Source organism: Antechinus flavipes, chromosome 3 (genome assembly GCF_016432865.1).
Source record: "Antechinus flavipes isolate AdamAnt ecotype Samford, QLD, Australia chromosome 3, AdamAnt_v2, whole genome shotgun sequence".
NCBI classification, from domain to species: Eukaryota; Metazoa; Chordata; class Mammalia; order Dasyuromorphia; family Dasyuridae; genus Antechinus; species Antechinus flavipes.
This window is the reverse complement of record NC_067400.1, coordinates 19,216,967-19,289,055: the sequence shown is the minus strand read 5'-3', so window position 1 is coordinate 19,289,055 and position 72,089 is coordinate 19,216,967. Positions and strand designations below refer to the sequence as shown.

The window sequence follows — 72,089 nt, the reverse complement described above, 5'->3', positions numbered from 1 at the left end:
AATGCAGTGATCCAAGACAATTCCAATGGACTTTGAATAAGAAATGTTATCTGCATCTAGAGAGAAAACTATGGAGACTGAACGCAGATCAGAATACACTATTTTTACCTTCTTTTATTTGTTTGCTTTTTCTTTCTTTTGGTTTTTCTCTTTTGTTCTAATTTTTCTTTCACAACATGATTCATATGGAAATATGTTTAGAATGATTGTGTGTATATAATCTAAATAGAAAAATAAGAAAATAAGAGTTCAGAAAGCAGCTGAGGAGACTTAGAAATTAAATTTTAAGCAAAAGAAAAAATTAAAGTGGATTGTAAATGTACTTCATAGCCTAGTTTTCTAAAAGAAATATTGGTTAAAATTCACAAAATGGTCAAGTTAGGAGGGAAGGAACCTTAGATTAGATTCTCTAATCTAAATTCCTCATTTTATAAATGAGCAAAGTGAGACCCAGAAAGGGAAGTGATTTGTCCCAAGGTCATTCAGGAGTCAGTGGGAAAGAAAAATGTTAAAACACAAGGCTCCTGACTTCAGAATACTGCATTGTAGTTTCTATGCTAACATTTTTAGGGGAGAGGTAGGACTGAATAAACAAGAAATCCATGTGCCATAGATAGATACATGGATGGATGGGTGGGTGGATAGATAGATAGAAAGAAAGCAGATGAAATAGATAATGAAGAAATAAAAGATAGATGAGAGATAATTGATAGATAGATTATTGATATATGAAAGAGATGCAGAGATAATAAAATAAAGAAATGATAAAAAGACAGATAGAAGGATAGATAGATGATAGATAGACGAATAGATAGATGGATAATCATTTACTAATTACATACTACATACCAGGCACTTCATTAAACCCTGAGGATACAAACCCAATTTCCTCTCCTCAAGAAGCTTACATTCTGATGGAAAATTGACAGCACACAAAGAGGAATTAGAAGAGCTTGGAAGAGAGGAAGAATATAGCTATTGAGAAAGAAAAGTCTGGAGGTTGAGTATGCAATTAAATGAAGCAAGACTGGTGTGGGTTGAAAGTCATCAGTCAAAGCATTAGGTCAGAGTTATCTCCAGAGTGGCAAGGTAGCTGGTGAGAAGTTCAGAAGGGGGAGTGGACAGGACAATCAAATATCAGCTAGGGGGAATGTTAGAGTGCAAAATGTAGCATCAGGAAGACTTGAGTTTGAAGTCTGATTCAGATAAACCCTGGTTGTGACTCTGGGCGATCATTTAAATTCTCTGAGCCTTAGTTTCTTTACCTACAAAATGAGGAAAATAAAGAACTTTTATGCCACAGTTCTCTTTAACTGTCCTGACTCAGTTTCCCTGTATGAGTTTCCCTTGTCTCAGTTTCCTTAACTGTTCTGTCTCAATCTCTTTAGCTGTAAATCCCCCTCTGACCCAGTAAGACTGAGGATTATTTGCTCTAAGGTTATAAATTAACAAGATAAACAAGAGAGTAGATCTCCTGACTCTTTTGTGTCCTCAAGAATTTACAATATCCCTCTAAAATATTCCAAGATATATCTTTACTTCTTTGTATTCAGACATCCTGTCTCTGGGTTTTCTAGGATTTATGGCCTCCCTATCCTGATAGAGGTTTTCCCTCACTTCTTACCCCTTCTTTTGTTTAGAGAAAAGGTATTTAAGAAGTGGGAGTTCCTCCATTCATTGTTGGAGGCTGGCGGCTGGCAGCTGGCAACTGGATGCTGAACTCTGGATTCTTTGAGATGACAGTCTCTTCCAGTCCTGGGACCAACATAGATTCCTTGGTCCCAGTACATCTTTATCTCTGTCTGACTGGATAATTTGAGACGAGTCCTGTCCAGTCAATCTTACTCTCCCATTAATAAAATATTAAAAACTCTCTAATCTCTCTCCTGCCTCAGTTTCTCCGGCATGACAGAACTAATCTCAGTGTCCTTATGAGGATCAAATGAACATTTTGCAAGCCTTTTTGCAACCCTTAAGACACTGCAAGCATTTTGCAACCCTTAAGACACTGTATCATTTATAAATAGTATTAGAAATATAATTGTGTTTCTTATAAATTAGTTATATGCTATAAATAGTATTATAAATAACATAAATGTAATATGAATGATGATAAAACAGAATTTTTTTTAATTCCCATTGCATAGGACATAATGGAAAAACAACTAGTAGGGACAGACAATGTGGTAAATGGATATGTTTTGAGCCTGGGAGTTAGGAGACCTCAGTTCCCAGTGAAATTAACTGAAGGACTTTAAGCAATGTCATTTCTTCTCACAATTTTCTTGGCTTAAAAAAGGATTTGGGACTATCACAGATCTCTGAAATTTAAGAGTTGGGAGAGATCTCAGAGGCCATTCAGAACACCCCATACTTGAATAAGAATCCACAAAGGCCCCAGATCCAGCCTTTGTCTGAAGACATCCAAGCAGTACTTCCTGTCAAAAGACGGTTCCAATTACCACAAAGTTTTTCCTTATATCAGTGGTATCAAATTCAAATCCAATCATCAGACTGCATAATGACTTAGAAAACTACAGATTAGCATTATTTACATTATATTTCTTAAACATTTCCTGATTCCAGTTTAATATGGCTTAGGCACACTCAAGAGTTCAAAAGGTTGACATCTCTACCTAAATCTACTTAGATTCTACTTTATTCATTCAGTCAACAAGAATGTGTTAAGTTCCTACAATAAAATTATATAAGGTTCCTACTATAACCTACTGGTTACTGGTCTTTGTTTTGGGCATTGACAATACAAAGATAAAAACAAAACAAAAAAAAAAAAAAAACCATTCTTCCCTAGAAGAGTTTATATCATATTGGGGAAAGGGACAAGTCACTTGTCAGATGGGGGAAGGTCCCACGTCGGGGAGTTTCAGAAGAGGGTGATGGAGGTGGCAAGGGAGAGCATTCTAAGCATGAAGTGTCACCTATGGACATTGTCAAGGAATAGTATGCAGAGCAGTTCCCTCTCATTGCTCAGAATCTTTCCCTCTGGACCAAGCAGATAAGCTAGGACATCCCTTTTAGTTGAGTCAGAGTCTCAACCTTTTCTGTGACTCCACAGATCCATCGCCTTATTGACATGGTGCTCAGATTATATTCAGTTATTTTTAATCAGGTTTATTATTACACATGAGCTCAGCAGAAGTTCTGCTGATAAATCAGTGTGGTAGATTTCCAGGGTTTTAGATTGCCTGTTCAAAACCTAAAGCAGTGTTGACAAAAGGTATATCAAAGAGACTGATTACAGCCATAGTTCTGATTAAATTAGGAGGGGGTAGGTTTTATTACCTCCTCTTTTTAATAATACGGACTCCTGAAGGCACAGAGCTGAGGGGCTGCATTTCATAGTGTTATCACTGACTTGCTCAAATTCCCTCCCTGAATGTCCAAGCACTACCCACTTTCCTTTGCAGGAAGAGTTGTTTTAATTAAAAAGATAAGTGTCTGGCCATTTTCTCTCTTCTATCAATAGTGCCGCAAAATTAAAAAGCTAGTGAGCCACAGGTTTGTTGCAAAGAAAAACTGTCAGACTTTTAATGATGTCTGTCTCCTTCTTTAAATGGGAGGGAGGGAAAGGGGACAATCAAATATGCTAAAATTTATGATGCAGATTAAGATCACAGCCTTAAAGAAACCTGACTGATTTTATAGGAGAAAAAATGGGGAATCAGTGACTGGTTTCAAATCTTACATCCAATGCTTACTACCTCTGTGACTGAAGTAAGACACAGCCTTTGGAGGGCCTCATTTCCTTGATCTATAAAACAAGGAGGTCGGCCAGATGGCCAGTAAGGTCCCTCTTAGGCTAGGAGCCTATGATTATCTAAATGAGAGACATGGTCCCAGTGTTTAAGGAACTCCTTTCAACATTCTAAGATATCTTACTTTCATAATTCAGACTCAGAGTTGGGCCATCTACGGGTTACAATGAAATCAAAAAACTGAGTAATTCTATCCAGATGATGGTTTATTTAGCAGTGTATATGGTAGCAGAAATAAATCCAGATTATCAAGGCTCTTGGTAAGCAAGAGCCTACAATCATGGGTTTTACAAAGTTAATATAAAATTTGGAAAGAGTAAAATAAATCAGGAAAATGGGATATAGGGATTAAGCTATCTGGTTTCTTATTGATGGAGGGGATTTGGAGATACTGACATGAGAGAGAAATGGATAGTTTTGTGGCATTTCTTAAGTCAGTCACAGTTGGGAGAAAGAACAATCTAGTGACTTCACTAAAATCAAGAGACTTACATAAAATTAAGATTTAACCTCACAAAATGGTGAATAACGGGCAAAATAGAGTTACTTTTGCTATCTTCTTATATAATATGGTCCAACCCTCCATTTTATAGATCAGGAAACTGAGACCCAAAGAGATTAAGTGACTTCTATGTTCAAGGTCATAGAGGTAATAAGTTGCAGGTTTAAGATCAAAACCTATGTCTTCTTGAGTCCAGATCCATTGACCTTTCTTTCCACTGTACCCTGTTGCTTTGGGCTGCCTTCAGAAGCACTTACTAGACAATGAAACACCCTGTTGGTAACTCAAAGAATCTTTTTTTGGCAGGTCTAACAATCAATTTTCTTTTCAGCGAAGAAGTTCTGAACAGAGATGGCCTGGTATATGAGTAGAATATGGTGGCCAAGATCATGAGGAAGAGGAAGAGAAAGAAGAAGAGAAAGAAGAAAATGATGTTCATGATGATGATAACGACAGTGACAATGATGAGGGACATATGATATAGTGCTTTGGGGTTTACTGGACATATTATATACATTACCTCCTATAATTCTCATGATGATAAGCCTAAGAGGTAGTACTTGTTACAGTCTACCACTACAATCTTGGGATTTAGGATACTTCACGGAAACACTAAATTATACAGTAAATGTTTAAAACATTGGACCTTTATTATATGGAAGGGTCATCTTGTTCAATCTTCTCATTTTCCAGATGAGGAAATTAAGGCTCAGAAAAGCTGAGTGATTTGGCCAGATGCATACCACTTATAAGTGCCAGAGGCAAGATTTGAACTCAAGATGTCTTTTGATTCCAAACCTTCCCTGGTATTTGTGTGAGTAACATAATGTCCTTTCTCCTTAAATTTAAAAGAACATAAATCAAAATGTTTCCCATTCTTTTGCACAATATAGCTCAAATAGAATAGCATAAGCAAAGAAAGAGGCCATATGGAGTGAATATTGATTCCTTCTCATCAAATATTCCAACAAATGCATCTTTTCCTATGTTTCAATTCAATAAACATTAAGCGCCTACTATGTGCTAGACACTTTGTTAAGTACTAAAGATATAAAAAGAGTATAAAAGATAGTCCCTTAAGGAGCTTACAGTCTAATAGGAGACACAACACGCAAACAAGACTATAAAAACAAGCTATGTACTACACAGAATAAATAGGAAATAATTCAAAGAAGAAAAGCACGGAAAGTAACAGGGATTAGAGAAAGCTTCCTGTTGAATGTGGGATTTCAGAAAGATTTGAGTTTTATGATATATGGAATTTCCCAAAGAGGCAACTCTAATTATCAATGCATATCAATAGCTTTTGAACTTATAGCCTTAGAGCGATGACTTGAGTATAAACAGGCTCTTAGATACAAAAGGGATCACATAATCAATATGAATCAGTGATAGAAACCGAACTGAGGACTTCGTGATTCTATTTTGAACAAAATTCCACCTCTTTCTATTGGGTCTGTGACCCTTGCCTGCCTTGTTGAGGTGCTCTTATATGGAGGTGAAGAAAGATCTGGATGTCTCACCATTAACAAGGAAAAACAATGAAAAATAGGGAAGCCAGCTATAGGGGAGCATCCCTGGGGTCCCATCATTGGCCTTGTTCCTCCTCTCCTGTGTCCTGAAAATTGTAATGCTGGGGTCCAATAGATGCTGTTGTTATATTCATTTTCTGCTTTAATTTTGTAGGTTTTTGCTGCTGCCCTGGATGCATTCTACCTTTGTCACTTGTTAAGTCTTAAGCTGTCCTATGTGCTGGTCAAAACACACCATTTGTGAACCTCAGGCGCATTATACCAGAAAGTCTTTCATGCTTTGTACAGAACATTTGAAACATGTTTGTTGAATTAACTAAGCAAGATACCATGGGAAGCTCTAGACCTAGAGGGTCAGCTGAGATTATTATTTTATTAAATGATATTAAGACAAACAGCAACAGTAGATAGAGCACAAGCCCTGGAGTCAGGAAGACTGAATTCATATCAAATTTCAGGTACTAGCTATATGAACCCAAGCAAGGCGTTTAGCCCCAATTGCCTCCCCCAAAAAGGCAACAAAAACCTGAGGCAAATTGTCAAGAGAAAAATATGAAATTAGTATATCATTGACTACAAAATGTAGTCTTACCATTAGTTTACCAGTGAAATCTATTTCAGGTAAGTACTAGAGATGATTAATGAGCAAGACCCAACATTGAAGAAAAGACTTTACAGAATCACATTTGGGAAATTGCCCAATGCTTTTAATGACCCCAAGCTCCTCAATGCCATAAAAGCACATCTCTTTAATATTAACATTCTCCTGGTGATGTAAAAAACTATAAATCATGGAACATCATTGCAAAAGAGCAATTGCAAGTAAACCAAAGGACAAGGGAAAGATGAATGATGGGTAAAAGTAGGTAGCAGGTTACCAATGAAAACCTGTCTGTGGGGAGTATCACAATATCACAGATTTAGAGGGAGCGGGGACTTAAACAAGTCTGGTCAAGAGTCTCCTTTTATTGTGGGATAAATGTGTGGAAACTGAGACCCAGAGAATTTAAGTGATTGTCCAGAAATATATTGTCAATAAGTGACAAAGGAAGGATTTGAACCTGGAATCTCTGAATGCAAATCCAGTGCTCTCCCCACTGTATCACAGTGCCGCTAATTTTAAAATGTTAGAAAGGATTTTTAAAATTTTTCCTATATAAAATGAGTGGTCAAGAAGGACTAGAGTAGATGATCCCTCAGATGACTAAATCTAAGGTGTATTGTAGGAGCGGTTGAAGGGGTCTCAGGGGACCATCTCAGGGACTGTGTCCCCAGAACTCCCCTGGAGACTTTCAGAACTTCAGGCCTTTGTGGATGATGGACTTGCTGGTTGCTCCTGGGTATGTCATGAGCATCCAGAGAGTTTGCTTGTTCTCTTAGAATGTAGAGACCCTCCCCTTATTGGATGCTGGCATGAAAATATCCAAGAGAAAGCGATGTTAAATTTAATGCTCTCTATTCTTTTAACTACAAATAGTAGCCATTGTTTTAAGCAACTTTTCCGAGGATGTAGGAAGGGAAGCTTTCCTCTCATGTACCCTGGACACCACGCAGCCATGAATACTTGGCATCTCCAGTCTGTCTAGGCAAATCCAAGCCTGGTCTTCTGACTATTCTTTTTTGTGTCTTTCTTGATTATAGATGAATAAATATCTATCCCAAATATAAACACGATCATGCTTGGAGTTCCTGACTCCTTTTGATCACTGCTGACCGGCAACAAGTAAAGGAGTCTCTGGCAACAATCAGAGAAGATGAACATCAATAAAAGCATGGATCCAAGGCTGATCTGTCTCATCAGAAAACAATTATTTGGATAGTACAAAATATCCCCATCCAGCAACCCCAAAACTGCTCTATGTTTTGGTGAGGTTCAAGTATCTCAGAGTATAAGGAGAGTTAATCATAAAAGTAGTTAAGTTTTCTGAATCTGTTTTAAGTCATTTTTTCAAAGGATATGATGTGTCCTTTCTATCTGTCTTCTTCTCTTTCCTAAATGTGTGTTTTAGCCACCATGGGTTCATGACATAAGATCAAAATATTGAACTAAAACATCCGTCGAGCCACTGAAAACATCCCCATCCAGCAACTATAAAACTGCTTTATATTTTGGTGAGGTTCAAGTATCTCAGAATAAAATGAGAGCCAATAATAAAAGTAGTTTTCTGAATCTGTTTTAAGTCATTTTTTCAAAGGATATGATGTGTCCTTTCTATCTTCTTCTCTGTGCCAGATGTGTGCTTCAGCCACCATGGACTCATGGCACAAGGCCAAAGTATTGAACCAAAACATCCATCAAGCCACTGAAAGTCACAAGGGGGAATCCAGGCTCACACTCCCCAATGACCTCAGTAGAAGTGGGGGAAAGAGTGGGTTGATTTTGTTACAATAACTAGAGCTGACAAAAATCAGCCCAGGGAACAAAATAAAGAGATAGCAAAAGCAATGAAGAAAAATCTCCAGCTTATTAGATGAAATGTCTTAAATGACTCATGGAGAAAAATAGTATAGATAACATAAACTAGAGAAAAGAGAGACCATTGGCATAGCATAGCATAAATAAGCTTTAAGGGCCTGGAATAAAAGCACTGAGGGACTTTTTATTTAATTTTATTTAATTGCAAGCAATTAAAACGGGACTTCAGAGAAGAACATTTCCAAATAAGAGATCATTGTCTGGAAGACCTTTGGTTTGGGTTTTCTAAATTTGGCCAACTAAGTCTTGATGACGAGATAGAGATTGGTGGAAATTGTCAATACCTCATTGTGTGCCAAAATATGTGTATACACACAGATGTAGTGAGTGCATGAGACAAATCTTGTTATTCCAGTTCAGAGAATGCAGGGGTGTAGGTCTCAAAAGTTCCATAAGAGGGAGATATGGGGCCATCGCATCATTCCGAAGTCTTTACTCAGGAAAAAAAAAAGAAAGAAAGAAAGAAAGAGGGGGAAAAAAACTGTTACATGATATCACCTTCATTCTTCACTATAATCTTTGAAATTATTAGGTATCGAGCTCACTGCAGAAATAATATTGCAGGAATTGATTGCAGGGAACTGTGCTAAAAATTTCAAATGTGATGGTTTCATTTCTTCTTGCTTCTTTTATAGTACAGTTCTGCACATCCCTCCCAAGGTTGATAGGGGAATCAAATCTCATGAGATGTTGTGTGTATACTTATTCACATCTGTATATAACTCTTTCTGTTGTTGTTTGCTTGCATTTTTTTTTTGTTTTTCTTCCCAGTTTGTTTTTGCCTTCTTTCTAAATCCAATTTTTCTTGTGCAGCAAGATAACTGTATAAATATGTATACATGTGTTGTATTTAACATATACTTTAACATGTTTACCATGTATGGGACTGCCTGCCATCTGGGGGAGAGGGTGGAGGGAAAGAGGGGAAAAGTTGGAACAGAAGTTTTTGCAAGGGTCAGTGCTGAAAAATTACACATGCATATGTTTTGTAAAAGAGAATACATATGTATGTAAACACATTCATGTATACTTATATATGTGCAAGTGTATATAGAGAAACATATTCACAGTGATACATGAGTCAGTATTCCTGGTTAATTGGTTTCAGGAGGCACAATGTGTGGCAAAAATGATGGGTACCAAATGAATTTTTCCCATAATGAATACATCTCCAATCCGCAGCTACCATACCTCTCCACCCAATTCCTCAAAGGGGAAAGTGGGGCTTCCAGTTGCAGAGACAGAGAGAAACAAGCCAACCCAGCCCAATCAGGCTCCTCCCTTCCTGACCTAACTCACTTTCTGAGAAGAACTATGGCTTTATGTTCTCCTCCCAGCCCACAATGTCCAAGCTTCCTTGGGTTGGGATGTGAAGAAGGAAGCTATGGTCCCTTGCCCTCCTCCACCCTGGATTCTTGCCATTGCCTTGGTCTTGGGGCTGCTGGGAGTCCTGGGTCCTCTGCCATCTCTGCCTCAGCTCCTGCCACTGCTGCTCCTGCCACTCCCACCACGGCTTTTCCTCCTGCTGAGCACAGCACTATAAGTTCCACGTGTGGCTCCTGAACACTGCCTCCTTCACTGGGGAGGAGCTCCCCAAGGCCAAAGGTAATAACAGCAACAAGGGAGGCTGAGCAGCAGCTGGCCAGTTTCACATTCCCACTGCTCAACCGAGACAACAACCACTTGCAACGAGTGCTGAAGCAATTTTTTTTTCTCCTCAGAATACATTGACTACCAGATTGGAGGAGTTTCAAAGCAGACAAGTGCCAAGTACCACTGTATGCATAAAGAAATTTGCAAACCCCAAATCATCCTCAAAAATCTCATCTCTGATGATGATTGATAACGATCTCAATCACGATCATGATGATGATGATGATGATTGAAGTCAAATCATCTTTAATTACTTTACAGAGTAAACAGAGACTCACAAAGGAAAGAAATGAAGGAAATGAAGTCCTCATTTATGATTTTTAAATGTTTCCTAATCAAAAAGTTATTCCATCATGTATTCAGGCAGCAAGCACAAGACTTGCATCAGAGCTGGTTTTATCACTTAGCAACTATATAACCTCAGGTCAAGTCTCTCATCTGTAAAATGGGGGGGGGGGGAGATAGGAGAAGGGGGGACTCGGGATTTCTATACTGTGTCATTGAGTTGTGAGAAAACCAAAAGAAATAAAATGTGTGAAGCACATTTGTATAGAATGTTGGACTTGGAGCCAGGAAGATATAAGTTCAAATCTCATCTCCAATTCTGTATTAACTCTGTGTCTCTAGGAAAGTCACAATCTCTCAGTCTCAGTTTCCTCATTTGTAAAATGGGGATAATCATAACCCTAGCCCTGGCCTGACAAGTTATCATAGGGATTGCCTGAATTTGTATATGATTTATAGGGTCTGGAGTTATGGTTTTGTTGATGTCAATCAGTCAGAAATGTCAAACACAGAAGGCAGAGTCTGAACCGGATTAAAATGTAATTGGTAAATAATAAAATAAATGAAAATACAACAGGACATAGATGATGTTAACATGTGGTCTTTTAGGTCAATGTGCAGCTATTGTTGCTGTAGTAGTTCATTTGTATCCAACTCTTCCTGTCTCCTTTTGGAATTTTCTTGGCAAAGATATTAGAGTGATCTGCTGTTTCCTTCTCCAGTTCATTTTACAGATGAGGAAACTGAGGCAGAGTTGAGTGACTTCCTTAAGATCACACAGCCAGGAAGTACCTGATACTGGATTTCAACTCTGGTCTTTCTGACTCCAGTCAGGCTCCTCAATCCACCATGCCACTTAACTATAGGGATATCCATGTAGATGTGGTGGCCCCTTTTCTATTTGAATTTGATACCATCGATGCAATGAAGACTTAGGTGAGGAAACACCTTCTGCCAATACACGGGTAACCTTAGGTCAAGTCTCTCATCTGTAAAATGGAGGAGGGGGGGCTCGGGATTTCTATACTATGTCATTGAGTTGTGAGAACACCCAAAGAAATAAAATGCTCTGCCATTTAGTCCCAAGAGTAACCTAGAGAGTGAGAAGTGACTTGCCCAACATCAAATAGCTGTAGGGAATGTGTCTGCGGTAGATCTTGAACTTGTATCTCTCTATCCACTATGACATCTCACTCCATAAATATTTCATTTATATTGATTGTGGTTTGTATTTTGCATCATTTTGGCCCAGAATTGTGATTTTTATCAAGAACTTCAGGTGAAGAACCTCCCTCTAAAGAAACAGATCAGCAACTCATCTGCAATTTTCATCTCAGAAAGTTGCCCGGGGCACTGAAAGTTTAAAAGACTTGCCCAGACTCACATAGCTAGCATATAGCATCAGCCACACTTGACCTCAAGTCTTCCTGATTCCTTCCAAAGGTAGTACTAGTACACTCCAGTACAGCCCATCTCTTTCTGCAATAGATGCAGATATACTGTTACATACAACCACCTGGATGTCCATTCCTATGCCCACATATCTACTTATATGGCACCTTCCTTTCAAGGTTCCTTAAAGAAATGTCCCAAAGCTAAATCTTAAATAACACAGGGAAACCAGAAAATGGAATAGAGAAAATGAGAGAGTAACATTCCATGGACTCCACACTTCCTACTTGCTTGAAGGCTAAGATCCCCTCCACTCCCTATCAAAGTAGGACCTGAAGCTACTTGGAATCAGTCTGGGTTGAAGGCTTCCTTGCCTGCAAAATTGTTTAATTATCTCCATAGCCTATTCACCATCATGGGGTTGTAGAAGTAGAACTGGAAGGGACTTAGCAGTTGTCCAGATGAGGAACCGAGGTCCCAACCAGTGCCCATCGTCAGAGAGCAGAACAAGAGATCAGAACTCAAGTCTTCATGTTTCAGATCCTTACATTCTCTCCACTGAACCACACTGGGGTCCCAGTGTAATAATAAACATGAGAATACTTTTAAAACTATAAATTGCTATAGGCGTCTAAGATTTCATTTCAAAATCCATTGAAATGTAAGCAGCTTTATGTAAACAACTCATTGCCTAAAGTCCTAAGTTGATTAGAATCGACTGACCAATATTTTACTAAAATCGTGTGCTCAAGAGCATGAAATAGGAGTCACCAACATAGAATCCTGGTCTGTGGGAAAGATTCAGCCATGGACGTCCAAGCCCAAGGCCTGTAGCTTTCCCATGTCCCAGACTGCTTCCTTCCTGGACCATGCAGGGCTGGATAGTGGCTCAGCGCTATTAAGTGGGATAAGGAGGTGGCAGGGCATCTCGAGCCTTTGTTCTCTCTTCCCAGGGATGCCCCCGACTGAACCAAATTCTACGTTCCCCCTTCAAGGCTCATCCCACAGGCATACACAATACCAAGCACTTATCATGATGAGTATTACGTGGCTTTCAATTGCATATTTAAAGTCTCATGTGATGTCATTAACTGTGAAAATCAACTTTATAGAGTTCATGAGCTAGCCTGGCTCACCTTTATTAAAGGCAGAAACTGTAGTCAGGTTTCTTCTTGTATGATTTCAAGGACCCTCTAATCCACAAAAAAAGGAACAGGCTTAGGGTGTTCAAACAATGGTATATACTAACTTGTTTTTATTGGACTTGCAAAGAGAACGCTCCGTAAGGAATTCTCTCCATCCATGCAGAGCAGCAAGCACCAAGCCGAGTCACCTGGGCCCTCGAAGGGGTTAGCCATGTCAGTGGTCACACAGAGAGGGGCTCAACAATCATTTAAGTGCTTTGGATGAGCCACAGCCTGTTGGGCCCTGGGGATGCAATAATGAATATAAAATAGTCCCTGCCCTCAGCAGCTTGTATTCTCCTAGGGAGAAGAAGAGTAAATAAAAGATGCATAAAGTAATAGAGACAGGACAGACCAAGTTAGGCCTTAAGCTTGAGAGATTTTCTTTCCCAGAACTAATGATATAATCTCTCCATTGATTGCTTTATTGATTGACTGGACTTAGAAAACCAGAAAGAGACAAGTTTCCTGGTTAGTCGTTGGGTAAGATGTTTCCTAGGAGCCTCAGTTTCTCCATGAACCTAAATGAACTAGTTGGTCTGTGAGGTCACCTTTAGCTCTGGATCTGGGATATCCATGATCTCCTCTGGCTATAGGGAGCAGTCAGTTTTGTTTTGGTTTAGGGATTTAAGGTGAGCTTTTGTTTTGTTTTTCCATCCATTGGATCTTATGACTTATTGGTACCTTAGAACAATTATCTGTTAGATCAGTTGGGACCCACACTCCAAAGGGCAATGAATGATACATGAGGTCTGTGATGAGTGACGCAGAGGATGGAAGGATGGCAGGTCAAACCCTCTTGGATATACTCTTTCCTAGTACTTGCCTCATCCTTTACCATTATGACTCAAAGCTCTCCCACTCTTTCCCTCCCACCACTGCTTCTTAAACAGCCAGGATATAGCTCTAGGTCTGAAGTCAGGAAGACCCAAGTTCAAATCATGTCTCAGATGCCATGTGTCTGACCCTGAGAAACCAGTTTACTTTTGTCTGTCTCACTTTCCTCCCCTCTAAAACAGGATAATAAGAATACCTATCAAAAAAAAAATGTTTTTTAAGATAAAATTAAAAAAAAAAAAAGAATACCTATCAGTCTGGGTTGTTGTGAGGGTAAAAGGAGAAAATATTTGTAAATTGCTTTTCAAACTTTGAACTGCCATGCAAATGCTATCTATGGTTGTGCCAGCTAGGAAATTTCTCCCCTTCTGAACCCTGTACCAAGATCTCAGAGCAGATGTAACCTTAGATCCAGGTACATGAACTGGTAGCTTTTGTGTTGTTGTTCTGTCGTTTTCAGTCATGTTGTAATCTTCATGATCCCATTTGGGGTTTTGTGGGCAAAAAATACTGGTATCCAACTCATTTTACAGATGAGGATACTGAGGCAAACTGGACTACCTGACTTGCCTAGGGTCATACAGCTAGTAAGTATCTGAGGCTGGATTTGAACTCATGACAATGAGTCTTCCTAACTCCAGGCCTGGTACTCTATCCATTGCATTACCCAGCTACTCTCAAATTTATTTGGATCTATGATCAAAATCTAGAATTAAACTTAGTTCATCTGTAGCTCCTTTTTTTAACTTTTATTTTTATAAGCTTTATAATACATTATAAATATAGTAGCATATATAAATTATAAAGCAGAGCAAATTAGAAAATATGTTATAAATGATGTATAATATATAACACACTAACATTATATTAATAATATTATTCAGCATAGAGTATAGACCTGCCATCCTTCCCTCCTCTGCTTCATCACAGACCTCAGTGTAATTGCCCTTTGGGGTGTGGATTCCAATTGATGTGAGAGACAATTGTTCTAGGTACCAATTAGCCATAAGGTCCAGTGGATGGAAAAACAAAACAAAAGCCCATCTTAAATCCCTAAACCAAATATAATTACATAATATTACATAGTGTCTTATAATATTATGTAGTATAATGATATATAATATTTTATACATGATAATGTAATATTATATACTATTATATATGTTATAAAATAGAATAGATATGGATGGATGTGCTCAAACGCCTTTTTATTAACTGGGATAGAGGATTCAAAAAGTCCTGAGATCCTCTTTATGAACAGGGCTTACTTCATTTATTCTGTTTGGATACTTAGCACCTGGCACGGGACCTGACAGGTAGCAGAGAATTAATAAACACTTGCTGATTGATAGTCCAATCCCTGCAGATTTTTGATGAGGAAAGGGAGACCCAGAGAATGGAAGATGATTTATTCAAGATCCCAGAGGAAAGAAGCAAATTCAAGATCTGAACCCTAATTATCTGACACCAAATAGGTTGTTATTTTCACAATGTCCAACCACAGGAGAAACCTGATGAATGTCATATTTCTGAAAGGAAATAACCTAATACCAAGAATGTTATCTTACCAAAAGATCATTTTGTAAAGTTCCTGAAACTCCAAGGTTCATAATGATCCCATCTCAGTTAAAGCTGAGAAGAGGTACCTAATTCTAATCCAGATACTCTCATTTGAAGCTAAAGCAAAGCAAGAAGCTGTATTTTAAGATCTTACTATGTGCCTGTCATGGTACAGAATGCTAGGTGACTAAATGGGAACCTCAAAAGACAAAGCAATTTTACTGGAGTTTGTTATGATAAAAGAAATGAATGGAGAAACATATCTTACCTCGAGTCGAAGTTCATCTGAAGACCATGTCAATATTTGCACATTCAAAACAGACTTGTATCAAATGTACATATTTGCCTTGAACATATCAGCAGGTCCAGGAAGACTCCCATTCTTAGGCACACATTCATTTTACTGGACTGTTTGTTGTCCTATCAGTAAAAACGCATCTAGAAGAGCCAAAGACATCCCCAAATGTGAGAAATGAATTTTTAACCCTCTGAATCTATGAGATACACTATTATACAAGGAAAATGCATCATTATTTATCATTAAAAATGTACCATATATAATTATCTATTTATATTTATATAATTTATGTATTTAATTCCTATAATTACCTATTTGTTGGTATATTTATGTTTAATGAATGTAACATATTTGTATATTTGATTTATATATCTGATAATATATTTGTGTGATTTATATATTTTTTACATCTGTCTTTAATTTATATATTTTATACTTTCATAATATATTTATAATACATATTTTACAATATTATCATATTAAATATATTTGATAAAAAACTACCTCCTCCAGTAGAATTTAAGTTCTCTGAGATCAACCACTGTTTCATTTTTTTACCTTTGTATTCCTAAGGCTTTTCACTTAGTAATAATAATAATATTATGCTAGCTATGGGACAAGCACTGTACTGAGCACTTACAGTTATTATTTCATTTGATCCTCATAATAACCATGGAAAGTAGGTACTGTTATGATCCCCATTTTGTAGTTGAGGAAACTGAAGCAGACAGAAGTGAATTGTTTTGCCCAAGGTCATACATCCAATGTCTGAGGCAGGATTTGAATTCAGGGTTTCCTTACTCTAGACTCAGCAGTCCATTCACTGAGATAGATATACTATACAGTAGTAGGAATACCAACAGTATTTAATAATTGTTTGATGGATTGAATTGAAATTCAATGACAGCATTAGTCGGTAGAATTTTTTAAATTTAAATTGGATTTTATCCTTTAACATTCCTTGTTGATTTGTTACTTTGGAGTGGGTCCACTCTATTTTTTGTTTAATTCTTGGGTGCAATTCTTCATCATCTGCTTTGGGCTACTCATTCTCCTTGCCGTTTTCCTCTCATCTGTCATTTCCTTTAATGTGACATTTTATATTGTTTGTTTTCTTTCCTCCAGTTATTGTGTAGTTCTTGGGGCCATTTAAACTTAACTGAGTCACTCTCTTCTCTCAGGACATAGTTCATGCCCATTGTACTCAACACATGTGTTTTCCCATGTACTTATTTCTGCAGCCTCACTTTCTGAATTGTTACTTTGTTCTGGAACCAGACTGCTCTTTCTTACTTTTGAATGGTGTAGGCAAACCCTGCTTGTTGTTCATTACTTCATTTTTATCATTCCTTCTGGTACTCTTTTAGAATTTAACTAGGTAGGGTGCTTATGAGCAACCTGGGCTCCTCTTGGTCCTAAAAAGTCATCATGGCCTGAATATCCCATGGTCTGAATTTTATTTTGATTCATTGCTGCACATACATTTATGAAATATAGTTTGTATAGGATATGAACCTTAAGAAAATGGGTTTTGTATTTTACCATGTAGACAATAGATAAGCTGAATGATTTTCAAGAATTAAGACAGGTAATCATATTTCCTACATATGAACAGTATTTTGACAGATATTTAGATAATAGAACAGAGTAAAAGAAACCATTTTGATACTTCTGTAATACTAAGGAAATGAAAATAATTTAAACTATTGTGTTTAAAGCAGAGTACTACTAGGTCTGTATACCAAAGAGACCAAAAAAAAAAAAAAATGAGGAAAGGACTGGTTTGTACAAAAATATTTACAGCAGATCTTTTTGCAATGGCAAAGAATTGGAACTTGAGGGGATGCCCATTTGGGGAATGACTGAACAAGTTGTGGTATATATGATTGTGATAGAATACTATTGTGTTATAAGAAAAGGTGAGGAGACAGATATCAGAAAAACCTGGAAAGATTTATGAGAACTGATGCAAAGTGAAGTGAGTAGAATCAAGAGAACATCACACACAACAAAGTAACAGCAATACTATACAATAATAAACTCTGAACTGCTTAGCTATTTTCAGCAATGTAAAGAGCCAAGATAATTCCAATGAATTTATGATAAATAATGCTATCTGCCTCCAGAGAAAGATGGATTCAGAAAGCAGATCAAAGCATATTATTCTTCACTTTCTCTATTTTATCCCATGGTGTTTTTACCCCCTTTGGGTCTGTATCTTCTTTTTTTCCCCTGAGGCAATTGGGGTTAAGTGACTTGCCCAGAGTTACACAGCTAGAAAGTATTAAGTGTCTGAAACCAGATTTGAATTCAGGTCCTCCTGATTTCAGGGCTACTGCTCTATCCACTGTGCCATCTAGCTGCCCCAAGGTCTCTATCTTAGTTTTTTGTTAGTTAGTTTGTTTGTTTTTGTTTTATTAAAGCTTTTTATTTACAAAACATATGCATGAGTAATTTTTCAACATTGACCCTTGCAAAGCCTTCTGTTCCAAATTATACCCTCCTTCCCTCCACTCCCTCCCCTAGATGGCAGGTAGTCCAATACATGTTAAATATGCTAAAATATATATTAAATCCAATATATGAATACTTATTTATACAATTATCTTGCTGCACAAGAAAAATCGTATCAAGAAGGGAAAAAAATGGGAAAGAAAAAACAGAAAGAGTGAGAAAGCTATGTTGTGGTCCACACTCAGTTCTCACAGCCCTTTCTCTGGGTGTAGATGGCTCTCTTCATTACAAGATCATTGGAACTGGTTTGAATCATCTCATTGTTGAAGAGCGTCATGTCCATCAGAATTGATAGTCATATAGTCTTGTAATTATCTGATACAATGATCTCCTGGTTTTGCTCATTTCACTTAACATCAGTTCATGTAGGTCTCTCCAGGCCTCTCTGAAATCATCCTGCTGGTCGTTTCTTACAGAACAATAATATTCCATAACATTCATATACTATAACTTATTCAGCCATTCTCCAGCTGATAAGCATCCATTCAGGTCCCAGTTTCTTGACACTACAAAAAGGGTTGCCACAAACATTTTTGCACATGTGGATCAGGGTCTATTTCATGTGAATAATATGATAATATGTTTTACATGATTGAGCAAGCATAACCTATATCAAATTGCTTATTGTCTCAGGAGGGAAGGAGGGAGGGAGGGAGGAAAGGAGGGAGGGAAGGAAAGAAGGAAGGAAGGAAGGAAGGAAGGAAGGAAGGAAGGAAGGAAGGAAGGAAGGAAGGAAGGAAGGAAGGAAGGAAGGGAGAAAGGAAGGAAGGAAGGGAGAAAGGAAGGAAGGAAGGAAGGAAGGAGGGAAGGAAAAAGAGAGGGAGGGAGGAAGGAAGGAAGAAAGAAGGAAGGATGGAAGGGAGGGAAGGAAGAAGAGAGGGAGGGAAGGAGGGAGGGAGGGAAGAAGGGAGGGAAGGAAGGAGGGAGGAAGGAAGAAGGAAGGAAGGAAGGAAGGAAGGAAGAAAGGAAGGAAGGAAGGGAGGAAGGAAGGGAGGGAGGAAGGGAGAGAGGAAGGTGAGAGAAAGAAAATTTGGAACTCAAAATTTTAATGAATGTTTTAAATTATGTTTAATATGTAATTGAGAAAAATAAAATATTATTTTCAAAATATGAATAGAGGATAAAGGATGGATATGAACAAGATTGTGGGAAGAAAAATCAAGAGAACTTAGCAAGCTATTAAATAGATAGGAGTGGGGAGAAGTAATAAATGAACAAAAGTAACAATGATTCTGAAATTTTAAGCCTGGGTGAGGGGGAGAAAGCCATGCACAGAAATCAGGAATTTGGGAAAAGGGTTAAGTTTCAAGGAAGATGGTGGGAACAGGATGAATTTTATTTTCTACTTATCAAGCATTGCATTGAGCATAGCCTCTGACACATACCACTTAACAAATGCTCTTTGGTTGATGGATTGAGTTTATTGAAGAGGGTGTGAGTAGGAGAGAAGTTGCACTGTAAGTGCAAAGAGGATGCTCTCATCATGCATAAAGATACACCTGGGAAAGCCCTAGATAATTAATAGTCCCTTCCAAGCTATTCTTTTTCCTCTGGGTGGTGACTGAAGGTTCTCTTTTGCAATGTGTGCACTACTTGTTCCTCTATATCTGGGATTGTGTCTACACCCAAACATATTAGGAAACAAAGCCTGAATTTCTTCACCCAGTTTCAGACCAGCTGGTGTTTATAGGCAATGTCTTAAACTCATGGTTTCAATCTTTCTTCCCAAAGAAACAAACTAATCCTTTCTGACCACACACCAGACTGGTCCAGTGACTGCTGTTACATCACACTGATCTATGCACTGTTTCCTCCTTTGAATATTTCACTGGATTTTCTTGTCCACCTCATCTAGACCTCGTGCTTTTTTGTGTGGCCGCATTCCATTGGTTGTCCATCAGCCCAGACAGATCCCATGACCTCAAGCATCTTTTCAGTGCCAGTCGACTGAAAACACTGGAAAATCCTGCCAGAGGATTCTGACTTCCCATGAAAACTGATCCTCAGGAAAATCATGAAATAGGCAAAAGTCATTTTCACCACTGGCTTCACCAATCTTTCCTACTTCTAGAGACTTCCCTGGTCCCTAGAGAAGCCCTAAGGTTTCATCTCTTTAATGAAGATTCTCAGACCTACAATCCCTAGTTCTCACTCCGATTTCTAGTCACCAAGACTTTATTGCTATCAATTGATTTAACTGACCATACACAAGGCACTCTTCTAGATGCCATAATGTTTATAAAGCATAGTCCTTATTTTCAAGGAGTTTATATTCTAATACAGAAGATGTACAAAATAACAATCTGTCAAGAAGCATCTATTAAGCACCTCATCTGTGCCAGGTACTGTGCCAGGTGCTGGGACTACAAAGATCTTTTTTTTAAAAAGCAGGATTTACCCTCAAGGAGCTTACATTCATTCAAGATGTAACATAAGATAGTGTGTGAAAAGTGTCAGATAGCAGAAATACAAAAGGAAGAAGACACCCCATTTTCTGGGCTGATCAAGAAAAGTGCAGGGTGGCTGGATCCTGAAAGATTGGCAGAGTTTAGATAGAGGAAGCAACCTGAGCTAAAGTCCTGAGGGAGAACTTCCATGTGTCGCCAAAAAGAGCCTTTGTGGAAAGAAAGAGAGGAAGAGGAGGAGAAAGAAAGGGAGAGAGGAAGAGAGAGGAGGAGGGAGGGAGAGAAAGGGAGAGGGAGAGAGAGAGAGAAAAGGAGAGGGAGAAAGGGGGAGGGAGGGAGGGAAGACAGAAGGAAGGAAGGAAGGAAGGAAGGAAGGAAGGAAGGAAGGAAGGAAGGAAGGAAGGAAGGAAGGAAGGAAGGAAGGAAGGAAAGACAGAGAGGCAGGAAGGGCAAGGAAGGGTAAGGAAAGAAGGGAAGGGGAAAGGAAGGAAGAAAGGAGAAAAGGAAGAAAGGTCCATGTTGACCAACTGACCAATTCTAGTTGGCTCCCCATGAGGTAGCTCTCCTCACAAATGTTCTACATACATGACATCAGAAAGGTGATGCCATGATACGCAATGGAATTGGATTTAAGTGAGGGAAGGGAAGTGATGATGCAAAGTCATCAACCTCCCTTTCTCCTCCAGAGCCATCTGCGACCAGTGACAAGACATGGATTAGGACAACTGGTGATGGCCTGGATACAGCAGAAACAGGCGGTAGGAAATTTGAGGCAGAGGGCTGGTTGACAGGTACCCAGGAGAAATACCTTGAAAGTCTCAGTAATCTTTCTAGCAAGAACAGCAAAGGAGGGGGAAGGGGACAAGGTAGATTAATACCTGGCTGATATGAAGAACATGAAGAAATGTTCAGAAATCCTGAGAGTCTTCCCCTCAGGGAGATTATTTTTTTTCCACTAGATAAAAGTTTGACTCAACTCTTATCTAGCCTTAACCACTGAATGGGTGTTGTCTCAGACAAAGTGAAACCTGGGAAAGATCTTAGTTTAAATGAGCCAAGGTTTCTACTATGTCTGGGGCCATTGCCAGACGTCCTGACCCATGTCTTGCCACTGGATTTCTATGACTCTTAAGGAGAGAGTGAAACCGATGACTTTGCACAGGTCTGCCTCACCTAAATCCAATTCACTTACAAGTCAAGACATCACCCTCCTGATGTTATTGGCTCTCTTCAAGGGTGAACAGCAATTTCCCTCATCAGATTGTGAGCTCCTTGAGAAGCAGTTGTCTTTTGCCTCTGTTTTGTATACCCAGCATTTAGCACACTATGTGATAGATACTTCAGAAATGTTTATTGACTAACAACAGTGACCCTGGGAAGTCATCCTATCTACTGTTCCTTATTTCCTTTATATTAACCTAAAATTCATATTAATTGCTTTAAGAGAAAAACAAGACATCCAAAATATCCAGACTTTGAATTATCATGTGTCAGCCTTATTCCACCCTCTGTTCCATTCTAATGGTATCTTTGGGTACTGGATCACTGCCTCTTTAGTTTATCATTGTAAATCTATAAGTATTGGACTACATTCTATAATTAGTAATTATAGAAGGAGCATGGCTGGGTAAAGAACTGACCCAAAAAGAACCAAGATGAAATTTCACCTCTGAGTCATTCTAACTCTGATCCTGTGCAAACCACTTGGCTTCTTAGGGTTATAGTCAACTTTCTTTTTTTTATGTGTGTGTGTGTGTGTGTGTGTGTATGTACATATATATATGTAAACAGTATTTTATATTTATGTGTATATATAAACAGTATTTTATATTTTATATATATATATATACACACACACACACACACACACACATATCTTTCAATATTCACCTTTGCAAAACTTTGTATTCCAAATTTTTCTCCCTCTCCTCTCCCCTCCTTCCTCCCCAAGACAGCACAATCTGATAGAGGTTAAACATGTGAAATTCTTCTAAATATTTCCATATTCATTATATCCAAAAAACATCAAATCAAAAGAAAAAAAAAAAAAAAACATGAGAATGGAGAAAAAACAAGTAAGTAAAAGAAAGGCAAAAATACTGTGCTTTGATCCACATTCAGTCTCCATACTTCTTCCCCTCTCTGCCTGCAAATGGTACTTTCTATCACAAGACTATGGGAACTGCCTGAATCATTTCATTGTTGAAAAGAGTTAAGTCTATCAAAGTTGATCATCTCACAATGTTGCTGTGACTGTATTCTCTTGGTTCTGCTCACTTCAGTCAACATCAGTTCATATAAGTTTTTCCAGGATTTTTAAAAATCAGCCTGCTCATCATTTATTATAGAAAAATAATATTCCATTATATGAATATACCATAACTTATTCAGCCATTTCCCCAACTGAGGGTACAGTCAATTTTCTAAAAACTCCAAGAAGGTCCCGTTGCCTGTACTATGCCAGGCATTATGCTAAGCATTTTTTTTAACAATTATTTTCTCATTTGATCCTCATGACAACTCTACAAAGGAGACAGCATTATTATCCCCATTTTACAGCTGAAGAAACCGAAGCAAAAAGAGGTTAAGTGGTTTGTCCAGAATCACATAGCTAATAAGTGTCCGTGGCTGTATTTGAACTCAGGTCTTCCTAACTTCAGGTCCTGCACTCTATACACTCTGTGCCATCAGTTTTTATGAGTTTAAATGTCATCTATAGCTATGCAGATGTTTCTTAAATCAGTATTTCTAGGATAAAATATCATCTACATCTACGTAGATGTTTCTGAAATCAATAGTTCTAGGATTCAGTATGATCTCCATCTATACAGATGTTTCTTAAACCAGTATTTCTAGGATTAGTCTCACTCCTGAATGTCAAGCCAAGAAGCCCAACTAGTGTTGGGACATCCTCACTTCTCTGTGTCTTCAGTTTGGAAATATCCAAAGATCATTATCTTCTTCTTTAAACCCACATTTCCTCTAAAGAGCCCAGTTTCCATTGAGAATGCTGCCATCTTCTCATCACCTAGGTTTCCATTCTCAAAGTCATCTCCAGAATTATATAAATAGAATCTAAAAGTATTTTTTATTTTTGTAAATTCCCATATCCAGCATTGTGGCTTGCACATAGTAAGAGCTTAATAAATTTTTAATTATATTTTTAAAAGGAAGAAATTTTATTTTAAAAAACCTTCCTTCATAGCCACTGTAAGTAATCATATTTTCAGACTTATATTTAACTTCATATTTCTACCACTTTCCAGAAGACCATTTCTGATGGAAGAAGCAATCTATTACAATTTGAGATTTGAAAGTATTTTCATTCTAATGATACTATTGTAAGAGAATGATATTTCTTCCCCAAAGGTCACATTCATATAGCATTTTTCAGCATCATTTCCCAGGTATATGTAAAAAACTGCTTCTCCAACTTGTGATCATATTATAATGGTGATTCATTCACCATGAAAAACTCATTCATCATATATTGTATCTAGGATATACTGCAATATATCTAACATATATAGGACTGCTTGCCATTCAGGGGAGGGGGTGGAGGGAGGGAGGGGAAAAATCGGAACAGAAATGAGTGCAAGGGATAATGTTGTAAAAAATTACCTGGCATGGATGTCAATATAAAGTTATTATTAAATAAAATAAAATAAAGAAAAAAAAAAAGAAAAACTCATTCATTAACATATCAAGAAGCATATCATAAGCACATAGCATAAAATATGATATAATAACTATAATAAGCATATAATAATGGCAGTCACAGAGGTGAGGATATAGAAAACAGGCCCTGCCTTCAAGGAACTTACATTCTATCCTCATTGTTACTCTCTGAGTTACAAGTGAAAGAAATAAAGCCTGTCCATGTCCTACTTTCAAAACAAGAGGTTAAAAGAAAATGTGTAAGTCCCAAAGAAAGGAAATTGAGTCAGCAGATGAAATGAATATGAAGCTTGGTTTTCTCCTCAAGATACCATCTTACTTGCTATTCTCTGCCATGGTGGTTTTTCCTCTGAAACTCCCTTATAAAGGGCTACCAAAAGGAGCTGGAAAGCTTCTGGAATCCTTGCATTCATTTAATGCTGTTTTCTTTCCTCAACAAGTAGTTTAGGCATCAATTCATTTAGCAAATGGTTCCTCAGCCCCACAGCTGAAAGTAATCCACATGGATGCTTCTCCTTAAATCCTATCTTGTAATATAATAGAATCATGCTTTGAGGTTAGGGAGCAGGAGGAGTATTGGATTCTTAAGTTAGCCACAATGCAGAAATCTTATAGCAAAATTACTCTTGAAGAATTCCTTGGAGCAGCTAGGTGGTGCAGTGGATAGAGCACCAGGAAGGAAGGAAGGAAGGAAGGAAGGAAGGAAGGAAGGAAGGAAGGAAGGAAGGAAGGAAGGAAGGAAGGAAGGAAGGAAGGAAGGAAGGAAGGAAGGAAGGAAGGAAGGAAGGAAGGAAGCAAAAGTGATGATGGATGTGAAAGGGGAGGGGAGTAGGTAGAAAATGGCAAATATTCTTAAAAGGGTGTAAGACAAGAAAGATATTCACTCTATGAAAAGCATTTAAGACCCACGATTCAGTTGAAGGAACCACATTCATAGCTCTTCTCCCATCTCCCATTGGTAGGCATATGTTCATTGAACAGAATGCCGTTCATTGAAATGGCAGGTAAAATTTAAAATTTAAATTATATTTGTCTTATATAGATAGACATATATGTGTATACATACATGTATAGGTGTATATATACACATATATCTTTATATAGAGATATGTGTGCATATATACACACATATATATTTGCTAGACTTATGTGGATGAAATTTTATAAATTAAATTTAAGTACATGGGATTGTGTATACTTGCCAGATTTTCAATTAGCATTTATTAAACACTTACTATATAACAGGCACTGTGCTAGTCCCTGAGATTTTTTTTTTAAGTCCTCGGGGCAGCTAGTTGATACATTGGATAGAACACTAGCCTTGAAGTCAGGAGGACCTGGGTTCAAATCTGACCTCAGACACTTAACACCTTCTAGCTGTGTGACCCTGGGCAAGTCACTTAACCCCAACTGCCTCAAAAAAAAAAAAAGTCCCTGTTCTCAAGGAGCTTACAATCTAATAATGAGGGACACAACATACAACCCACTGTACAAACAAGCTACATACAAGATAAATTCAGAATAATCAGCATAGGGAAGGCACCAACATAAAGAAAGGCTGGGAAAGGTTTTCTTTTAAAGGTGAGGTTTTAGCTGAGACTTGAAAAAAATCCAGAAGTCCAAGAGAAGTAGGCAGGGCCTTCAAGACATGAGATACAGTGAGAGTTGGAGTATCCTATATGAGGATAGCAAGACCTATGGAAGGGACCAAGCTCCTGAGGTTTTTGACATCAGGAAGTCCTTCCACTGCTACAGGTACTTTCTCAGCAGCTTAGAGTTTTAGAAAGTTTACCTGCATGACTGAAATTAACTCTTTGACCCAAGACCTGACGTCCTCTAGAGGAAATATGTGTCAGAGACAAAAGACGAGAGATTGGATCAGAAAATCTCTGTTCACTAGGACATGTTGCCTCTAACACATACACACACACACACACACACACACACACACACACACACACACACTTTTGTTCATCAATTCTGACAATAGAATTCTGGGAGACATTTTAAATCCCAGGTGTTCTTTCTCTTTTAGGTAACTTAGTGGATAGAGGACTAGAGTTGGTTTTAGAAATACTTGAGCTCACAACATGATGTCACCAGCCTTTTAAGCAAGTCATTTTAATCTTTTTCTGCCTCTGTTTCCTACCTGGAAAATCTGCAGCTACGTCACAATTGCTACAAAGATCTAACAGGATAATGTATTTATAAAGTACTTTGCTAATATTAAAGTACTATCCAAATGTTAGTTATAGTTAGTAAAGGTTCTCTATCTATAGTTTGATCCATGAGTTCCTTCTTCATTTTATCCATTCAAATTCTCCACTTGGCTTCCTCCATCTCTTTTATTCCTTTCTTATTATCTCCTAAGTGCTGCTCATTAGAAAATAGTATCCTTCATTTTAAGGACTATGCTGACTACTTTTCCTTGGACCACTCAAAAAGCCACTTCATTAGCCCAGCTGAACCAGCAAACTAAAGTTAATTTTCAACGTGAATAATAAAAAGTTCATAAATGAGATTAAAGAAAGCATTTACTAAGTGCTCACTATGTGCCAATGTGGGAACATAAATATAAACAAAAAGAAAGACAGTTTCTGGCCTCAAGAAACATATATCATCCAAGGCAATCCCAATAGACTTTGGTCAGAAAATGCCATCTGCATCCAGAAAAAGAACGATGGATACTGAATGTAAATCAACACGTGCTATGTTTACTTCTTTTTTATATTTTTATTTCCCTCTCTCATGGTTTTTCCCTTTGGTTCTAATTTTTCTTTCCCAACATGATTCATAAAGCAATGTGTATTAAAAAAATACATTAATTTTTTTTAGAAAGAGGCATATATTTTCATGGAAGAGGCAACAAATAAAAAAGGAGCTAAAGGGGGAGGGAAGGAGACCCTTGCTAGCACAAAGTGAAAAGTACAAAATATCAGAAGGAGAATGGGGTTAGAGGGAGCCTGCTGGCATGGAAACTTCCTCAAATGGATGTTCTCAGAAAGAAATGACCAATCACAGGACTGGAAGTTTTCCAAGTCTTATCTCTGACTTGAGAAGGCCATAAAGTACACAGATCATTATATTTTCTATATAAATATTTTCTAATACCATTTCCTCCTGCCTACCTCTAATTGCTCTAGTAGGGAACCTATATTTGATTCTCAGAAGGCTGTTTTAATCAACAGAAAAGAATTGTACCTTTCAATCACAGTGTCACAAGTTAAAAGGAAACTGGGAAAGGAAGCAAGTCTTTCCTTGGGGCTTAAGAGGAAAGTGGTTTGTTGCAGGTTTCTGTGATACCCATGAAAATGCCTACAGATCAACAGATGACAATCCCTGAACCATTTGCTGCTATCATAAGCTATTTAAGAAAAATCAACCTTTTGGAGGAAACAAAGGCTAAAATCTACCATCACAGAATCAAGGAGCTGGAATGAACTTTGAAAGTCACCTCATCCAGTCCTTAAGTAAACAAGAATCCTTTCTGTATCATGTCCAACCAAATTAGTTTGCATTCGTTTAGTAAATATTTGGATTTTCTAGTCTATGTACCAATTGTATTAATATAGGAAACGTAAGCTTCCCAAGTAAGGGTCTATTCCCTCTTTGTTTTTGTAGCCCCACCACTTTGCCCAATTCCTTGCACATAGTGAACACTTAATAAATGCTTTTGAGTGGCTAGATTGAATATATTCACCAGCCTAAGGATGCTACAGTAGAAAGGGCACTGGATTTCTTAGGCAAAGGACCTGAGCTCCAATCTTCATTCTTCCAGCTTAAAGGACCTGAGCTCCAATCTCCATTCTTCCAGCTAGTAGCTATAATGACTCTTAGCATAGGTTCTTTGAGTCTCAATTTCCTCTCTGGTAAAGGAAGAGGACTAACTAGATGACCTCAAAATCTATAATGTTCTTACCTTCAATAGAGACACTTACAGACTCATTCCATTCCTTATTTTTGACCACTTCCCAATCAAGCTAAGTATTTACTTCTTTTTTAGTATTCACCTCTTACCTCCTTCTAAAACATTTTCAAAAGTCATTGATAGGCCCAGAAAGTTCATTGTGACCTCTTGTCATAGGGTTTAAGAACTCTTTGAGATTTTTAGTTCAGAAAAATAAGCATTTCTGCTCAACTTTTAGAGTAAATTGGGACTATAACAATCTCTGAGCCAAAAGATAGATTTGGATCTCTCCTAGGAATTCTTAAAGGGACCCACATAGTCTGTGAGACAGAGAGAGAAGAAGGAAGACTTCAAGAGCTGAGCAGCTGCTACAGCAATGGAGGTCAACACCCCGCCCTCCAGGACTTAATGAACTGAGCCAGAAAGGATCAGCTGCATATAGTTAACAGGTGAAAAGAGAAACTGAAAAACTGATGATAAAAAGAGAATGGAAGAGTGATTTGCAGCAAAAAAAAAAAAAAAAAAAAAAGGATAAATGAAGGCAGACCACTGATTTACTATAGTCCACTTGGAACAAAAAAATCAGGCTGAAGTGATTTAGTAAACTGACCTCTTCAAGAACAGAAGGATGCTCTTAAAAAAAAAAAAAACTGGTCATCTCTTTCCCCAATTTCCTCTATCTAGGCCAGTCTATGAAACATGAATATGCTCTACTTGCTTTTTTTTTTACCTAAATACTCCCTGTAACCTCAATTTTGCTTAAATGTATAGACACCAAGAGTTACCTAAAGATAAGTTTAAATTCACACCACAGCAGGAAAGTAAACCTTGCCTAAATGTTAAAGATTTCCCCAACTGGGGGCTCTGAGCTACTGTGATTATATTTTGTATGATATATTTTTGTCTGAAATAAATTCCATAAAGGAAGAGGGGAGGAGGGAAAGAAGTAAAGTGGAGTAAAGGACCATTACATTGCCTTTGGACTAGAAAGAAAGAAAGAAAGAAAGAAAGAAAGAAAGAAAGAAAGAAAGAAAGAAAGAAAGAAAGAAAGAAAGAAAGGAGATATTTGTAATAATAGGGTAGCTAATTAAAAGCCCAAAGATAAAGAGGATAGGGAAAAGAGAGATAGGGAGAGTTGGAAGGTACCAACTGGCCAGTGGTACCTTCTACAGCAACACTTGTAACTAACTGGTGTTTTGCAATCACTATTTAATCCATATGTTCGTCTTCTCTCAGAGTTATTTTCCCCCATTATGATGTAAATTCCTTCAAGGAACTTATAGATTTTATCTTTCTTGCTTGCATTCTATCCCTAGTACATCTCCTAAGAATTTAGAATGAATAGAGTAATCCTTTCCCACCCTCCCCTCTCTACCTCCACCTTTGCTGCTAACATTTTCCCCAATAAAATTATCTTCCCTATATTTTGTTGTTTTTTGTTTTTAAATCTTGAAGAGGACCATAACATAAGGGAGGTGCCATGACTTGCAAGGGAGTTCGAACTAAGTGTGTGAGAGGGCTGTGCAAAAACACCAGCCTCACTTTCTCCTCTGGAGTCATTTGGGTCCAGTGGCAATATCAGGGTGACTGGAGATGGCTCTCCTATATTTTATGTGTATGTTTAAATATCTATTATCTCCCTCAGTAGAATGCATGGTTTTTGAGGACAGGGACTATTTGGGCCTTTCTCTGGAACTTTATCATCATGTGTGTGCCTGATAAATACTGGGAGCATGATACATCTTGGGAATCAACAAGTGGAAATTCTCATTCCTGCTTTTTCACTGGCTAAATGCATAAATGAGCATGTCACAAACATGTCTGAATCTTAGTTTCCCTACCTGTAAAAGAGGGACTATGGCAGGGTTGACCCAAAGATTTCTATGAAATCTTTCATATTCTACTTTGGTCCTCTTTCAGTTCCTTTAAATGCATTACTGGGGGGAAGGAGGGAAGGGGAAGAAGAAAAGAAGGGAAGGGAGAAGAGATAGTGATTCTTCACCTTTTTTCATTCTATTGTACCTTTGGCAGTCTGGAAAACCCATGGACTCCTTCACAGGATAATGTTTTGAAATACATAAAATAACAACACATTATAGTTATTGTGAATGACCCTGTGGACTAAAAAAAAAAAAAGAAAGAAAGAAATGAGATGTTTGTAATAATAGAGTAGCTAATTAAAAGCCCAAAGATAAAGAGGATAGCGAAGGGAGAGAATGGGGGAATACCAACTGTCACAGAATCAGCTGAAGCAACTAGAAAGAAATATTTAATGTGAAGAAAAAAAGTTTTGGGGGAGTCGTGATAACTGAATTCAGGTGTCTATAATCCATCATATTTATAGGTATCTGAAGACTGTCATATGGAATAAGGATCCTTCAGCTTCAGAAGGGAAAAATTGAAACCATAGTCATACATTGCAAACAGATGTGATTTAGGCTTTATATGGAAATTTTTTTTTAAACTTCCCAATGTTAAGAGTTGCCCCAAAAGACCTAGATGCTGAAGTGATGGATTCCTCATTATTGGGCCTTCAAGCAGTGGTTCTATGCCTGCCTTTTGAGGATGCTGCAGTGGAAATTCTTTGGGGCGATGGATTGAACTAGATGGTTTCTGGGAACTCTGAATTTTCAACTTCTGTGATTCTCTGAGGAAAAATAGCAGTGGGTGAAATAGGAAGAATTTTTTAATCCTTTCCCATTTGTAACTTCATTTGTACTACAGCTTATTGTTACATTGTTACCACAATTTATTTTGTTACATCTTTACTATGGTGGTTTGCAGTTACATTATCACTGCAATTTATATTGTTACATTGTTACTATATTTGTATTATTTTGCTGTTATGTTGTTACTAGGCTTTATATTGTTACATCTCTTCCATGGCATTTTGCAGTTACCTTATGACTGCAGTTTATGTTGTTACATAGTTACTATATTTGTGTGTTTTGCTGTTACATTGTTACTACCATTTATACTTTATTTTGTTGTTACATTGTTAACTATATTTTCTCATTTGTTACTATAGTAACCTCATTTGGCTGGGCAACCATGATTATGTAATTTTTTTAAAGGAATCACTATATCTATCAAAAGCATTTTATTAAGTCTCTATATGTGCAGACATTATGCAAGGAACTGGAATTTTAGTCAGTTTTCAGTCACAGCCTCGTCATGACCCCTTTTTGGATTTTCTTGGTAGAGATACTGGAGTGGTTGGCCATTTCCTTCTCCACCTAATTTTATAGATAAGAAAACTGAGGCAAACAGGTCTAAGTGACTTGCCCAGGATCACATAGCTAGTAAGTATCTGAGGTCAGATTTGACTCAGAAAGATGAGTCTTTCTGATTTCAGTCCTGGCATTCTGCCCCAGATAAGTACTAAAGGTGAACAAAAAGGAGAACGATATATTTTTCTACCCATAGTCCGATGCAGCACAGAGATCAGATTCTATTGAACTAAAGAGGCAATTATTTTTTAAGTTCACAGACTCCCTAAAATTTACCCACAGACTCTTTAGGAGTCAAAGGACCCCAAGTTGAGAATTTCTGCCCGGGGTTAAACTGCCTCTCTGAAGATTATATAACATGTTGAATCCTGACTGAAGTATTGTTCTTGCTCTTTCTAGAAACCCTGGCTTTGAGCCCTAACAAAAGGCTATTTTTAAAGCTTCTTGCTCTACTGAGCAGTGTGATCTTTGCAAGACTCTGGAGCTATTGCAATGTTAAAGTATTTTATCTAAAAACTGCAAAGAGCTACAGAACAGTTCCAGACAGTCAGGATATGAAAGGTCTAGAAGGGGAAGTGGAAAGGTGAGGCCAAATTCCCCCAGGTAAATTTAGGGCAATGGGAGTAGGAGATTTGTGAGACATGAAGCAAATCGTGTCCAGATAAATAGAGGAAGTATCTTCTTTGGAAAGAAAAATGCTTCATACCTAAAAAAGCAAAACCCAGAACCCATGACATGGCTGGCCTTGGGGATGTCTCAAAGGGGACAAGCAATCCCATTTCCTGCTCTTTTTTTGGCTACAGCTATTGATTCATTCACCTCTGGATTGTTCTTTCCTTTGTTATTATTGATTTTTAAGCCAAAAGGCAGATTTAGCATTTATTCCTTGTTCTTCCCTCCAATGATGGTGGTGAGACTTGAGACAGATGGAAAGGGAGGAAAGAAACACGATGGAGAATTTCATTATTCTTGCTCCTGCAGTTTTCTCACTCGGGACAATTCAGATCTCCTTGAGGGAAAGAAAAGCAAGGGTGAACTCAATGACTTTCAATTTGTTCCACTTGCAACCAAGTCAGAAGAGAAATGCAAGCTCCAAGGTGCTTATCAGCATCACAGCCCACCCTACCAAGCAGCACCCACCAGTCTGCCCTCACCATCTCCCTTTTGTTCATCTTTGACTCCCTATTCTCAGTTCATCAATCAAGGATTAAAATGGAGTAGAGAAGAAGAAGGGGCAGCTAGAGTGCCAGACCTAGAATCAGGAAGATTCCTCTTTCTGAGATGACATCTCTCCTCAGACACTTACTACCTGTATGACCCTGGATAAATCACTTCACCTTTTTGCCTCAGTTTTTTTATCTGTAAAATGAGTTAGAAAAATAAATTTGCCAAGAAAACTCCAAATGGGATCACAAAAAATAGAACATGACTGAAAAATGACTAAACAAGAAGGAGAAACAAAAGAAGAAAAAGAAGAAACATAAGCAGCAAGAGGAGGAGAAGAAGGAAGAAGAAGAAGGAGGAGGAGGAAGAGGAGGAGGAAGAGGAGGAGGAGGAGGAGGAGGAGGAGGAGGAAGAAAAAAGGAACAGAAAGAAAAGAAGAAAAAGGAGAAGAAAGAGGAGAAAAGTAGATGATATCTAAAAATCATATAAATTATATGAATCATAACTGGAAGGGACTTTACAAGATATTTACAAGATATGATGATGGAGGAGGAGGAGGAAGAAAAAAGGAACAGAAAGAAAAGAAGAAAAAGGAGAAGAAAGAGGAGAAAAATAGATGATGATGATGATGATGATGATGATGATATGAAGAGGAGGAGAAGGAGGAGGAAAAGAAGAAAGAGGAGGAGGAAAAGATAAAGAAAAAGAAGGAGAAGAAAGAGGGAGAGAGGGAGGAAGGAAGGAAGGAAGGAAGGAAGGAAGGAAGGAAGGAAGGAAGGAAGGAAGGAAGGAAGGAAGGGAGGGAGGAAAGAAGGAAGGAAGGAAGGAAGGAAGGAAGGAAGGAAGGAAGGAAGGAAGGAAGGAAGGAAGGAAGGAAGAAGGAAGGAAGGAAGGAAGGAAGGAAGGAAGGAAGGAAGGAAGGAAGAAGGAAGGAAGGAAGGAAAAAAAGAAAAGAAACAAGGTGGGACTCTCCAATATCATTGGTTCTCAATAAACACTAAAGCTGTTATTCTTTAGTTTTAAATCCCAAATTTCATTCTCAGCTCATAATACCATAGATTTAGAATTGAAAAATATCTTAGAAATAAAAATTTTACAAAAATAGGGAAGCTGAGGTTCAGAGAAGCAAAGTGACCTGCCCACAATCACCCAGATAAAACTAGCAGGACTGGGTTTTCAATTAAGTTCCTCTGCCTTCAGCACACCTGGGTTTGAATTCTCTCCCTTACTGCCTAGCTGATCATGAACAAATCACTTGCTCTCTCTCTAGAACTGTTTCCTTCTCTGTAAAAATGAGAGGGTTGCATCAAATATCTTGTAAAGTCCCTTCCAGTTATGATTCATATAATCCCCTATCTATTCTCCATCCCTACTGTTATCCCAGCCTAACATCCTCTGTTGGGCTAGGGCCAAGACCTTCCTACTGTTGAACCCCATTGATTCCAAACCCAGAGGGAGGAAGCTTGAAGCCATGCAAAGGTACTACATAAATACACCACTGCTTGTTGCTACTGTAATTCTACAATCCATTTCACCCTTTGAAGGAGGTCTCTGTGACCAGAATTTCAAATGTCAAGCTAAAAAGTACTAAAAAATTGGCTACCTTTCACACACACACACACACACACACACACACACACACACAAACACACACTCATGTCCATTTCTGAAATCTGGGCCTTGTATCCTGGCTAGACCAAAAGATTGGCTTCTGTTCCCTTGGTCTGAGAATCCACTATACCTTGAAACAAAAAGAACATGAGAGGGCTGTTCTAAAAACTCTTTGCTGAACCTAGCTGTCCATGAGAGAAAAAACATCTGAGTGAAATCCTACTTTCCCCAAAGAAAATTGAACAGCATGGCAGCACAGTTTAGTCTGAACCAATGAAAATCTGTCTGTGGATAGTATGGTCATTGGGTCCTTTTTGCTTTAATTTCTTTCCTTTCTCATTGAAAGTCATGATGGCATTTTGGCAAAGCCGCTGAGGAAGATCTATTCACTAGCCTTGATTTGCCTGGTGACCTTGAACATGCCCTTTACTGGGATTCAGTTAATCCATCAGTTCACCCTTTTGTTTTTCTGCCTTTGCAAAGCTTCTTGTGTTCCGTTCCTTTTCTCCATGTAGACAATCCCGCTCCAGGCCAAGCCCTCATCACCTCCCTTCTATACCATTCCAAGAGCCTTCTAATTGGGCTTCCTGCTTTCATTCTTCTCCCTCTCCACTCTATGCTCCATGTGACTACCAAAGTGATATTTCTCTGATCCTGGCAGTCCTATATTAAAAAAAAAAAATTAATAAAGAAAACCTTAAATGGTTCCCTATTACCAATAGGATAAAACAATTTTTCCCAGCCTGGAAAAAGAAAGACCACTACAATCAGATTCCTACTGACCTTTGCTGTCTAATTTCATATTATTTGCTCTTTGCCCAGTCACCATTCCAGCCTAACTAAATTGGAATACAATATTCTATCTCCCATCCAGTCTGGGATTTGTAGAGGCTGTTTTCCACATCTGTAACATGCTGACTCTCAGCCCCTAAGGATCACTAACCTCCTTCAAATGACAGTTCAGGTGCTACCTCCTACAGGAAGCTTTCCCTGATAGCCCCAGTATTGGTATCTTTTCTCAACCCTACCCAGGAAATTAAATTATCTCATATGTGTGTGTGTATATATATGTATGGACATATGTGATATATTAATAATGGTGAAATATATGAGCATGTGAATGAAATATATAAAACATATATGGATATCTATTGCTGTTTGTTCTCTTTTGGTATAGTGTCTTGACTTGAGTTGTACAAAGTCATTGACCTCACTCTTTCTTCCAATGTCACCGAAGCCCAGGTATAGGACAAAAAGTTAGACAATTGGAGATGGCCTGAGGAGTAGTAGGTGACTTTGGCAACTTCAATGTCTAAAGCCCTTAATGTTTGACAGCGTGTGCTTCAGCCTTCATGGACATTAGAACAAATTGTTCTCATTTGCCCATTCCATTGGGGAAGACTTTACAAGCTTGGAATAGACACCCCCTAACTCAACATAGGGTTGGGAGCCTGTCAGTAATCCTAGATGAAGCAAAAATGGGTTTAGTGCATCTGCCAAGATGATTTTACTAGGACTCTCCACTGCAAGGAGCCTGTTGAGAGAGTTGAGTGACAAGTGGACATCAAAAGTGGATCGGCAGCTCTAGAAAAGGCTCAGCAATCTCACAGCAGAGTTGCTAATCCTCCCTGAATAATTCATTCATATTTCTCTTTCTCTCTAAGTCTCTCTCTCTCTCTCTCTCTCTCTCTATCTATCTATCTCTCTCTCTCTCTTTCTCTTTATCTATCTCTCTCTCCCTCTTCTCTCTCTCTCCTTTTCTCTCTCTCTCTCTCTCTCTCTCTCTCTCTCTCTCTATATATATATATATATATCTATATATATATATATATAAAAAATGTATTGTGGTCTATGAATATATGTGTACATACACACATTATGTGTTTTAAATGTGCATATGTATGTAATGTTTTACCAAATATATTATTCCATTGGCATACAGAACTTCCAGTAAGGAAAATCCCTTTACTAATGCAGCTTGATTCCTGTTCTACCCTAGAGACTTTAGTCTTCAGAGAGTTTCCTAGTACACTGAGAGGTTAAATGATATGTCCAGAGTCACACAACCAACTCGTCTGAGATAAAACTGAAACTCAAGTCAACTCTATCCTTTATTTAATGCTATCTCTCCTTGTATATAGTTCACATTTATATAATAATAATAATAATAGAATTTGTTTACATGAATTCATTTGATAGTAACATAAATTATAGACTGCTTAATTTATGCCAGACACTGTAATAAGTATTTTACTTCACATGATCCTTACAACAACCCTGGAAAGTAATGATAATTATACTAATGGCTAACATTTATATAGAGCTTACTATGTGCCAGGTACTGTGCTAAATACTATAAATATTCTCATTTGATCCTCACAAAAGCCTGAAAAGGAGATGCTGTTATTATCCCCCTTTTACAAATTAGGAAACTGAGCTTCAATGACTTACTCATGTGTCACATGGTCACACAGCTAGTAAATATCATAGACCACATCTGAACTCAGGTTTTCTACTATCCACTGCACCACCTAGTTGCCTCCATCTTTATAACTATGTAGATGGATGGATAGATAAAAGATAGATAGATAGATAGATAGATAGATAGATAGATAGATAGATAGATAGATATGACATCTCTTTGATAATCTCTTTGGGGACAAGGGCAATTTCATTTTTGTTTTTGAATCCTTAATGCTAACGCAGTGTCCAGTCATAGTAAGCATTTAATAATTTCTTATTCTTCTACTGTAAAGGAGCAAAATTTATATCTCTTCAATTCATAAGAATGTTGTCAAGAGCAAAAATATATGCGCTCGTGCTAATTAAATACATGGTATTATTAATGTCCATAGTTTTAGAATGGCATCAAAACCAAAATGGGAAGAATGATGGGATGCCAATTTTAAAATAAATAAAACTTTCAGATTGTTTATTGTAAGCAGAATTCTGTTTTAATGCACACTGCTATGGTCTATGCAGTTTGGTTTAGCAAATCTTCCCTGCTGAGAGGTTTGTCTCAGGTGATGATTACATGACTCGGAAGTTGGTATTAGTGCTGGCTTATAAACTCAAAATATAGGTCAGAATAACAGATTACTAAAACTGAGTCACACCTCCTAATGGAGAATTCATGGCTAGCTCTCTCCATTGTTGTGCTATGTCTGCCATCTCCTCTCTTGTTCTGTGGCTTCCTCACTGCCATCCATTCTTTCTTTATCTCTGGCTTGTCATATACTTCCCTCTGCTCATTCTATTTTTTCTAATAGCTACAAAGAAAGAGAATACATTCATCAGTCCATTGGGAAATTGGTAAAATGGCAATCTTCCATGTCTTTTTTTTTTCATCTTTCAAAGAAAAAGATTTATGACATATAGTCACACACAAGCTACCTATTTCTACAATGCAGAAAAAACAACAGACTTTTTATCTTTCTTTTCTTTTTTCCTTTTCTTTTTTTTTTGAAAGGACAATTCATAGGAAGAAAAAACATGTCAAAAAGTGCTTTCTTTTTTCCTTCTATATCCCAGCTATCCAGATTAGGGATAAGAAAACAAGTCAGGGAAGTTTTTGCACTGAGTCAGAAGCAGAGAGCTCACTCAGGAGTGGTGGGAAAAAAAGTCTTTCTATGACCAGAAATCAGATTGGGAATCAACATTCCAGTAATGATGATGTAGTACTTCAGAAACATATGCATTTTTTAAAATTCCAACTTACTTTATTTTTTATTATATTATAGTTTTTTTATTTACAAGATATATGCATGGGTAGTTTTTCATCATTGACAGTTGCAAAACCTTTTGTTCTAACTTTTCCCCTCTTTCCCCCCACCCCTTCCCCCAGATGGCAGGTTGACCAATACATGTTAAAGATGCAGGCAGACAAAGGTAGAGGGATTGGGAATTCTATGTAGTGCTTCATAGTCATCTCCCAGAGTTCTTTCACTGGGTGTAGCTGGTCCAGTTCATTACTGCTCCATTGGAACTGATTTGGTTCATCTCATTGCTGGAGATGGCCATGTCCATCAGAATTGAACATCATATAGTCTTGTTGTTGAAGCTCATTTCACTCAGCATCAGTTCAGCATATGCATTTTTTTAAAAATCCAAGCATTAATACATTTTGTTTTGATACAAGAAACACTTCCCAAAAGAAATTCAAACTCTCTGACAAAAACGTTCTCAAAAAAAAAAAAAAAAACTTACTTAATTAAATGTTAACAGATTATTCCTTTAATTTTGGCAGTATGAGACTAACACTGACCATCAGAACTGACCAGAAGTTTTTGTATTGTCTACTGTTCACTTTATTTGCATTGTTACGGTCACTGTCGATATTGTTCATTTAGCTCTGCCCAGTTCACTTTGCATCGCTGCTAACAAATCTAGTCACATCCCTCTAAAATACTTTATATTCCTTATTCCTTATGGTATTGTGATCTTCTATTATGTTCATCCATCATAATTTGTTTAGGACTTTCCCAATCACAGACCATGTAGTTTGATTCTTTCTTTTCATTATAACAAAATATGTTGCTGTGGACATTCTTGTGGAAAATGGACCATTTCTTAATGAAGAATAAAAAGAGAAGAAAACTGCTCTGGAAAAAAGAGTCCTCGTAGTGAAATTTCTGGGTGAAAAGGTATGAACAATTTAATCATTTTTCGGGCAAAATTTCTAATTGTTTTCAACAACATTTGAACCAGCTCCAAAATAATGAATTAATATGTCTGTCTTCCCATAACTCCTCTAATAAGAGTTCCCCAATCTTAGCATTTTTGATAGCTTGATGGCCTTTTAAATGGAATTCTGAGGTTGTTGGTGATTGTATACATTATTTCAGATGATATTGATATTTCACAATTTTTGAAAAGCACTTATAAAATCTGTCACATTTATGTGGATTTCCTAAAAGTTTTTATTTTTAAGGTGTTGGCTTTTTTAGTTTAATTTAATTTAATTTGCAAGTATACTCTAATGTGTATTTTCTGATTATGGAATAATTGATTTTATTTGTCTAAAGCCATTTAATTTGGTGTAATCCTTTTTATGTTGTCATCCTTTTTCTTGCAAAACCTCTGACTTCTCTAAAAACATTTTTATACTTTATTTGGAAACAGTGTGACCTTATACTCTGATTTGTAGAGTCTACCAGCGATTGGGGGGGGGGGGGAGAATCTACCTGAGATTTTTCCAGGTTCAAAACTGTACTGCGAATATTGAACATAGGACTAAGAGTCAGGAAAGCTAGATTCTAGTTTCGTCTCTGCCATAACTAGGTATAGGACCTGGATTAAATCATTTCAATTCACTTTCTTCATGTGTAAAACCAGGAAGTCAGAATAGATGATCTCAATCATCCCCAATATTCTGTGATTTTAGCTTCAGACAATCATTCTTTGTGTGGTGATGAGGGGAGAAATGGGAGGTTCCTCTCAACTCAGCTGCACATCATGGCATGTGTGGCTTCAGTTCTCTGAGCCAAATAAAGACTGGGATCCAGAAGTGATAATGAGGTAAAACCATATGTCTCCTCATGTTCTTTTTCTAAGAGTGAATTTCCCCTCAATGATTATCTATTAATAAACTCTATAGTTACATTGGAAGTAGTCATGGCTTGTAATTCTGTTCTTTGAGATCCAGTTGTAGGCCAATGCAGAAAACTGCAAAATTCCAGGGGACAGGCTGGTGACCATTGCCTTTCCCTGACCCTCCCTCAGTTATGACTGTAGTCTAAAGCAGGGGTCCTCAAACTTTTTAAATCGGGGGCCAGTTCACTGTCCCTCAGACTGTTGGAGGGCCGGACTATAGTAAAAACAAAAACTTTGTTTTGTGGGCCTTTAAATAAAGAAACTTCATAACCCTGGGTGAGGGGGATAATCATCCTCAGCTGCCGCATCTGGCCCGCGGGCTGTAGTTTGAGAACCCCTGGAAAGCCTTGGAATAACATAGAAGAAACCTATGCTCCTTTATTGTTTCATATAGTTCCAGTTCACATCTACGGAGAATAAACTTATGAATAACAAAGATACATTAACCTCTTTCAAACAGGAATAGACAACTTCATAATTATATTGTCACTCTCTTCTGTGATACTTAGAAAGATTTGCTTCTCATTTAGTTTTTTCCAAATATCCCACTTCTGTTTGCCTTTATTATATCATTGACATATATTGACATAGTTCTAAACAGGCTCAATCAAGCTTTTAGAGATGTACTCATGATCTTGGTAAGAATTATGTTTTTGTATTGGTGTCTTGATTGTTGACAGATTATGCAAGTTATCAGTTTCAGTGGAACGGATTACCCCTTCAGATAGCCAGTGATTCTCATTGGAATCTCCGCCCCCCAAGGATTCTTCCTGTCAGTCCTTATACTTCCTGAGATAAAATTCTTGCAAATTAAATAAGGCAAGACATTTGCAAAAGTGATCTTCAGCTATGTAGATTGCTTTTAAAACCATTGAAACCCATTCTTGAACCTTGATCTGCTGCTACCCACCCATTTTCCCAATCCTTTTCCCCCTTTCAGTTTCTGTCTTCTGTTATTTCTGTAGCAGGTTAGCCCCGTGGCTATCATAATAGCTAGTAAGTGGAGAAAAGGGAACAATACAAGAAATTATGGTTGAATCACAAGGATTGTTAACTGGTTGGATGTTGGAAGCACAAGTAAAGAAAGAACAGGAATAGTTAAAGATGACTCCAAAATTATGAACCTCAGTAAAAGAAATAAGAGGGAGGGGGCCTTGCTAGAAAGAAATATGTTTATGGAGGAAGGAAACAGGTTCTATTTCAGACATGTTGTTGCATTTGGATTGTCTAGCATCTGGTGATGTGAGAGAAGAGAAATATTTGAGCTGGTTGGGTTTTTTTCACTAAACTCTAAGAATTCTCTTCTATTTCTTAATGTAACATAGGGAAGAATAAACTGTTGGTAACCACTTCTCCTACCTCATGTAACACTTTGTTTTGAGACTAATGCATTAGTTATTTCTGTCTGTATCTCATTCCCCCACTACATAAGCGTAAGATTACTGTGTAAACTCTTAGTTCCTTAAACGACTGACATCACTTGTGAAAAGGTGTTTTTAAAAAATGCTTATTATTATTTCACATCTAATTCTCACCTGGGGAGTATCGTTAGCAATGAATGGAGTAGATTGTTTCAGTCCCTAAATATTTTGGTCACAGGATTCCTTTACACTCTTAAAAATTCCTCCCTCCCCTGACAGCTTAAGTATGGATTATAACTATTGATATTTATCATATTAGATATTAAAACTAAGAAAGTTTTTACATATTCATTCATTTTAAGAATAACAAAAATAAGCCCAATTGTATGTTAAGAGAAATTTTCATGAAAAATAACTAGTTTCAGAAATAAAAAAAAAAAAGATTTACTGAGAACAGCATTTTTAAAAACATATTTTTGTACTTCTCTTTAATGATTGACTTAATAGAAACCAAAAAGAGTCTCCTATCTGCTTCTGCATTCCCTCTACTGTGATAAATTGTGTAGTTGAAGTATTAAAGAAAATCTGGCCTCATTAAGATATGCAGTTGGAAACAGGGGAGTAGCTTAATAAACAAACTGCATCAGTGTTATTATGAAAATAGTTTTGACCTTAAGGACTCCTTAAAAGGATCTCGAGGACCCTCAGGAATCCCTGACCACATCCTGAGAACCTCTGGTGTAAGAGACAATGGACATGGATTCAAATCCAGCCTCAGTCATTTATTACCTGTGTGGCAGTTGGCTTGACAAGTCACTGAATCTCTTTGGGCCTAGGTCTCCTTGTCTGTTAAATGAGGGATTCGAAGTTAATGGCTTCTCCAATCCATTCCAAATCTAAATCTATGTTCCCATCTTTGGAGACAGGAATAGGAGAAGGGAGAGAAGCATTTATACAATTTATACCGGGCCTACAATATGTCAGGCCCTGGGTTAAGTACTTTGTAAATATTATCTTATTTGATCTTAAAATGGAAGTAATATTATTTTATCCTTAATTTACAATTGAGGAAACTGAGGCATGGAGGTTAAATGATTTGCCCAGGAAAAGGCTGGGTTTGAACTCAGAGTTTCTGGCTCCAGGTTCATGATGTCACCTGTTAGAAGGCAGATTCCATCTGCAGGTGCTGATTATACTATCTTCTCCAAAAACAATTGGTTGGAATGTGAGATATAACTAGGATAGGACAACTGAAGCTTTGCTCTAAGGCAAAGAAACTTAGAGTGTGCCAAAAGAAGCATAAAAAAAAAAAAAATTAAAATGAATGTTCAAATATTTTTAAACTGAATTTTGTATCTAGTTGTCCTTAAACTACATATAAATAACTGACCATACACCTAATAACCCAGAATAACTCATTAAAATAGGAAGCTAAAGGATTGTATCTCTACCCCCTACCCACTCATTCCAGCAGAGCTCCTCCCTCTCTTGGCCATGTTCTGCTACATACCAGATCTTTCCATTAGAGCTTCATAGTGTTCAGGAGTCACTCTATCCTGGGGTTCTGCAAACTTTACTGAATTTGTTCTTAAAAGGCTGATTTCAAAATGCATTCAAACTGTTTCAGACACAAAAGTAGTTCTGAACTTAGGGAATTCACTTTATTTCTATATAGGGTTGCCAACTAAACAGTGTTTGATCATTCAGATTCTATATCAATGTATCCACAATATATCCAGTTATTATTATTAGACTAGATTTTGGTGATTAAATCCATTACACAAAACTGGCTGGGTAAAGTGAGGAGGACATTTACTCACCTTCCCAGTTGTAACAGGGCAGAATCAGGGAAAGAGTTGTGCACTTAGACCCCGGAACCAGAGATGCAAGGACCTCACCATCATTTACAACTCATGGGGAAGCCTGGTGTTGAGAAAGGAAGAGGGTCTCCTGATCCAGAGCATCCAGGGTCAAGCCCCACATTTCATACTTGTGATTCTGAGCAGGTCACTTAATCAACCTGAGCCTCAGTTTCCTAATCTGTAAAATGAGAGGGTTGAATTTGATGGTCTCTGAAGCTTCTTCCAAGTCTCAATTGCTCTCTATTATCAATTTCCTTCTTCATCAAATATGTCATAACCATTCCTTTGTACCTCAGCATCAATCATTCATTCAAAGAGAGTTCCAGGCACTGTATTAGCTACTGAAGATGGGAAAAAAAAAAGAGAGAGAGAGACAAGGGAATATGTCCCTGTCCTCAAAGAGCTTATATTCTATTAAGAGAGAAGCACCATAGCAAAATGGGTAATGGATAAAGGATTAATCTCAGAGTCAGGAAGTCCAGGGTTCAATATCTGCCTCTAATATATTGGCTGTGAGACCTTGGGCAAGGTAGTTACATTTCCCAATTCCCAGGCAACTCTCTAACTAAAAGTTATGAACTAGTCATTTCTCAGGATCAATAAGGATGACCCCCCCTAAACGGATAAACCCATTTGTGAAAGCACATACACATATAGGCTCTCTTTCCATTTCTATTTTTCTATTTTTCTCTGTCTCTCTGTGTCTGTGTCTGTCTCTCTCTCTCTCTCTCTCTCTCTCTCTCTCTCTCTCTCTCTCTCTCTCTCTCTCTCTCTCCTCTCTCTCTCTCTCTTTATCTCTCTCTCTCTCTCTCTCTCTCTCTCTCTCTCTCTCTCTCTCTCTCTCTCTCTCTCTCTTATCTCTCTCTCTCTCTCTCTTTATCTCTCTCTCTCCCTCCCTCCCGCCTTCACTCCCTCTGTCTCTGTTTCTTTGTCTGTGTGTCTCACACAACTGTACCACGAATGTGAAACAAATTAGGAAAATGTATAATGCCAAACTAATGCAAGGGAAGGGTTTACTAACCCCTGACCTAACTCTATATGGTTCAAATGAAAGGGAAGTCACAGGGGTGGCCCACAGGCAGCCCTCGATAATGGTTGTTGCGTCCAAGAATGGCAGCCAGTGGCGGCTTTCTCCTCTTCCTCCGTCATTCGGCTGCTGCCGGCCTCCCCAAGAGTAGATCCCAGGTGGAGAGGAAGGCCATCTGGTCCTTTCTTTCAACGTGAGGACCAGAGGGAGGGTTACAGCCAGTGACTGGTGAAGCCGGAATTCGAATCCAGCTCTCTAGACTTCCTGCGCTCCCACACCCTCCAAGCAGGCTCCGCACTCCCTGCCTGTCCCCAAACGCCAGGGCAGGCAGGCAGCCCAAAGTCCCGCTTCCGCCCCTGTGCGTCTCCTGGGTTGAGGCCGGGCGTGTGCAGTCCTGTGAGGCTGGGCCGCCTGTGCCCAGCTGCCGGGAGAAAATCGTGGCTCTCCCTCTCCGGGACCCACCCCCACCCCCACTCCCTGCCTCTGCCACTGCCGGCATGGCTGGCCCGCTGCCCCGGGATGCGGTGCGTCAGGGCGCGCAGGTGAGAAGCCTCGGGCTCTGCGCAACCGTGCCCACCGATGCCCCGCGCTGCGCCAGGCGCAGGGACGAGCCAGCGCGCCCCGCTCCCAATGCAGAGGTTGGTCCTCCCCCGCCCTTCCCACCCCCAAACCCGCACGGTCCCTTCCCCCCATGCCCCTTCTCCAAAGGAAGGAAATTTACTAGAGAGAGTCCGGGGGCACAGGACCGGGTGGCTCTCCAGGGCGCGGGCAGCTGAGCCATGCCCCCGCGGCTCGCCCTCCCAGTCGCCCTCCCGGGGCTGAGGCGCATCTTTGTTCCGGCCTCCCTCTCCTTTCCTCCCCCCACCCCACCTGTGAGCCCGCAGCGCCCGGGACCTAGCTCAGGGCTCCTCTCCCCAAGCCGAGGACTACATCTTTAAAAAAAAAAAAAAAAAAAAATGAAAGGCAGCCACATGACAAAGCTTTATTTGCGCTCTCAATGACACCCAAGCTGTCTGGCCCGGTTCGCGGGCAGGGGTTCCCTGTCCCGCCGAGGCTCCGAGCAGCCCCTGGCGTGCTCCCCGTCCTCATGCCCAGCTATCTGCCGCCTGCAATCTTGCTGTAATGTGCCCTGCGTGGGTTCCCCCCCTTCTTCCCCTCCCCTTTGCAGAAGTCTGCAGATGGATTCAGGGGAGGGAGCATAAACATCTCCCCCGCAGTTGACACTGGCCTCCGAGCCCAAGGTGGTGCTCCCGTGGTCGTCCTCCTGGTTTTCGAGCATACCCATTTAAAGGCTATGCCGTATTTCATCCTTTCCCCTCGCTGTCGGCCAGAGGGCTCGAGAGGGGGAGGGGAACGTCCATCTCTCCCTCCCCATTCTTGTTTTTACTCTGGATGTTACTGCAGCGGCACTGAGGTGACAGGAGCGCTCTGTAGCTCCTCCGAGCCCGGGCTGCTCTCCGAGGCAGGGGATGCCCCCCAGCCACGCCGCTGGGGACTAGCCGGGCTCCCGGAGGGCTGAGAGGCAGCCTTGGGAATATCCATTTTTGAAAAGTTGTTTAACTACATTCTTCCGATGACTAGCATAATGACTGCCTGAGAGCGGGAGAGCGGGAGAGCAGGGACAGTATGTGTCAGCTTCTAGGAAGTTAGGACCAGAAAGGAAGGCGGGAGGGGTCTAGCAAAGGCGCAGCAGCATCTCCCAGGACTCCTGCAATGGTTCAGAGCAGTTCAATTGGACACAAGTTTGCCCGGGAGTGTTTTCCTTTTGTCAATAATTAATCACTGGAATCAGCCTGGCAAGACTGGAGTTTTAAAAACAGTGCAGAGGGTGAGGCAGAAGAAACACCTCGGGCTGATAAATCCATCGGTAACTCCAAGCAGCAGGAAGCCAGTGTCCACACTGCTCATCAGCCCACAGGCAGTCCACTGGGAGCAAGAGGTAAGCTTTTACTTCTATTGCTTTTCCTTTTTCTTTTCTTTTTCTTTTCTTTTTTCTTCTTCTTCTTCTTTTTTTTTTTTTTTAACCATGCCTTGGTTTCCCTGAATAGAATTTTAGAAGGAAATACACAGATCAGGGCTGGGATTTAAAGTATTTTCATACAATTTGTTCTATTTGACTGAACTTTTGTCTCACCGGAAGGAAAGGATAGGCTTTTGGCTACGTTTCTTAATATTTCAAAAAAAAAAAAAAAAACTTGTCTGTTTCCCAAAGAGAAATTAAATTTAATACGCTGAAGTGATTGACACTTTGTCCAAAGAGAAGAGAATATTTCTTCCTGTCCATTTATAGTCTGTTTACAATTTCTAACCGGTTAAGGAAAAGTCACCCAGAGGCTCTAGTTTATTTCTATTTCCCAATTCTTTCCTCCTTTCATCATAAGGCAACTTGTATCAGTTAGTTACTGCCAGTAATACTTTGCCTGCAATGGGTTAAGGAAATGCAAGTGAAGAAGTTCATGAATGGGAAGAGTTTCCATATTTTCCCCAAAACTGTGAGCAGGATCATTGGTCCACGAGGGATGTTTAAGGTTTCTCTATTTGGCCAAAGTTTTCCGTGAACATAACAAGGGCCTTACTGGGTACCCACACCAGTTGGTCTCAGTTTTTCTCTTGAGGGGATGCTAAAGTAATTCCCAAGTGGACTGCCCATGAAGGAATTGAGTCCACCCAAAATAATCAATCATATCAAAGGAGGAGCAAGAATGAACTTGCAAGTGAGTTTTTGAAAAGTTGAAAGACCAGAAAGCTTAGCCTCCATTTTCAAAGGCACATCTCTTTATAGTTAAAAGAGTGATTTCAAAAAGTATTGGATCTACAAGTAGCTTTATTTTTACTGTTTGAATTACATGGAAGCAAGGAATCTAAGAGGTCCTTCTTTTCTAAGGAGCATTCTAGACACACAGCAGGATGAAAAGGTTTATTTAATTTCAACTCAGCAGCTGCATTGTTCCCATGATGCTCGGAAATAAACCTAAGGTTTTTATGGTTTGGATATGCGTGATAGAGTATATGCTCTATGGTGAAATCCCTATTTCCACCAACAAAATTTCATGCTCACTAGGATAAAAACCTCACAGCCTCTAGGATAACCCAAATACCATTACAGAACTCTTTAACAGCAACAAATTAAGATTGCCTTATCAAGTTAAAGTCTAAGAGAATTGTCGATAAGCAAGATGTGACTGTCAGCTCCAGTTGTAAATCAATAGAAATTGAACTTACACTGGTAGTCTTCATATTCTCAAAAAACCCCTCAAAAGTCACCTCTTTCATGTGACCTTCCAAGGCCCTCAGTCCTTTGAACTCTCAGAATGAGTCAACTGACCTCAATCATGCTAATAAGATCATAGAGTTGGAACTGGAAGAACCAACCAATACAATTGCCCCATTTTGCAGATGAGGAACCTGAAACAAAAAAAAGGTTATGTGAGAGGTTTCCAATATATTATGTATGTATGTATGTATATATATATGTATATATATATATATACACATATATATATATGTATGTGTATATATATATATGTATGTATGTGTGTATATATATATATGTAGAGAGAGAGAGAGGTGTGTATATATGTAGTATATATGTGTATATATACTATTTGCATATATATACATATATATATATATATCATTCTATTTTTATTTATACTTATCTCAGTGCCAAAGAGCCCTGATTTAGAATTTAGATTTTTTCTATTCGTACCTGTGTGGCAGATCACTTAATTCATTATGAACCTCAATTTCTCCATCTGTAAATTGAGGAGAGGTGACCTTTAATCCCTTCCCTTCCAGCTCTAAATCCACAATCCCGTCATCCTTTCTTCTCTTTCTTTGCCCATGAATTGCAAAATTTTGTTAAATTGGACTGATTATATTTGAAAATAATTCTGTGGTTGTTAATCTCCATCCTATATATTACTATTAAATGTTTTCTCATTGGAGAGTAGTGTGGCATAGTAGATAGATTCAGGAAAACCTGGATTCAAGAAATGCCTTTGACATATCATGGCTATGAGACACCATTCCTGGGGAATGTTAGGCAACGTTCAGAGACTTTAAGTTGTAGGGAAAATACCAACCTATGTGGGCAAAGGGAGTCACCTTGTACCAATGAAATCATGGATCTAATCCCTGTCCCCATTTTTGCACTGAAAAAATTAAGACATACACTGGGGTAGAGGGGAAAGGAGCCTATTTACTTATCACAACTAGGCAGAGAATTTGCAACTTGGAGTTCATGACCATCAAGACATAATCCACCATATGGGAGGTTTCCCAGAAGCTTTTCCTGAAGCCACACCAAGATCTTTGAAATAGTGAAGCTGTGCCAGGAGTGGACTGTAATCACACCTGGGGCTGATTTGCATAGGTCTATCACTTTCTGTAATCCGCAGGCAGTTCATTTTGAGAGAAAAATCAGGAAATAATTCTGGGAGTTTCTATTCTGTCTCCCTCAGACCTAAGCATCATCTCTCTGAGGTCCCTTAAATGGATAAGAGTAGGGAGAAAAAATGAATGCAGAAGGGGTAAAAAGCCAGGGAGTCCAGTCAGCAGTGATAGATGGAGTGTGAGATGCTCCCCCTAGCTGCCTGGAGAGCAGTAGGGCAATCACCTTTATTTCATTCTTTGCATTGGTTGTAAATTTCTAAAATTTGTTCTGGCATAGCTAGGGATGCAGCAAGGTGGCAGAGGGGACAGTTACTTTATTTCTTTTTTTATCTTCTCAATGTCTACCACACAGTATATCTTTAATATTTGGAGAATTACAAATGTACGTATATGTTATATATACATATATAAATGCATACAGACACATACATATATATATGTATGTATGTATGTCAATTCTTTGAGGAAGGATCTGTTATATTGGCAATATGGGGACTCTTTTCACCAGGGCAAATGGCAACCCCTTTGTTCTTCTAGAGTTGCTGTGTTTTCTACCCTGAAATGCTCCAAAATTAGTGAAATTGGTCCAGGAACAACACATATATACATATATATATACATATATACATATATATACATATATACATATATTCCCAAGTCTATGACAAGTTTTTTTACCATAGTAGAACATGCCATTGGTATAGGCGTCAAATCCCGATTCTATTCTATATCATAATGAGACACCAGACTATGGTGTTAGATTTAGATCAAAAGCCCACAGGTAAAATCTGGGTTCTGGCACTTGGAACTCATGAGACTGTGGGCAACTCATATGATTTTTCTATGCCTCAGTTCCCTCCTCTGTAAAATGGAGTGTGAGACTGAATGATCTCTAAAGTCTCTTCTAGTTCTAATTACTATGAACCTATGACTTATTAGATGATATATGAAGAGACAGACAGAAAAAAAAAAGAAAGACGGAAATAAAGGTAGAAATAGACATAGGCACAGTCAAAGATATATAGAGAAAGAGACTGGAGGGAATAGAAAGGGAAAGGAAGAGAATGTAAGATGGGGAAAGACAGGAGAAAGAGAGAAAAGAAGAGAAATGAAAAGACAGAAGGGGAGAAAGAAAAAAGGAGAAAGGGGAGAAGAGAAAAGAGAGGGGAGGAAAGGAAACAGAGAGGGAAGGAAGGGGGAGAGGGAAAGGGGAAAAGCAGAGGGAGAGTGCGAGAGAGACAGAGAGAGGAGAGAGAAGGAAAAAGAGAGAGGGAGAGGGAGAAAGAGAGGGAAAGAGTGGGAGGAAAAGGAAAAGGGAGAGAAACAGAGAAGTGGCTGTAGCTTAGTCTTGGATTCAGAAAGATTTGAATTCAGTCCCTGATTCTGATACATTCTACATGTACTCAAATATCTAAATGAGAAAAAAGAACAAATTTTAATGAATAAAACAAAGAGATTTATACATTTGAATTCATACATATGTGGATAGCTACATGGCTATGGACTAGTCTAAGAGTTTCTAGTTAAGATCCATTAAAAGAGCTTTCATTCCATTAGCAATGAAAGTCTCTTAGATCAATGAAACCACAAAATCGGACTCAAATATATATGCTCATGTCCCTCCTCCACTAAAGTCATATTCCAAAACTTTCTTATAGAATGAAAGGGACTGTGGGACTTCAAAGGCTTTGCCAATGGAGAATAAACTAAAGCAGGTCCTACCAGACTGGGAAGACTTCAGATGAAGGCCTAGAAACAACCTGGAAAAATCACCAGAAAGTTGGCCAACAGATGAGGAATTTGTTTTGGCCACAGCAGCTCAGGAAACTAGCTCTTAAGGTATGGAGGAGGTTAGAGCCAGTTTGGGGTGGACAGAACCCACAGTGTTAAGTCTGAAGGATACAGGCACATGGAACTAAGCAACAGTGACTATTCAGAAGGGATGGAATGGGAAAGGGAAGGGCAGTGTGGAAAGAGCATAAGGAAAAGGGCTTCCTTTGGGGATGTGTGAAGAATAGCTCCATCAATTCTTTCATCCCAATATGTTGAATCAATCTAGAATTTCTATTAAGAAAATATGTGCCTCTGAATATCTAGAAATCATAGTGAGGGGCAGCTTGGGATCAACAGCAGCTAGGTTTTAATCCTGTCTTTGACAGCTCACCAGTTATAATATCAAGGGTGAATCCTCTTCAATATGCAAATTGTTAAACCCCTAGTATCTGTGAGGCTAAGGGACACTTCACTAGGGGGCATAGTGGACAGAGTACTATCTCTTTTAGGGAAACATGGGTTCAACTTCTGCTTCAGATACTTACTAGCTTTGTGATTATGGACAAGTTTGTATCTGCCTCAATTTCCTCAAATGGAAAATGGAAAAAAAAAAACAATACTAATTATCTACCAGGTTGTTGTGAGGATCAGATAATTAAGTGATATAATATTTGTAAAATGCACCAAAATACAGTGTCTGGTACACAGCTTGGTGCCATTTAATGCCATTTCATAGATGGCATTATATAGAATCCTTGTCTACCGAATCCCAAATATCTCCCCTAGCAAAGAGGAAGAAAATTAAGAATTCCAAATTGTTCAATCAAAAATTTAAAAAAAAATCAATCAGTAAACATGTATTAAGTCCCTACTATGTATCAGGCACTAAACTAACCCCTAGGGATATTAAAAAAAAAAAAAAAAAAAAAAAGCAAATGTTAGTCCTTCCCTCAAAGGGTTTATAATTTAGTGTAATTCAGATCTATTCTAAAAAATAATTCAATTGTAATTTATTCTAATCTAGTTCAGAGTTAATATATTTAATCCCATATCAAAATCTAATTTACTAACTAAAGGACAGTTAAGTTAAAGAAATTCAGGAATGAGTGAAACTCAAATATTCAATAAGAAATTCTAAAGATCTAGCAAAAGACTGTCAGGAAAAAAAAAAAGGATGCTGGGATTTAGATAGATTTGTTCTGCCTTTGGAGATCATCTTATCTAAGCTTCTAAGTTAATGGATGAGAAAGATGAAGTCAGAAAAGATTCAGGGACTTAACCAAAGTTATACCAGTAGGATGTTGCAGAACTTTGATTGGACCTCAGGTCCTCTGACTTGCATCTTGTGACATACCATTTCTCTCTCCTATCTCTCTCCTCTCTCCAGTCACTAGATCTCATAATTACGGCCAATTCTGCCTCTTCTCCTTCAAATACATAGACATCTTTGCCCTAAATTGTTCAACAAGAGGCCCATTATGTCAACAAGAAGCCCAGAGTGCCTGGTACCCAATAGATCCTGAGTAAATATATTCAGATAATGAGAAGGGAAAGCAAACTAAATGACATGGAAAAGACAGAAAGTGAGTCTTATCTCTACCTATAAAGATACATTACCCTAAGTGACTCTATAAAAAGCTGATAATACCAAAAAGAAGCTTTTAATCTAAATAGCCAACATTTGAATAACCTCTATTTTTAAGGTTGGAAATGTAAACGGGTAGATGGCTTGTTCACAGGCCAAAAGGATAGTATCTAATAGGGCTGATAGGATGTCAATGATAGGGTTCCAACTTACATACTCTCCCTTCCTTCTCCTCTAGTTACATTAGAGAATGAGCTAAGAACTCTCACCCAACCATGCAGATATTAATCTCACATGGGGCAAGTCATAGCAATAATAGTAAAATCTACCATATGTACACACTATTTGGAATTATAATTACATAAAATTCCATAATCAATTCTAGCCCAGTTGAAATATATGACCTGGGTTTTATTTAAATGACTACTTAAACACTATTTGCCTCAGTTTCCTCAACTGTAAAATAGAGCTAATAACAGTACCAACCTCAGAAGAGCTTCTGTAAGGATCTAATAAGATGAAAGTTTGTAAAGTGCTTGGCACAGTACCTGAAACATAGAGGATGCTATATAAATGCTTCTCTCTTTCTTCCTTTCCTCTCTTTATTTCAAAAAATTCATTATTATAAACTGCTTGCATTTTTGTTTTTCTTCCCTGGTTATTTATACCTTCTGAATCTAATTCTCCCTGTGCAACAAGAGAACTATTCGGTTTTGCACACATATATTGTATCTAGGATATACTGTAACCTATTTAACATATATAGGACTGCTTGCCATCTGGGGGAGGAGGTAGAGGAAGGGAGGGGAAAAATCGGAACAGAAGTGAGTGCAAGGGATAATGTTGTAAAAAATTACCCTGGCATGGGTTCTGTCAATAAAAAGTTATTAAAAAAAAAAAAAAAAGAAAGAAAGAAAGACTATAGACTAAAGATCGATGCAACAATCCACCATGACTCCTGAAAATTGATACTGATATATGTTTCTTGACAAAGAGAATAAAAATCCAGAATCAGTTCCATTAAAAAAAAAATTCATTATTGTCATGAATCACAAGCTCTTTAGGGTTCTTGAAGTGCTTTATATATATTAGCAATAAATCTGTGCTACATTAGCCCCATTTTACATACAAGGAAACTGAGGCAGAGAGCAGTTCGGTAGCTTGCTTGACTCAGGCCACCCAGCTAGTAAGCGTTTAAAACAGAATTTGAACTCAGGTCTTTGTGACTTGAAATTCTGCATTTTACCCATCTAGCTTACTCTAGAGAGCATTACATATGAAAATCTTCTTGTTTGTTTGTTTGTTTGTTTTCATTTATTTGGTATTTTATTTTTCCCCAGTTATGTTCAAAACAATTTTAAATATTCATTTTTAAAACTCTGAATTCCAAATTCTCTCATTTCCTCCCACCCCATCCCACCTCATTGAGAAGGCAAGCAATTTGATATAGGTTATCTGTGGGACATGTTAGAGTCTTATAAACCTAAAATTGATATCTTTCATCCATCAGAAATTGTATATTTGGAGTAATTTATATAACATTTGCTAGAATACCAATTATACAAAGAAAAAAAGTATTTTTAAATTTAAAGCAAATTTGAAACACTCAAATTAATAGGTCATAGGTCTAGATTTAGAACAGTAGAGGTCTAAGAGTCCAACCAATCCATTTTGCAAATGAAAAAATTGAGACCCAGTAAGATTATATGTCTTCCCCAAAGTTAAGCACATCAGTGGAGGGATTTGAATCCAGATCATCTAGCTCCAAGTCTAGCCTTTTCCTCTGCCCTCTACCTATAATTCCATGCCTACATAATCTAAGAGTTAAAAGGAAAGCCTATTTGTCTAACCCATGCATACTGCAACATAGACGAGAGAGTTCATCATGTTTTGAGCAGACTTTCCATTCTTGGATGGCTCTAATTCTTAGGATTTTTCCTTGTATAAAGTCTAAATTCATCTTTTTGTAACTTTCATCCATTCCTTCTCCTTCAATTCCTGGAGTACTACAGAATAAATCTAATCCATCTTCCATATGTTGTTGCTTAATCATTGTTGAGTCATATCCGACTCTTTGTGATCCCATTTGGGGTGTTCTTAGCAAAGATACTGGACTGGTTCATCTTTTCCTTCTCCAGCTTACTTTATAAATAAAAAAACTGAGGCAGAAGGGGTTATTTCACTTACCCAAAATTATGTAGCTAGTAATTATCTGAGACCAGATTTGAATTCAGAAAGATGAGTCTTCCTAAATTCGGGTCCAACACTCTAGTCACTGTCTTCCATACGACAATCCTTCAAATACATGCTGGTGCCCCTGCCTCTAAATCTTACAATTTTCAGGCTAAATACTCCTAATTTTATCAATAAGTTCATTTATGGCATGAGATCCAAACCTTACACCCTCCTTAATTGGTCTATCCTTCTGGAACCATCACAGCTCATCTATCATATACCTAAAATATGGTATCCAGAATTATCATACCCCAAATCTGCCATATGCAGAATCAACTAGAACTATGACCTCTCTCCTTCTGTTCACCTTCCCTCTCTCATCTACAGCCTATAAGGGAGTGTCATTTGATTCCATTTAAATTTGCTATCCAACAACACCTAGATCTTCACAAGAATACCTCTCCTCCAGTCTTTGCTCAGGAAGTTGACTTCCTAACTCAAGTGTCACTCTGTTATATATGATCTTAAGTCTTAACTCTTAGACTGGGGGGCACAAAATTAGGGATTCCAGATATTTATTAGAGAGTACCATGACTGAAATTATAGCACAGTGCCAACAGTGGCATTTCACACACAGTTTCGACTGGGAGTCGTTATTAAAATAATCTAAAAATCCAATCAGTAAGCAGGAAGAGAAAAATAAAACCAATCTAAATATCTCTTTACCCCAAACAAATCTATTGTCTTGTTAGTAGAAAATATATTTTTTTTAATTTCCTAGCTAGCTGTTTTGACATAGTATGTACACCCAGATCTGTAACATAAAGGGGAGATAAGACAATTTCTTATGAAAATAACTTGAGCTTCAACCTGGGCTATAGCCCAATGTGAAGTCGACCAATGTTCTTCCTTTTAGATCAAGGTTCTTAACCTGGAATCTATGATCTTGTCCTTTTTCAAATATAAATTATATAAATAGAAAGTTTATATTTGAGAAAGGACAAGATCATAGATTCTATCTAGTATATATACTATAGTATAAATGCTATACTTCAATATAATTGACTTCTTTTGTAACTCTTTGTATTTTATTTTATGCATTTAAAAACATGATTCTGGGACTCTACAGCAACTTCCAAAGAGACTCATGACCACCAAAATAAAGTCAACAAGTCAACAATATTTCAATGCCTACCATGGGTCAGGGATATACTAAGTATAGATCAGGAATACACATTTTAGATGTTCCCAGTGATTCCCTGTTCCCTCCAGGATCAATAATCTAGTCCTCTGCTTGGAATATAAAGTTCTTCACCACCTGGACCTTTTCTGCCTTCCAGGCTACTCGTACATCCTTCTCTCCCTTTGCACACTTAGTGATGCAGCAGTTGTCAGTCCACTGATGCCTTCTCCCATCGAGCAGCCTTTAATTAGCTGTTTCCTATGTCCAAAATGTTCCCTCCACTCCTCTACACCTTTTCCCTTGTCCGCCTTCCTTCAAGACTCAGCTCAGCCCCTATCTTCTGCCTGGGCCCTTTCCCTTTTCTCTTAACGGCTGCTGCAGGACCTTCTAACCACTGTATGTAGCATGTATGTAGATAATGATTTACATGTTGTCTTCCCCATTGGAATGAAAGCTCCTTAACAAGAAGAATTGTTTTTGCACTGTTTGTATCTTAACACACCGCTTGGTCATGGTACATACTTAATAATATGCTGATTAATACATATCTATTTAATAGCTAGCATTCACAGAATGCTTTAAGAGCTCTACAAATATTAGAACGTTTTATTCTTATAGCCATCCAGCTGAAGTAGATGCTGATATTATCCCCACTTTACAAATGAGGAAATTGAGGGAGGCTTAAAAGGAATTAAACTCTGGCTTTTTTTTAAGCCTATTTGAGATGTCTAACCAGAAGAAATATAGCCTTGTTGCTTGTTTCTAAGAATAAGAAATCCATATTGTCTGGGGACATATACAAAATTGTTGTTCAGGAAATATGAGCTCTATGCCTACTTTGATACTTTTATTTCCCCCATTAACATTAAAATGCTTTACATATATAAAGTCATTCATCCTTATAGAAAAGTGACCGATTAATAAATAGTGAACATGGTTCAGACCAGACTGATAGATAAAATAAGTACAGGAAAAGCTAAAAGCCTGGGCCCAGGAGACTCGGGACAAAACCTAGGCCCTCCTGCAAAATCATTTATGGGGCAATCAGCATCTTACAATCTTAAGAGAATGTTTTATTGCCCAAAACTTTAAACAAAAAATAATAATAATAAAATCAAACAGGCAAATCTGGTTCTGATCTGGACTGGCAGAAAATTCAGGTTATAATTTAGGGCAAAGATACCTGCTCTTTTGTTTCTTTTGCTTAGGAGATAAATATCAATGAGAACATTCAGGAAAAGATAGCACATTCCTGACCTATTAAACTTTATTAGACTAAATTTTTCCTCTTCTAATATATACACATGAGCCTGAGAGACTTCCTATGACTCACAGATTCATCTAGAAAGAGCTCCTCAAATAAGAGCAATTCAGGGAATAAATTCAGGGAATTTATGTTTGTTTTAAGACTAGGTCTCCCCATGTAGCCCAGGCTAGAAGCCCAGTCCCATTATGGGTCTGCGCAGGAGCTTTGGCCAAGCATATGTCTGAGTCTGGACATTTTAAGTCTCTTTAGCCAACCCAACAATCCTCCTCACTCTTGGGGGCTCCCCATATTGATGCCAAATTAAGTGCAGACTCCCAATCATGTAACTCAGAAGCTCAAGAGATCCACCCAGCCTCACCTTCCCCAATAACTGGAATTATAAGTATATCCTACCTCACAATATTCAATCTATCTTTTAAAATGATTTTACTAAGCAAATAAATATTCATAAGGCTATGAGCATTTATCAGTCAGTTAGTTATCCATGTTCTGCTTGAATTTTCCAATTAATGGGAAGCTCATTGCCTCAGAGGAGACAGACATCCCTAACTGTCACATCTTACACTGAACTGAAATCCGCTTCCATGATAGAACCAATCATTGGTCTTGGTTATGGAGCACATAAGATAAAGATAATCCTCCTTGTATATGATAATTCTTTAAATATCAGCTATCATTCACCATATTGCCCCCTAAGCCTTCTTTTCTCTAAGATAAACATAGTTATTTTCTTGAACAGTTTTAACAAGCCTGGTTTGGAGTCATCTTCTTAAACTACTTGCTTTCTTTGATATAGATTCCATCTTATTAATGAGCCCCTAAAAACATTTGCAAAAGAATTAATATACATGTCTCTGTATGTATGTTTACATAATTCCAAATCAAACAACCAGCATGAATTAGACACCGACTGTATTCCAAATCTTGGAAATATAATTCAAAAAATTATACTCAGCTCACCAAAAGCTTACATTATAATGGGAGAGACAAGAAAAGCCTGGGCCCAAGAGACTCAGGACAAAACCCAAGCCCTCCTGCAAAAACCATTTATGGGGCAATCAGCATCTTACAATCTTACTTTCTAAGTAAGAAAGTACTACTTTTCTAAAACAAGAAATACTTATGTAGATATATTATGAATAATTAGAAAGAGATTAAATACAATTAAATGTCAAGTTACTGACTACAAGGGGTTTAACAGAGACCGCCAGCCTTTGTAAGCTTCAAGGAAATCTTCATTTAGAAGTTGACACTTGAATTGTACCTTAAAGAAAAGAGGGACTCTGGAGTGAGGGTCTCATTCCTTCCATGAGAAAAGAAGGGAGAAATAAGCATTAATTAAGCACCTACTGTGTGCTAAGTATTTTACAAATATCTTGTTTGATCCTCACACTACTCTGGGCAGTAAGCATTCTTATCATCCTTTCTCAACAAGCTAAAGAATCTGAGACAGAAGTGAAGTGCCTCCTGCAGGGGTCACACAGTAAGCATATAGGATCATATTTAAACTTTTCTTTCTGAGGACAGACCCAATACTTTCCATTGCCCCTAAATGGAGGCCAGTTGATGCAAAGACATGGGGGACTTGTTTTTGAGGAACAGAGAGAAGGCCTGTTTAGCTAGATTGCAGAATGTGGGAAAGGAGTAATGATGAAGAATTTAGTTTGAACAGGGTAGAAAAATCACAGGACTATCACTTTCCTAATTCTAGATGATAGTTCTATTAATTCATGAATTAAAATTCATTACCATTTTTGGCAGTCTTATCACAGAGTAAAGTCAAGTCCCTGGGTCGTTTTTTTCCTCATGAATACCTAGGTCTGTGAGTCAGTTACTGATTTTAAACCTGACTGCAGGATCTGATATTTATTCCTGAAAAAAAAAAATCCACTTTGTTGTTCCTATCATTGTAGCCTGGCAAGATCTTTTAAAATCTCAATTCTGTGATTCAGAATGTTAGCTTTTATTCCCAACGTGGTGTCTGTAAAGTTAGTAAAAACATATGATTTGTTGTCTTCTAAGTTATTAATGAAATTATTCATTGATACTAAATATGATCGAGTACAATCTTGTGGTACATCCCTAGAGGCTTCCCTCCCAAATGACATTCATCAACTTTCTTCCAGTACAATTGCCCATCGAGTAACAAACTCAACTGGTTATAACAAGATCTGGTCAACACTTATCTAGATTGTCCTTAGAGATATCATGAGAGAAATCAAGATACAATTCATGATATTCCCTCAGTCTTCCTAGAAAAAAAAAAAGAAAGAAAGGAAGGAAGGAAGTTGTCTAATATGACTCATCTTTAGCCTGGCTCTGTTCCTCAGTATCCACAAATCATTCTTTTAATTATCTGTCCTGAGATCTTACTGGGTATCAACTGGAAGCTCTCTCATCTGTTTTGGTACCTTCAATCCAGACCTTCAAATGTAAGCAGCCTCTCCAATGAATTTAAACTGCTCTTCTCCAAATAACAATAAAAGTCTTTATCGAGTGCCCCTACCTTGCTAAGCACTAATGGGGGAGGCAGAAGGAATTCGATATAATTCCTAGAAAAAGAGGCCTAGAGAAAGCAGAGGAGGAGGAGGAAGAAGAAGGACAACTGTCTTATTTATAGATTAACTGGCTCCTAGGAGGCTTCTCTTTCAGCATCCCTTATCATTTATTTAAGCAGAATAGCAACTTCTCCTAAGCTGCCCTTGATGATAAAAGTCGTGTATCTTTCAGTAAGCATTCCATTACCCACACAGCACATAATCAGAAGGGACCATGGGAAAGACCAGTCCTCATCTTCAGAATGTATGTTCTGGCAGGAGCCCAAGACTTTCTTTGCACAAAGTCAGAAGTTTATTCTCACAGCATGGGGTAGGTGGGGAGAAAGGAGGGTATTGGAACTTAAGCTCATCAAATACAGGCCCCTAGTGTTACCAAAAACAAAATGGAAATCACCAGTAGCAATAGAGTTGGGGTCCCCGGTAGGGATCAAATCCAGGTTCCCTAACTCCAGATTCTCTCCTTTGCTGTATTATTCAAAAATCTTAGATATCTGAAAATGCTCTCGAGGATCAAAAGTAATTTTTAAATTATTAATAATAAATTCTATTCATGTATTCATCCACTAAGCATTTGCTGAAGACCTAATGGTAATATTATCAATATATACACATTTTCCTCCCTTAGACAGCTTTTATGCCTGTGACCCTGAGTAGTCACAGCCTCTCTCTGCCTCAGTTTCCACATTTGCAAAATAGGGGTGATACTAGCCTCTATGCCATAGGATGCTATATTAAATGAGATTCTATCTATAAAGAGCCTTGCAGACCTCATAGAGCTAGATAAGTGTTAGCTGTTATTATAAAGTGGCTTTAAGTTGTTCGAAGTACTTTATAGATGTATCTTATGTGATGCTTACGAAAGTTCTGTTCTATCTTTATCCCCATTTTATAACAAGGAAATCAATTCTCTTACAAGTGACTTGTCCAGACTCACATAACTAAAAATAACTAGTATTTATACAGTACACTAAAGTTTGCAAAAGCTTTTCTATATGTGAATTTATTTGATTCTCACACAATTCGGTAAGTTCATGCATGCAATTATTATCCCCATTTTTACAGATGAAAAAACTGAGATACAAAGTTACTTGCCAAGGGTCACACTGCATCTGAGATAGGATTCAGACTCAGGTGTTCATGATTCCAAGTTTTTACTGGCTTTCTATCATCTACATCAGCTATCTTGGAATGAGATTCAATCCACATTTTCCCAATGTGCAGTCCAGAGGTTTAGCCACTAGACAACACTGCTTCGCATAAGTACTGTGGGCAATCCCAAAGAAGTATAATATCCATCCTCAAAGGACTCACTATCAAGGAATTGCTACTATTGTTCAGTGATGTCTGAAAATTTGTGACTCCATTTGAAGTTTTCTTGGCAAATAAACTGGAGTGGTTTGCTACTTCCTTCTCCAGTTTATTTGACAGATGGGGAAACTGAGGCAAACAGGGTTAAATGACTTACTCAGAGTCACACAACTAATACGTGTCTCAGGTCACATTTGAACTCAGGTCTTCCTGACTCCGGCCTGATACTCCATCTATTGTACCACTTATTAAGGTATACAGTCCCATAAAATATTTAAATCAAAATGCAAGACAATACAAACTTAATCAATGCTGTCAAAATTAAATGGGAAACAGGTAACTGGGAGAAAAAGAAATCTTTGCAGCAAATTTCTCTGTTAAAGGTATGAAAACCAAGGTAACTAAGAAACTGATACAAACATATATAAGAATGACAACCATTTCTCAGTAGAAAAATGATCAAAGAATATGAACAGGCAGTTTTCAAAGGAAGAAATCCAAACTATCAATGACCAAAATGTTGCACAAAAAAAAAAAGAAGAAGTAAAAGAGAGTCACTAAAACATTTTTAAAATGCACTAAAAGGAACAGGAGTTCAAAGAGGAATACAAACAGAACAGCTTTGAAAGTAACAACCATTGCATTTATGATATGTACTTTTTTTAAAAAGTAAGTTGTACATAAAAGATTCATGTTTTTACATAAAAATCTCTTTTCTGTTCTACTTTATATATGGAACTCTTCTCTTTTTCTGGATTCTTCAGGTCACTTATTTATTAAATACAAGGTAGGATCTGATTCTAAGCCAGCTGTGAGTGGTACAAAGAAGAAACTGAATTGGGAATTTAGAAGATCATGGAAATGTTATGCTTTGGGAAGGGCTTGAATCTGAAGGGTAGGTAGTCTTTGGAGCACTTAAGAGAAGACGGAAGGGCAAAAAGACTGATGATGGTGGGGAAGAAAAATATTGAACTCTCAGTCAGGAGATATGTGTTTGAATCCCAGCATTGGCTCTCAGGTAGCCTGACTTTATCCTCTCAATTTCCATTTCTTCACCTTTAATGTAATCTCTATCCGTTCTAAGTCAGAACCTGAATTTAGATCTTCTGCTCTTTAGAGTACCTCCCACTGTGTGCCACCTTATCCAGAGGGATGAGTTGGATCTTGCTTCTTCTCGTCTTTCTCACTGCCCTTTTCCTCTGTTCTCTCTTTGTCCATGTTACTTCGTTTTTCCTTTCTCTCTGTCTCTGTAAGTCTGCCTGTGTCTGTTTGTCTCTCTCTCCCTCTCTCTGCCACCCCATTACCCCACCCACCCACCAGAATGTCCTTCCTTTGTTTCTTCACCTATTGAGTTCCCCCATTAAAGTCCAACCCAAGAGCCATTTCCTCCCGCAGAGTCACCAGCATGGTGGCCACTGAAGAATTTTCCCACTTGGTTTGTTATTCAGTTTCGGAGACTATATCCATAATGATTTTTTCTCTGAACTAATAACCCCGCATACCAGCAAGAGACAACACTCTCCCCTGGCACTGAAGGGTTGACTAAATTCACAATGGCTTCTAAGGCAAATATCTGTTTGGCAAGTCTGTGGTGTCAGGCTGTTATTTCTCAAAACAACTGGACGTGACTGGACAAGCCAATAAGACATTAGAATGAAAGAGTCAATTAGTCATCCAAAACCAAATCACTTTCTTTTCTGTTGGGTAATTTTGCTGTTTTATTGTTTAAATACTTACATAAACAAATAAATTTACCAGGAAGCTAAAAAAAAAAAAAAAAAAAAAAAGCCAACAATACAGTGGAAAATCTGTCCCCTAACTTTTCTTTTTGATTCAGTCCAAAATATCCATTGACAAAATAGAGTCAGAGGGCTTCTTCTAAATCACTAAGCACAAAGACACTGAGGGAGGTAGGGTATCGAGGGGTAGGGGTGAAGCAACATGACATAGGTCAGCCCCCTCTAGGTTACAAATTACTTGCATTAAATCTGATCCATTCCATGTATACTTATATTGTATTTAATTTATACTTTAACATATTTAACATGTATTAGTCAACCTGCCATCGGAGGAGTGAGGGGAAGGAGGGGAAAAATTGGAACAAAAGATTTGGCAATTGTCAATGCTATAAAATACCTATGCATAGAACTTGTAAATAAAAAGCTATAATTAAAAAAAAAAATCTGGTCCATTCCGCTGCACCTGCCCCATCTGGGAGAAAAGTTCTGATGGAAACCTTCTTTTAAGAGACAATGAAATGAACTCTAAGCAACCAAGTGGTTTTGTCTATTATAAACAGTCCCTAATTTAACTATAAAGGACAAATGAAGAAAGACACTTCATCTAGAGAAAGAACTGATAAATAAATATCTAGAATAATTTACATAAATACACACATATATCAACGTATATGTATTTCTATTTTCATATATAATTTTAATAATGCATATTTAATCATTACAATACAACATTTAATAATTACAATAATTACAATTTAATAATTACAATACAGTAATTAAATACAATTTAATGATTACACATATAATTACATGTACAGCATAGTTATATAAAATTATAATAATTAACCATTTATAAAATATATAAATATATAAACTTTTTTCTTTTTTTACTTTCCTCCTTGACCTATCCCACCACGGCCTCTAGTAGACACAAACAGATATGGTTTTATACATATAATTGTTATATTAAGTGTTATGTAATATATATGTTATATTATATATAATATACATATTAAACATAAATTGGTATGTGTATGTATGTTAAATTTTCAGTGTGAGCATTTATATCTCAGAAATCAGCAAAGGCTACAAATCATTGATGATTTTCTAGGTTTGAGAAAATTATGGAGAAAATGTTAATAATACAAATTAAATTTTAAAATATATCATGCATGCATCTTTTTGTGGGGTGGAGGAGAAAGGATTGTTAAATATTTAGCAGCATACCACCGGTGCCAATCTGCTAAACTATAAATTCTAAAGCTATCGCTTTGCTTTCTGCTTTCTTTCTTCTTCCCTTTACCTGCAAATGCCAGCTAAATTGATTGATTAATTAAATCTGAGGAAATCTGCATAGTAAGTTACACCTTTCTCAAAATTAGGGACTGCTCTTTGTTGTTTTTATATTCCAGTGTCCCAGCAGAGAGTTGGAATGAATGAATGAATGAAATTGAAATCTTAAAGGATTTTTAAAAATAATAATCAAAATCTAACGAGATGAATTTTAATAAGAATAAAGATCTTGTACTTGGGACCAAAGATCAAGTCTAAGATTTGGGAGCTAAAAGGAATATATGAAAAGAATTTGGGAGATTTGTGGACATCAAAATCCGTGCTTCAAGAGTCTGATGTGGAAACCATAAGGGAGGGTACCAGCTTAGACCTCCATGAATAGAACTCTATTGAATGAATCAGGGAGTTGCCATCCCACGGTGCTCTGCTTCAGTCATTGCCCATGCAGAGTACCATATGTAGTTTTTTGGGAACTAATGTTACAGCTCTCAATTGCAACAAAGGTGCCTCCCTGCTTCAGTTTCCTTAGCACAAGCCCCCGTGTTGATAAAATCTCAAATATAACCAATAGTAATCTCATGCAAGGTGGCCAGAGCCAAAACCAATCATGATAGCTCCAATGTAGGGAGGCAAATCGCAATCCAACAAAGAGGAGCATTTCCTAATAATCAGAACCACAAGGCAACCATAGGATGCCTTGAAGGCAGAGAATTTCCCATCGCTAGTGGGAGGGTGGCCACATGTCAGAGATTTTGGAGGCAAGATTCATGGAGCTCTTTCCACTCCTGAAATTCTATTTCTAGGATAATTTCCTTGGACCTCTATGAAGAGCAGATTCTGGTTAAGTTAAGGATAGAATTATGAAGTAACAAATAGAGAAATCGAAGTCAAATCTACAGCGCTTCAGAGGCTGAATGAGTAAAACATTATGGACCCATAACACTAGACTAAACCCAAGGGACACACAAAATTACTAGGGTTTTTTAAAAGATAACACAAATGTTTTCAGGTTTTGGAATATTATAAATGCTGGTCTCTTAGAAAGGCAAAGATCACAGAATCTTTGATTTGGGCCTGGAAGAAACATTGGAGATAATCCTGTCTGTGTCTCTAATTTTATAAATGAGAAAATTGAGCCCCAGACAAATTAAGTGACTTTTCTGGAAGAGCTAGGGCTATGAAATCTTCCATCTCTCGAGCTAGTCTTCTTTCCTCTGTATCACACTCATAAAATGGCCTTCACCTTAGGGAGAACAGAGCAGAGTTAGCCAGAAAGACATGGGGAAAATTTGAAATTGAGCTATCAAGGGGAAGATTGGGAAAGCTGAAGAGATGGGAGTAAAGATGTCCTCCAAAGCTAGAATAACCACATATGGGAGCTTACAAGTGTAGTGAGTATGGCTCATATCTCCATTATATTCAAGAAATAAATTGATACTCTGGCAAATTCCCAAGCTGGACCTAGCATTTTTGGCACCTAGAACAAGCAAGCCAAGGGCAAGAATTAGGAAGCATGGCCAATGGAAGACAAGGGGTCAGCTAGGAGGCTTGTAGAGGAGTTAACCCCACCCATTATCTAACAGCTTCTGATTTTATTTAAAATCATCATTGCTAACTAGGTTCTGAACTCTTCCTTTAAAATGCTACTGAAAAATCTCAAGGACCATCATGATCTACTCAATATTATTGTTTGAGTCACTTCTGATTCTTCATGATGCCATTTGGGTTTTTCTTGGCAAAGATACCGAAGTGTTTGCCATTTCTTTCTCAAGTTCATTTTACAGATGAGGAAACTGAGCCAGAATTGAATGATTTGCTCAAGGTCATATAGTCAGTATATGTCTGAGGCTGGATTTGACTCCAGTCTTTCTGATTCTAGGGTCAGAACTCTATCCACTATCCCACAGTATAAGCTGCCTGCCCTCTAAATCTGATTCCTTCTAAATTCAGTGCACTCTAAATTCTGCACCATGCTTCAAAGCCTTGCCACCCCACCTTAGTTACACATTTGAGTGTTCTATTTAAGACTCTCCAGAGAAAGCTGCCACAAAATAACAGACATGATCCTTAGATAACTCAATGTCTCTTTTTTAACAGGTGGACAATTATTTCCATTCCTACATTTTTTAATGTGGTAAATCTGAAGCCCAGAAGAGATTGTCAAAGGGCTTTTGTGTTGTCAAAAGACAAGCCCAGTCAATCTAGCTCTTCCATTGTAGATTCCTAAAGGCTAAACTGAAACAATTCTCTTTTCCCTTGAGTAGGAAAAAAATACATTTTTATCTGTCTGTTTCAAAAAGAAAAATCCATTGTTAGGGGAGTCCTGAAATTTGGAGGATTCTATTTTTTTCTTCTTGCCTAAGAAAACAGCTTAGTCCTCGGAGAGATTTCAAAAGGTAAAACTGTGCCCCATAGAAATCCTTAGGTTGTTTCTCTCCCAGCAGACTTGCTCAAGGCTGTGCTGCCCTTGCCTTTACAGGGAGAGAGAAGAAGAAGCTCAGAGGTCCCAAGTCTAACCCCAAGGCCAACTGAAGGTTGAGGGGGTAGGACCATCTAAACAGAGGTCAGAGGTTAGTCATTTTCACAGTTCTGAACTCCTTTCTCCTTAGTGACTCTAGGGTGGTGTTATCAGGAACAATTTTTTCTCCTTTATTTACCACAAAGCACCCCCCTCTGACTTCTGCCTGAATCAAGCCCAAACAAAGCCAGGACCTGAACAGTGAGACACAAAGTCATTCCTCTCCCCTGAAGGGCTGATGGATCTGATGGATGTGATGGAATGGTCCCTCCAGCTGTACCTCCCTGAAAGGGAGCAGGCGAAGGAATCCTGAGAGGTTCTGACTTTGTACAGCAGCCAGTTATCTCCTCTTTCCTTGCCTTCCCCCTTCATCTAGAAAAGGCTGTGGATAGAGTTCTCAGACTGGAATCGGAAAGATCTAAATTCAAGTTCTCCTTTCATTCTCACTCAATGCCCTTAATCCCTAAATGGGTGTTGCCTCAGTGAAACTGAGACCTGTTTAGTTTTTAAAAGACTTAAAAAGGCCAAGGTCTCTTGCTGCATCTGGGACCATCTCTGGTCATCTTGATCTAAATCTGGCCACTGGACCCAGATGGCTCCTGAGGGGAAAGTGAGGCAAGTGACCTTGTACAGCTCTAATTCCCTTACATGTCATGGGATCACCACCCCGATGCCATGGTTCTCTTCAAGAAGGGAGGAGGAACAACAAGCTGTGCATATATTTAGGGTTAGGACTAGGGTTGGTCACAGTTTCTGTGGGTCTCAAGTTCCTTGCCTGCAAAATAAAGAACTTAGATTTGTTCATCTCTAAATAAAGAGAATAAAATACAGATTAAAATGAGGTAATTAAATTCAAAGTCATAAAAGGATACTCTATAAACTCCAGTGGCTCCTTATTACCTTTATGGTAACACAGGAACTCATTTAGCTTTCGAAGCCCTACACAGCCCAGTCCCCACCTAACTTTCCAACCTCATTAGATGGTGCTCCCTAGCCTTTGTGCTGAAATCCAGCCAAACCAGCTTTCTCCCTGCCCCTCCCAAACAGCCCTTCATTTCCCATCTCTCTACATCTTGTGAATCACTCACTCTTCACCTTCGATGCATAAGATCATTCTTTCTTCCCAAGATAAAGCTCAATCACCACCTCCAAATGCCAGCATCCTTCTCCCCAGTTTGCCTTGTATTTAACTGCTCTTTTATTTATATTCGTTCTTTTTATAAGTATACTTGGCTTTCTTATGACAGCTACCCTTTACATAGCGCTTCAAGATTTGCGGTTATTATAGCATTTTAATCATGTCAATTCTTCGCGACCCCATTTACGGTCTTCTTGGCAGAGATACTGGAATGGTTTGTCATTTTCTTCTCTAACTCACTTGACAGATGAGGAAACTGAGGCAAACAGGATGAAGTGACTTGCTCAGGATCACACAGCTAGTAAGTGTCTGAGGCTAGATTTGAACTCAGGAAAATGAGCTTTCCTGATTCCAAGCCCAATGCTCCATCCACTGTAGCATCACCAAGTTGCCCCAAGATTTATGACACACTATACAAATATTATCTTATTTTATCCTTCCAACAACCCTGGGGTGTGAATAGTGTTATTATCCCAATTTGACAGATGTGAAAACTGAGGGAGATAGAAATTAAGTTATTTGCCCAGAGTCATACAGGCCAATAAATAACTAAGGCTGCATTTGAATTCAGTCTTCTTGATTCCAGGTCTAAGACTATCCATTGTATCTCCAAGGGTTCTTTAAGAGGAGGAATTGTTTCATTCTTTGTATCCCCAGGAATATAAAACATGGATTCTGATATATAGTAGCTGCCCAATAAATGCCTGTTGACTGATTGACTGGATATTGATTACTAGGATTTTTTTTTTCCTGAGACAATTGGGGTTAAGTGAATTTCTCAAGGTCACACAGCTAGGAAGTGTGAAGTGTCTGAAGTCAGATTTGAACTTCAGGGCTGATGCTCTACCCACTGCACCACCGAGCTGCTTTTACTAGGATTTTTAAAAAGACAACAAATTCCTTCATATTTGGAACAGTGTAAAACAGTGATGTCTTAGAAGGCCAAAGAGACTATTAGTTTTCTTGCTTGTAGCTAATCTGTAAAGTGAGCTAGCCCAGAATTTTTCCTACTAGGTCTCATTCACAGAATGTGAATCTTCTCCTAGGATTTCCTCTGTTGGGAAAAGGAAAAGTTCATTTTCCTCTTTCTCTGAAGAAGTGGATGCGTGTATATGAGTCTGTGTCTGTCTCTGTGCTTTTAAACAAGGATTTCATTCCTAAAATAATTCAATAGAAGCCTGGAAATTTTGCAAATTTATCAATAGAGGACTTTTTTGTGGCCTTAAAGATTTTCACAGTGTCTCTGCCTTTCTTCTCTTTCACATTTCCATCCATAATACAAATCAAGGATCTCCAAGATAGAAAATTCCCTGGGAGAATCTTACCATAGTTTCTCATCTTGAAAGAATTAGAGGAAGGTTTTCAATCTAGTACACTGAGTTAATCAAATCAAGGATCTCCAAGATAAAGAATTCCCTGTGAGAATCTTACCATAATTTCTTATCTTGAAAGAATCAGAGAAAAGTTTTCAATCTAGTATACTGAGTTAATCAAATCAAGGATCTCCAAGGTAGAGAATTCCCTGTGAGAGTCTTACCATGATTTCTCATCTTGAAAGAATCAGAGAAAGGTCTTCAATCTAGTACACTGAGTGGATTCTTTTGGCTAAAATAATGCATTAAGTAAAACTGCCTATGGAGTGTGTGACCCCACAAATGCAATCACAGACCTGATGGAGCATTAACTAACTAAAGTGTTAATTTGACCAGATCTAGCCTGGCAGTCGGGGAATCTCATATTTTGGTTGTCAAACTTGTGATTCTTCTAAGCTGTGTCTTTCTCTCACAGATCCAACTGACTGCTGCTGGCCGACACGATGAATCTACGGTACGTGAAGGATTACTTTGCCTGGCTCTATTACCAGTACACCATCATCAGCTGCTGCGCTGTCCTGGAGCCCTGGGAACGATCCATGTTCAACACCATTTTCCTCACGATCGTGGGAATGGTAGTGTACACGGCCTACGTCTTCATCCCCATCCACATACGTCTGGCTTGGGAATTCTTTTCAGAAATCTTTGGAGACCAAAGTACTGCTTCTGCCTCTAATTGAAATTGCTCAACACCAAGAGGGAAGGGCCTCTGCACTCTGTGAAGTTCTATTACATAATGATATTGTCGCTTAGGCGTTTCTGATTTGTGTGAACATTGCATCTTCTTGAAACATCTGACCTGAAAAAACAGACTCTTATCTATGCACTACTCCACACTTTCTGGGTTTGAAAAGATTACTCACTGATCACAAGTAGCCACAATGCAAATTTCTCCATAAGAAAAATACTTTTCACATTCTATAATCTTTCACAAAGAACTGTCTGCTCCTCAAATCCATGATTTCAAATCTATTTTCTATCAGAACAATTTCTTATTTAAGTCTGTCTGGTAAGCAACAGGGACAGGCACTTAGGAAAGGCATAGGAAAGAGGGGTATTCAGGTACCCAAAAGAGAAGAGTAAATGATATTTTTGTAAGAAACGATGCAGGATAGGTATCGTCTATTCTGTTTGACGACGTATGAGAGATGTGTGCCCAATTACAGGAACACCTCAAGGCAGCATCTCCTGGGAAGCTGCCCATTTCTTCCAATGGTTTCCCCTCAATCATACAAGAAGGGTTTAAGGCATCTACACCTTTACAGAAAATGCCTCGTATAATCTTTCCCCCCCAAAGCATGACCAACACCGGGGTCGTAGTAGTTTAAAATCAACAATGTTGGTTTTCCTGAAACATGGAATAATTGTAATTCAAAGTAACTGTGAGCACAAAAAGAAAACTCTGATCAAAGCCGATTCAGCTACCATGTCTTCCAAAGTTGTCTTGCCTTGCATGATACTACATAAATAAATTTTAATTAAAAAAAAAATCAAATTGCTTTCTTGTCGTGCTAACACTCAGAGCAAGAAAAGCATGTGTTTGGGGGCTATAGGAGGACAAGCTGATAAATAGACTGGAAGTAATATTCTCACAGCAGGAAGCCTACAGCTCCAACTAAAAGCTTTAATACAGTGGCTCCATTGCAGCAGCAATGAAATTTATTAAATCATCTTGGAATGTTTATTACAGAAATGAGTGTCTAATTGTACTGCTGACTCAAATGTGAATGCCAAAGAATAAGCTTTGAACCATTTTTTTTTTCCTTTACTGACATGCACTAGTGTTGACAGAAGGGGAGATGTAAATAGTGTTTGGACATTTCCGACATATCAGGGAGAAATTATTTATTTGGGAGAGCTCGGGACAGTAAAATGTTCTGTGTTCAAAGGAAGGATTTTTGTATTTGTCAAAAATATGGGCATGTGCTGAAAGTGACCCAGTTCTGAAGAGATAGATTGTTTTTTGAAAAAATAAAAGTTAGTTTAGTTGTTGTTGTTGTTGTTTTTATATTAGCATCTTGATTTGTATTTTGTTTTTCTTGCTTTAAGAAACAAGATGTGTTTGATTTTCCCTGATCTGATCCTCTCTGGTTTATTTTCTTCTATCTGAAATCTTATATCTGAAAGATATAATTTCTTATATCTTATATATATATAAGATATGTCATATCTGGGTAACATGAAATTTCTCTTAATAGAATTCAATACTAGAAGGTCTAATCCAAACCTCACTCACTGTATAGATGTGGATAATTAGCAGAGAAATGGGAATCAGACCCAGCCTTCTGACTCCCAAACCTAGAGCAGCACAAACTGATAAGGGACTTAAAAGTTCCTCCTCCTCCCCCAAAGCAGAGCCCAAATAGTCCTTCCCACTGGAGGCTGCAAATCTAAGACAAGAATCAAGTCTTTGGAGGCATGAAACATCTGACCTGAAAAAACAGACTCTTATCTATGCATTAGATAACACTTTCTGGGTTTGAAAACCAGGCTCTCGCTGCAATGGGATCATCAAGAACTAGGTTCAAGACATGCCGCTAGTATGTGTAATGGTATGGTACTGGGCAGGCAGCCTCAGCTTCCAGAGCCTGGTTGAGCCTTTGAGCAAGGTCTTGGCAAGTCAACGGCTGCATCTGGGGAAGAGTTGAACAGTAGGGACTGAGCCAAAAAAATATGTATATATATAGGGACAGGGAGTGGCAAGAGGGGAGAGAGTCAGAGAGAGAGACACAGAGACAGAGAGATGAAGAGCCAGAGGCACAGAGATAGAGACAGAAACAAGCCCACACAGAGAAGAGGGAAAAGAGACAGAAAGAGAAAAACAGAATGAGAAACGGACAGACAAACAGACACAGAAAGATTCAGACACAGAGAGATAGAGAAGGGGGATGAAAGAGATAGAGAGACAAAGAGACACACAGACACAGACAAAGAGAAGGGGGAAGAGAGAGAGAGACAGACACAGAGACACAGACAGAGAAGGGGAAAGAGAAACAGAAACAGAAAGTCAGAGGAGGAAGCAAGAGAGAAACAAAGAAAGAAAGAGAGAATAACTGATGAGGGCTAGAGAAGTATGGATGTTCCCTGGACTCCCAGGAGGGTGCTACAAATAAGGGTCTTCAATTAGGACTGGAGTTAGAAATGCTCTCAGCTCAGAATGGCAGCCGCCCAGCCCAGTGGATAAAATGATGGACTTGGAATCAGGATGATTTTAATTCGAATTTTGCCTAGCTATGTGCCTGGACAAATCGTTTAATTTCTGCCTCAGTTTCCCATTCACAAAATGGAGATAATTACAGCATCTACCTCATAGGGTTATCACAACGATCAAAGAAGATAACATATAAAGTACTTTGCAAACCTTAAAAGGATACATAAATGTTGCTGTTATTGTCCATCCTATGAGCGAATGAGTGGGAGAGGAAAAGAGGAAAGGAGAAAGAAGGGAGAGGAGAGGAAGGAAAAGAATGGAAGGAAAAAGGAGGGGAAAGGACAGGAACAATATCCTTAACTTTTTAAAAGTCTATATAAATAAGGGGCAGCTAGATAGTGGATAGAGTACCAGCCCAGAAGTCAGGAGGACCTGAGTTCAAATGTGACCTCAGACACTTAACACTTCCTAGCTGTGTGATCTTGGGCAAATCACTTAACTCCAATTGCCACAGCAAAAAAAGAAAAAAAAAAAAAAAAAAAGGTCTATATAAGTAAAGCACAGTTCCTATGGCACAGCTATTTTCTTTGTCAAACTTTACCATTCAAATTCATATTTTTGTCCCTTTTTTCCTAGCATAAGCTATATTCTAATATTTTCACTTCCTTCTCAATGCTGAAGTTGCAATTTTCTTTGCTAAAATGTTTCATTTTTATTCAAGATTTGAATAAGGATTCTAAACAGACTGGGCAACGGTTTACTCACCATCTCCCAAATACCCTTTACA

General features: G+C 38.2%; 1 protein-coding gene across 6 annotated transcripts; it reads left to right on the top strand.

The window, feature by feature from the left end:
- Nucleotides 1–44,185: 44,185 nt before the first annotated feature.
- On the top strand, nucleotides 44,186–70,143 carry SPTSSB (serine palmitoyltransferase small subunit B). 6 transcript variants are annotated; one of them, XM_051983115.1, is made up of 4 exons: nucleotides 44,186–45,785; nucleotides 65,602–65,692; nucleotides 67,026–67,079; nucleotides 68,567–70,143. In XM_051983115.1, the coding sequence occupies exon 4, from the start codon at nucleotides 68,595–68,597 to the stop codon at nucleotides 68,829–68,831; it is 237 nt and encodes a 78-aa protein (XP_051839075.1). In that variant the 5' UTR covers nucleotides 44,186–45,785; nucleotides 65,602–65,692; nucleotides 67,026–67,079; nucleotides 68,567–68,594; the 3' UTR covers nucleotides 68,832–70,143. The 6 variants fall into 6 exon arrangements, with proteins under 6 accessions (XP_051839075.1, XP_051839076.1, XP_051839072.1 ...); XM_051983116.1 differs by lacking the exons at nucleotides 65,602–65,692; nucleotides 67,026–67,079 and adding an exon at nucleotides 49,900–50,080; XM_051983112.1 differs by lacking the exon at nucleotides 67,026–67,079 and having other exon boundaries at nucleotides 44,188–45,785.
- The last annotated feature ends 1,946 nt before the right edge of the window (nucleotides 70,144–72,089 follow it).

Excerpts from the sequence above, each read along its gene's own strand:
- SPTSSB (XM_051983115.1), top strand. The coding sequence starts at position 68,595 with ATGAATCTACGGTACGTGAAGGATTACTTTGCCTGGCTCTATTACCAG.